Source organism: Sorex fumeus, unplaced genomic scaffold, assembly GCF_029834395.1.
Source record: "Sorex fumeus unplaced genomic scaffold, SorFum_2.1 ptg000105l, whole genome shotgun sequence".
Lineage (NCBI taxonomy): Eukaryota > Metazoa > Chordata > Mammalia > Eulipotyphla > Soricidae > Sorex > Sorex fumeus.
This window is the reverse complement of record NW_026606162.1, coordinates 418,462-490,550: the sequence shown is the minus strand read 5'-3', so window position 1 is coordinate 490,550 and position 72,089 is coordinate 418,462. Positions and strand designations below refer to the sequence as shown.

Below are 72,089 nucleotides of genomic sequence, written 5' to 3'. Positions count from 1 at the left end.
CCCCACAGGTGGCTTATGTGAGGCAAGGAGGAGAGAGACGGTTACTTTCTCCTGATCCACCTCTGCCACCCCTGGACCTGCTGAGAAGGTTAGGACTGATCAAATCTGCTATGAGCCCCTGCATGGCATGGACTTGGAATCCTGCCAGCCCCACACGGTGGATATCAAGCCACACTTGATGTCTTCTTGGTCTTCTTGGCACTGGAGTTGATCCCCATCACTCAATCTCTTGGGGGAGCTGCAGATGCTGGGATTGCTCTTTGCAGGAAAGGAAAGTCAGTCACAGAACTTACTCAGAGTTTCTGGATCCTTGTCTTGTAAAAAGGATTTTATTTGGAGGTTTTTAGGAAAGAGAAGGAAGGAGAGTAATGGGAGAGAGTAAGACTAATGTACTCAAGGGAGAACACAGGCTACTCCAGAGATGGAGAGAGCCCCAGTACACATCTCTAGAGGGGAGATGTGGCCACGTGGGCACAAACAGCACACGAGCTCAGGCAGCATGTGTGCACCCTTCCTTTGTTGGAGAAACACTATAACAGATGGCTTATATTTATAGGGTTTCTCCAACTTGCTCCCACACAGGGCTTCTACCTAAGTAAAAGTCCATTGCTAAGGTTGCTGCCAAGCGAGTAGAGTTGGGGGTGGTTGAAGGTTCTCTTTGAAATTCCTTTCCTGGCTTTTGTTCCTGCTGGAGCTTCTCTCGGAGGGCTCCAGCTCTCTCTGGGTCTGTTGGTGCCAGGGGAAGCCTTACCAGGCCTTAGTTTCCATTTCTGCAAAAAGGGCTTTTTGCAGTTTCAGGGCTATTGGTTTCATTATTTCCCAGGAATTTCACTGTTGGGTAAAGGTAAAGGCCCTCCCGTTGATCGTCGATTTGCTCGAGCGGGCCCAGTAACGTCTCCATTGGAGACTTTGTTGTTACTGTGTCTGGCATATCGAATACTCTCGGTAGCTTGCCGGGCTCTCCGAGAGGGGTGGAGGAATCGAACTCGGGTCGGCCATGTTGGCCGCGTGCAAGGCAGACGCCCTACCCGCTGTGCATTCACTGTTGGGGGAGGGTGAGGGCTCTTTCCCATCTACCTGCCTGCTCTTGGGTAATGTTTGTAAAGTTTGCGTTGCTAGATCAGAGAAGGGATAAAACACAAGTCTGAATGCTGACTGATTGCTATCTTGCTATCATTAAGCTAAGTCAGCATTTAAAGCAGATATAGCTTTCAGCATGTTAGTGTTGCTGGTGGAGTGAAGGGGGAGGAGAGAGGCAGTGGCCTTGAGAAGGAAATCTGCTTTTTCTCTATCCACCTCTACCACCAGGTAAGAGCTATGGAAATCTATGACTTGATATCAGTGGACCCTCATGGGTGGCTTATGAGCAGGGGATATGTTTCCATTTCCTCATGTCCTCTTTTATTTCGTGGAGTAACTTCTTGTAGTTTTCTTTGTAGAGGTCCTTTAACTCCTTAGGTAGGCTGATTCTGAGGTACTTGATTTTCTGGGGCGTATAGGAAGACCATGGATTTTTGGATATTGATTTTATAGCCTGCGACTTTACTGTACAAGTCTATTGTTTCTAGGAGTTTCTTGGTAGAGCCTTGAGGATTCTTTAGATATAGTATCATAGCATCTGCGAATAGTGAGAGCTTGATTTCTTCCTTTCCTATCTGGATGCCCTTAATTGTCCAATCTGACCAAACAAAAGCAAATTAAACCTAAAAATTCAAGTATGTAAGTGAATCCCAATAGTATCAAAGTTCTACAATAAGGCATGTCATAACCATACTTCTGAACAATAAGGTAAAGGTAAAGGTAAAGGCCCTCCCGTTGATCGTCGATTTGCTCGAGCGGGCCCAGTAACGTCTCCATTGGAGACTTTGTTGTTACTGTGTCTGGCATATCGAATACTCTCGGTAGCTTGCCGGGCTGTCCGAGAGGGGCGGAGGAATCGAACTTGGGTCGGCCATGTTGGCTGCATGCAAGGCAGACGCCCTACCCGCTGTGCTATCGGTTGGAGCATCGGTAAGGCATGTCATAACCATACTTCTGAACAATAACGATGATAAAGCAGGAGTGAAAGGGTGGAGGGCCAGGTGAATTTCGTTGGTCACTTTAAATTTTGCCCATTGAACGGGTAGCTAATCAGAATAGATAATGGAATGGCTGGGGGATGGGATACCATCAGATAAAAGGAGTTCCCAGCCCGATTTCACTCTCTTCTGGCTCTCTCTTCCCAGACCACCATCTTCCTCTCTCCACAGACTGTAGGATCAGGTAAGGCTGCACTCCCAGACAGATGGCTGAGTACAGGCAGGCCATATAGGCCCAGACAGGGACAAATACAGCCAGGGCTCAGATGCCCAGGAAAGCTCAGGTTCAGGTAGGGCTCTGATGCCCAGGTAGTGATAAGATGCTGAGCATAGGAGTCTCACCCACTTGCACGCACATGACTGTGGCCAGAGATTGGGAAAGCAGGACAGGACAAGAGCACTTGGGGCTCAGCAACAAGTACTTAGTGCAGGGATCTTGCCCACATGCATGTGGCCGTGGCTGGAGACTGAGGAAAGCAAATGGGATAAAAAAAAAAAGGATGCAGGAACTGCACCTGGCTGTCATTCACAGGAAGTGAGTAGACTGCTTGGGATGAGACAGAAATGAAATTGAGGGGGCAGGAAATAGAACGGTGGTTAAGACTCATGTCTTGCATACACTCAATCCAGACTCAATTCCAAACCTCCTGACTACTGGTTAGGAGTCATTCTGCCCCCACCCTCCAAAAAGAAAGAAAGATTAAAAGCATTTTCAAGTGAAGAAAAACTGAGGGATTTAGTTACCAATAGACTAAGTCATAAATGAATGGCTAAAGGAAATTCTAAAGCTGATAAGGAAAAAATAGAGGTGGAATTGTGTAATGAAGGATTAACAGTTAAAAAAACAGAAAAATACTAAAACTTGCATTTGCTAAATTATATTTCCCATCTGAAGTGAAAATGGCAGCACGGTTGATGTGGTCTCAAAATAAAAAGTACACGTGGCCCACATTATATTTCTATTGAACAATGGTGAATGAGATGAGAACGCCATTCAGGTCTCCCAAAGAAGAATAGAAAGAGCTGTGCTTGGAATATCACGTTGCACTCAAATGAGAGAAAGAATCCGGAGTTCTGACATCCGTCGACGATCAAGGATCAGGGACGCTGTCTCATTTGCCAAGGTGTCGAAAATCAGATGGGCTGGTCACGTAATGAGATTTAAAGACGACCGCTGGACTCGAGCTGTTACCGACTGGATTCCACAGGATGTCAAAAGACCGCGTGGCCGCCCACCTACCAGATGGTCAGACTTCTTCGTGAAGATCATGAACGATCGGTTTGAGGCCCTTCATGTTCCCGGAGCGAACAGATGCCATTGGGCTACACTAGCACGCGACAGGGACAAATGGAGACGTTACTGGCGCCCGCTCGAGCAAATCGCCGACTAACGGGAAGTTAAGTGATTAAGTGAAGTGAACAATGGTATCTCAACAGTGAAATGGATAATAAATTGAAGATGGCAAATCAAAAAATAATGACCCCTGATAGATTTCCAAAACAAAAATATGTGTTTGTGGCTATTTTTGATCAATGTTAATCAACAGTAACTAGCAGACACTTAGTTTGGGTAAGTTATCCTGGCCGGGATTTTTCCATTTCTCCACAGACATTGTGGAAGAAGTTAAAGTGCTTTTATAGGCTACAGTAATACACGCTTGTACTATTTCAAATCTATCACTTAGAATGAGAACAGAGAATTTTCATAATTAAGCTCTAGATAGTGCTACTTACCTAAGTCAAATATTACCCCCGCCACTGAAATATTTCTGAAAAAATGTTGATAGTTCAGGAAACTAAATAGTTCCAACAATGTCTAAGAATGAGAGAAATTTCCCTCTAACAAATACAGGAACAGATTCTAAAAATGAACAGCAAAGCTAGATTAGAATGGGGAGTTGGCTTCATCACGTGTGCACTCTCACTCCCTGTGGTACATGGGTGAGATCCAAGCAGAAGTGGGCCATTCATTCAAGACAGACTCAGACGAAGCTATCTAGGACTCCACCCTTCATCTTGTTCTCTTACTTATTCTAAGAGTCCTGTGATATACACTAAGTCTTAATTTCAAAAGTTTAGAAAACGGAGAGTCCATACACTTCGAGTTACTCATAAACTGTTTTGACTCAGTGCTCAGACGTGCCCCATGGCAATGCTGGAGGAGATGCAGTGCTAAGAATCAGACCACAGTCCACTTCATTACAAAGGAAACACCTTAACCCTTGTTCTCTCTGACCCCATAAAGGCTTTCTAAAAATAAATGTTTTTCACGATCAATGTTATAATTAATGACAAGTTATGAAAGAAGGACATAAAGAATTGAAATAACGGGAGAGAAACAAAGAGGTATCTCCACAAAGGAAAGCTTTGACTTTGGTCATCTTTAACCCTGTATGTCTGCTCCACTTTAAAACTCTTCTGGTGAGTTTTAATAACACGTGTCCAGAAATTACTATCATTTGTTGCAATACAAACAGAAAAGCAAAACCATCACAATTGGCAAAATAAAACAAAAATTAGTTTCTAGTAAGGCCTGAACACTGATAGGTGTGGACCAAAAGAGGAAAAATATGTTTCTGTATTATGACGTTACTTACTTACTTTGAATATTGAGGAAATGTGATATCCTGCATATTTATAATAATATTTGTTTTTGCTAATCTATAAATATTCCAGTAGAGCTGTCATTTCCTACTAATAGAATATTTAACAATTTACCAGGTTATGGAAAGTTCAATGTAGTAAGGCTTTCAATCAATAATTCCTCATTCAAATTCCACTCTCCATTTCCTAATACACACTACTGGGGATCATTACATCCTTCCAAACCAAAGCAGCTCTGTAAGCTATAATCAGTTTAGTCCACCATCTGGTCAGACTTCTTTCGATTGCTTTGGTTCCTGACTGAGCTCTAAAGTTTACAAAAAAATAAATAAATCAAAAAGAACCTTACTTGGCAGTTCTCTGTGTTGGTTTTATGGGAGGGCAGCGGGGTTCTATAGGGAAAACAGGAACTGGGCACAGCACTGGTGCCAGCAAGTCTGGTTGGAATGCCCAACCTGCTCTTGATCATGCCTTCTTCCATCTCCACCTTCTTTATGTCCCCACATCTGATATTCTGATATTCTAATTAGCATGAACAGAGGAGGACTACCAGATCAGATGGGGTGTAGGTGACCGGGTCATTTGCTTTCCTCATCTAGGATCATTCTAACCAGCCTCTGAAATATGTAGGGCTGCTGACACCTGGGTAATGAAACTGAGGTACATACACATGAAGTAATGTTCCAGAGATAGAATTTTGTCTTGACACCAAAATCCTACCTCTTTATTTAATGGACAGCATAACCCATGTATAATTTAGTAAAGGTGAATACTCCTCCTGAGAGGAAAAAAACTTGAAGTTGAAATACAGGATTCCCTGCTCTAACATAACCCAACTTTGAAAAGGAGACTCTACAGCAAAAACATACTCTCATAAATCAACAATTTAATGTTTATCACAGGACTTTTAATGACAAATGTGTTGCAGGTGACTGATGTGAAGTAGGGAGAAGGCAGAGATGGCAGCCTGGAGAAGGGTGTCTGCTACTTTCTTCTTTATCCATCTTGGTCACTTGGAGAGGCCTGAGGAAATCTAGGACTGAAAAAATTCAGCCATGATCTCCTGTGTGGTACAGTCCTCGTGTCACACCAGCTCGTGAGGCAGACATCAAGCTGCACAAAAATGTTTTGTAGTTTTTATGATTTTATACATCTACATAAATATGTATAAATTTCACATCGCTTAAGTTGATTTACAGGTACTTGATTTTGTGATATTCTTTTGAACAGAATAGACTCTGACATCTTTCGTTATTTGGAATAGAAACATGATCCATTTTTCTGTGTTGACTTTGTATACAGCTACTTCACTGTATTGGTTTATTGTTTCAAGAAACTTCTTAGTAAATTCTTTAAAGTATTCTATGTATATGATCATGTAATCTACAAGTAGTGATAGTTTGACTTCTTTCTTTTCCAATTTGAATCCCTTTGATTTCTTTGTCTTGCCTACTTGGCTGTTGCTACAACTTCTAATACAATATTAAATAAAAGGGGAGATAGTGAACATCCCTATCTTCTGCCTCATCTCAGCAGGAATGCTTTCAGTTTCTCACCACTGAGAATGAAACTGGCTGTGTATTCATTATAGATCTCTATCCCTGTTTTGAGGAAGGTTCCTTCCACCTCTATTTTGTTGAGAGTTTTTATTATTAATAGATTTTGGATCTTGATGAAAGCTTTCTCTGCATTAATTGATATGATCATAAGTCTCATCTTTTCTTTTATTACGTTAATTTGCAATTTTTGAACCACTTGCATCTATGGATGAAGCTCAACTTGATCATGTTGAATTATCTTTTTGATATGCTATTGAATTCTGTTTGCAAAGATTTGGTTGAAGAGCTTTATTTTTAATTTGGGGAAATCAAGGAAATTGGCTTAAAAAGTTTTAGTAACATCTATACTTGCTTTGGGCATTAATGTAATGTTGGCTTAATAGACACTATATTAGTCAGAATTCCTATTTCTTCAATTTTTTGGAACAGTTTGAGGAGTAACGGTAGTAAGTATTTCTTAAAGTTTTGATAAAACTCACCAATAAACCCATTTGGACCAGAACTTTTGTCCTTAGGGAGATTCTTAATTACTGTTTCAATGTCAGTGCTTGAGATTGGCCTATTTCCTCTTTGAATAGTTTTTTGAGGTAATATGATTGTAAAAATTCTTCTAGATTCTTCAGATTAACAGAACAGAGCTGTTCTTAGTAATCCCTCAGGATATCTTGAATGTGAGAAGAGTCTTCTGTAATTCCTTCCCTTCCATCTTTGATCCTTTTTATTTAGGTGTTTCCTCTATTTTTTTCTTGAGGGTCTAGTCAAAGTTTTGTCTATCTTGTTTTTTCTTTTGAGTCAGTCACTGGTTTCATTGATTCTTTGCATTGTTTTCTTAATTTCTATGTAATTGATTTCTGTTCTAATTTTTATTATTTCCTTCTTCATACTATCTTTGTCCCAACTATCTTTGGGACTTGATTGTTTTTCTTTCTCCAGGTGATTGACATGTGTTTCGATTGTTGGTTTGAGCTTTTTCTTCTTTCCTAATATAAGCATGTATCACTGTAAATTTTCCTTTTAGTACACCTTTTGCTGTGTCCCAAAGATTCTGATAGTTTGTTTCTTTATTCTCATTAGTTTCCAAGAATTTCCATCTTATCCTTTATTTTCTCTTTTATCCAGATGTTGAGGAGTATTTTTTTTATTAAAACACCATGATTTACAAAGTCGTTCATAATGCAATTGTTTCAGACATACAATCCCACTACTAGTGTGACCTCCCCTACACCACTCCCCGGTTTCCCTCAGACCCCCAGCCTGCCTCCATAGCAATCACATCACAAATTTACTTCATATTCTTGCTCCAACAAAAATTAGAGAAATGCACAAATAGATCTCGAAAGAGAGCAACAAGCCGAAGACATGCCTCCAGACCCCAAAGTCAACATCCAGTTAAAAATCTAACTGCAGCTAAATCATACTATTTAAAATTTTAGAATTCTTGGAGCTCAAGGCCATGACATTTCGTTCTCTAAGCCACTAATGTACCAGAAATAGTACACCATATTTGATAGGGTTTAAAGTATAAGGCGACTGATCTTGACCATTCACACATAATATGTGTATATATACATATTAACACATAATATATATCCATATATATACATATCATACACACATAATTTATGTATATATATTAACACGAAAGGCTCAACCTCTAAAAACATCTTAATTACCTCTTATACAAGAGCTTAATGTCTCCAGGATGAGATACAACTATCTTCATACAATTTCCTCTAAGGAACTTATTTTGGATTATTTTTAGCTGATTATTCATAACAAGCAATACAAAATAAATTTAAGACCGGTCTTTTGGGCAGGTTTAGGTGTTGGTGGAAAAATTCAAAATAATGGTTGTGAGAAGGTGTAATGGGGGTGGGATTGGTGTTGGAATAATGAATGCAATATAAATTATTGTGAACAAAAATTTAGAGAAATGGCAAATGGGACCATAGAAAATAAAATAAAAGTAAATTTATGATATTGATGGCTCTGATTTTAACCTATGTAAATAAAGAAATTCAAATCATTTAATTCAATATTCAACCTTGGCATCTATAATAGATGCATTAAGGTTTTTTTTTTATTCATGAGCCCCATTATGGTAATAATCATATCTTCCTATAAAACTATACTTTAGTTGTGAGCTAATGTATTTTTCAATTTATATTAAATATGTAAAAGCTACAAATATAAGATTTAGTAAGAGTAAAAATTTCAAGAAAAAATATGAGGTAATAAAACATCCAACCCCAACAAAAAATGGGGAGAGGAATTGAACAGAAACTTCTTCAAAGAAAAAATTCAAATCGCCAAAAGGCACATGAGAAAATGCTCTAAATCACTAATCATCAAGGAGATACAAATCAAAAAACAATATCATTTCACAAAACAGAAAACGGCACACATCTCCAAAAAACCAAAAACAACCAATGCTGGCATGGATGTGGGGAAAAGGGACTCTCCTTCATTGTTGTTGGGAATGCTTACTTGTCCAGTCATTTTGGAAAACAATACGGACGTTCCTCAAAAAACTAGAAATTGAACTCCCATTTGACTCAGCAATACCTCTTCTGGGAATATACCCTGAGGGCCCCAAAACACAGAAGAAACACCATCTGTACTTCGAAGTTCATTGCAGCACTATTCACAATAGCCAGAAGCTGGAAATACTCCAAGTGTCTGAGAAACTATGGTACGTCTAGACTACGGAATACTATACAGCTGTTAGGAAGTATGAAATCATGAAATTTGCCTATAGATGGATTGACATGGAGAGTATCACGTTGTGTGATATGAGTCAAAAGGAGAGGGACAGATATAGAATGATTGCATTCATGTGTGGGTTATGAGATACATGTGTATATATACATATATGTGTATATATATTTATATATAGAGAGAGAGAGACTAATATCCAAGTGACAAGGGGACAGGGAGGACAGGTCAACGATTGGAAGCTTGCCACAAGAGTGTGTGGGAGGTAAAGAGCACATAATAACGGGATATACCAGATTACCTACACCACTGCTGACTACTTACGCCATTGTTTCTTTGAGCTCATTAAACATCCTCACAATGATTTCACTAAAGTCATCAAGGATTTACCAAGCTGGTTGGGGCTATTTGAACCTTCCTCTTTGTTCTTGTTTTCACTCATTGAGTGGACTTCTACGTATCTTCTCCCATGTGTTTTTTGTGCTCCTACTGAACTGTGAATAGTGAGAAATTTGGGGGAGCTGGGGAATCTTCCCACCCCTACTCCCTTTCTGGAAAGGCCTTGGAGTTGTCAGCCAAGAGATGGGTCCACCTGGAAGGGTGTGGTAGTGTACAGAGCTTCAGCAGCCACCGAGCTGGGCCTCTTGGTGAGGTGGAGGACAGGTGTGGGTCTGTTTGGAAGGATTTTGTTGGCTCCTAAGTGGTTGAGTTTTTCCTCCATCTTATTTTTATTGCTGATTTCTACTTTTATGGTATTGTGATCTGAGAGGCTGCTTGGCATGATTAATACTTTTGTAAATTTATATATGTTAATTTATGCCCTAGTATATGGTCTAGACTGGACCATATATACAAGAGGAGAATGTGTTTTTGGCTTTCTGGAGATAGGAGAAGCTGTGTATGTCAGTCCAGTTACTCAAACTCATCATTTAGGGCTTTTGCATCTTTATTGATATTTTGTTGATCTGTCTAATGCTGAAAGTGGAGAGTTGAAGTTTTCACTATTACTGTGATTCCACCACTGTGTTTCTCTAGTTTGTTGAGCAGACATTTCATATATTTTTCTGCCCCTTCATTTGATGCATATATGTTGGTAAGAGTTAGTATTTCTTGATTTCTTTCACCAATAAGTGGTATGTACCTATCTCTAATTATTGTTGGGGGTTGGTAAGCTGGATATTTTAGGTCTGGTATGGGCAGGGCTGCCCTGCTCCTGTCTTTAGTACGCATAAAGTGTTACAATCGTTAAGAATAGTACAATGAGGGGAGCATGTATGTTTTCAAGTTACTGCTTTTATTTTCTTGGAATAACTTCTAAGGGATCCTATGGACTATCTTTACCTTTTTTACAAGTCAGCACACTGCTTTTCACTTGGCATAACCATCTGACTTTCCAGCCATCCACGAATGAGCTTTTCTTTTTTAACTACATCTCCACCAACACTGGTTGTTTACATTCTTAGTGACATGTGTCATTCTCATTGGAAAACCATCACAATTTTTTTATAAGAAATGAACATGACAGTGAAATATAATCCAAAACCAGTAAGAATAGTATTGAAAATACTATGCAGCTGTAAGGAAGGACAGAATAATGCAATTTGTTGCTACACAGATGGAAGACGGAACTAGAAGGCATCATGATGAATGATGTGACTCAAAAGGAAGGGGTAGATAAATAAGGGTCTCTCTAATATATGTTGTTTATAGTTACATAGTAAGGGAGCAACATATGGGGAAAGAATACAGAACTGAAGAGTTGGACCACAGTACTGATTTTACAAGGTGCGCGCGTGCGCACTCGTGTGCGTGTGTGTGTGTGTGTATGTGTGTGAATAGGAGTTACCTTGAGACACTAGTGGAGGAAACCAGGCACTCTAGTTGTAGGTATATTGTTGGATAATATATATATATAAATTACTGTCATTAACATTATGTAAATCATAGTCCCTCAATAAACTATAGTATAAATTGGAATAAAGAATAGAACTCCCATATCACCCAAAAATTCCTGTTTTTGGCATCTGCTCCCCCCACTTCCCCTCAAAAACCAAAACATTATTTTAAAAAGTTACATGCACATTTTATTCATTGTAGTACTTAGTAAAATAAACTGCACATGAAAATAACATAAATGCCTAACCTCACAAAAATGGATAAAGAAGCTGCGGTACATATCTACAATGAAGTACTATACAGCTCTAAGAAAGATGAAATCATTCAGTTTGCTGCAATATGGATGGAACTTAACAAGCGGGCTTCTACCACTTCTACCACTACAATCTACCTTGGCCCAGTCTATTTCGGACTGAACTATCTCAGACAAATCTCTATTGGGCCAATTGATCTTGGTCCAATCTATCTTGGGTCCATCTAGCTTGGGCCTATCTAGCTTGGGCAAATCTATCTCGGTCAATTTATATGGGGCCAATATAACTGGGGCCAATCTACGTGGGGCTGATCTATTGTGAGCCAATCTACATAGAGCAAATTTAGCTGGCCCAATCTATCTGGGATGAATCAATCTTGGGCCAAACTTTCTGGTGCCAATCTATCTGGGACCAATGTCCTCCTACCCAATCTCTCTTCGGACAATCTATCTTGCGTCAAACTTCCTTAGGCAAATCTATCTGTGGGGCGAGCCAATCTCTCTTGGACAATCAATCTTTGGCCAAACTCTCTTCTCCTATCTATCTTGGGACAATATATCTTGGACCAATCTATTGAGGTCCAATCTATCTTTGGCCAATCTATCCCAGGCCAATCTATCATGAGCCAATATATCTCTGGTTTAATATAGCTCAGGTAATCTATCTTGAGCCAATATATCTTGGCCCAATCTATCTAGGGATGAACTATCTCGGATGAATCTATATACTGGCCCAAGAGAGATGTTCCAATATAGATTGGCCTGAGATAGATTGATCTGAAATAGTTTGGCTGGAGATAGATAATCCAGAGAGAGTTTGGCCTGAGATATATTGTCCCAAGACAGATTGACCCAAGAAAAATTAGCCCAAGATAGAGTGGCTCAAGATAGATTGGCCCCAGATAGATTGGCCCAAGATATTTTGGCTCAGAATGGATTGATCTCAGATAGATTGACCAAAGATAATTTGGCCCCAGATAGATTGGCCAAAGATAGTTGGCCCCGGCTGAATTGGCCCAAGAGAGATTGGCCCCAGTTAGATGGACCCAAGATAGATTTGCCCAAGATAGATTAGCCAAATATAGAATGGCCACACATAGACTGGCCCTAGATAGATTGGCCCCAGAGAGATTGGACAAGATAGATTGGCCCCATATAGGTTGTTCCAGTTAGATAGGCCTAAGGTAGATTGGTAGAGATAGATTGGCCCAAGATAGATTGGTACAAAGTAGATTGTCCCCAGGTTGATTCACCCAAGATAGATTGGTCCAAGATAGATTGGTCCCAAGTACATTGTCCCCAGATATATTGGCCCCATATAAATGGGCCGAGATTGATTAGACCAAGGTAGATTGGCCAATATAGATTTAACCAAGATAAATTGACCCATCACATATTGGCCTAAGACAGATTAGCCAAATATAGTTTTGCCCAAGATATATTGGGCCAAGATACATTTGCTCATGATAGAATAGCCCAAGAGAGATTGGCCCAAATATTTTGGACTAATATAGATTGCCCCTAGATAGATTGGCCCAAGCTTGATTGGCACCAGATAGATTGGTCCAAGATAAAATCGCCCAATTTAGACTGGCCCCAGATAGATTGTTCCAAGATATATTGTCCCAAGATAGATAGGTCCCACAGGATTGGTCCCAGATAGATTGCAGTCAGGTAGTTTGGGCCCAGATACATTGGCCAATGTTATATTGGTCCCAGATATATTATCACAAGATAGACTGGCTTCAGGCTGGAGCGATAGCACAGTGGGTAGGGCGTTTGCCTTGCACACAGCCCATGCGGTCAACCCAAGTTTGTTTCCTCCACCCCTCTCGGGGAGCCCGGCAAGCTACCAAGAGTATCTCACCTGCACGGCAAAGCCTGGCAAGCTACCCATGACATATTCAATATGCCAAACACAGTAACAAGTCGTCTCATGATGGAGATGTTACTGGGCCCACTCAAGCAAATCGATGAACAACGGGAGGACAGTGCTACAGTGCTACAGTGCTACAGACTGGCTGCAGATAGATCTGGCCAAGATAGATTGGCCAAATGTAGATTAGCCCTACATAGATTGGCTCCAGAAATATTAGGCCCCAGAGAGATTGGCTGAGATAAGTTGGCCTGAGATAGGGTGGCCCAAGGTAGATTGGCCCAAGGAAGATTGGCCCAATATATTGGCCCCACATTTATTGTCCCCAGCTGGATTGGCCCAATATAGATTGGTCAAGATAGAATGGCCCAAGATGAATTGGCCCCAGATATATTAGCCTAAGGTATAAGATAGATTGGCCCAGGATATATTAGCCCCATTCACGCCCTACTGAGGTCACGAGTTTCCCCCGATGAGCGGCTCTCTGGCACGGCTATGGCTCGAGAGGCACAAGGACTTAATCCAGAGCCTGGCAGCTTGCAGCGAAAAAGTGCATGGACTATGTGTTAAACTATGGGGCCATGCCTCGCCGGGAGGGAAAGGGTGTCAGTCCCTTCCACCTTTTTCCCCCCTGGCAGCAAGGTGGTTGCTGCCTCAGAGCTTATTGGAAAGCCAGGTATGAGCCGGCGGTGACGGGGCAACTGCAGCCTCATGGGATGGAGTCTGGTACCGGCTCATCCTTCACGCCCTACCAAGGTCATGAATTGCCCACCAAGAGTGGCTCTCCAGCATGGCCATAGCATCAGACACACAGAAACCAATCTTGTAATTATCTGACTCTTGGCAGAAATCCCTCCAGACTTATTTAGTAAAATATCAGAAATATCAGATATTTAGTAAAATATCATAAATCCAAAGGCAATACAAAAGCAATAGCAGCCGCGCGACATCATGTGGTTCTCATAACCAGCTATAGAAAACAAATTATTTCACAATGCCTTTTCAGCAGTTCTGATTGTTCAGGGGAAATTCTAAACAATAATGGTGCATCTTTTGTCGAAATAATGAATGTAATCAAAGTAGAGAGAGAGAGTTAAGTAGAAATCATCTGCCTCACAGGCATCAGGAGGGGTGGAAGTGGGTATATTGGGGTTCTTGGTGGTGAAAAACAAGCACTGGTGAAGGGAACGGTGTTTGATCATTGTATGACCCAGACTTAAACCTGAAAGCTTTGTAACTTTTCCCACAGTGATCCAATAAATAAATATAACAAAAAAAAGATATATTAGCCCCAGATATATTGGCCAATATAGATTAACCAAGATAGATTAGCCCAAGATATATTGGAACAAGAGAGATTGGATACTATAGATTGTTCCCAGATAGATAGGCCCGAGACGGACTGTTCCTAGATAGATTGGCCCAATATAGATTGGCCCCAGATATACTGGCTCAAGATAGTTTGGCCCAATATAGATTGGCCCCAGACAGACTGGCCACAGGTAGATTGGCCCAAGTTAGGTTGGCCCCAAATAGATTGTCCCCAGATATAATTGTCACTGTCACTGTCCTCCCGTTGTTCATCGATTTGTTCGAGCAGGCCCAGTAACGTCTCCATTGGAGACTTTGTTGTTACCGTGTTTGGCATATCGAATACATCACGGGTAGCTTGCCAGGCTTTGCTGTGTGGGCGAGATACTCTCGGTAGCTTGCCAGGCTCTCCGAGAGGGGTGGAGGAATGGAAGTCGGGTCGGCCATGCTGACTGTGTGCAAGGCAAACGCCCTACCGCTGTGCTATCGCTCTAGCCCCAGATATAATTACCCCAGAATAATTGTCCATGATTGATTGACCCAAAGTAGATTGGCCCAAGATAGATTGGCCCAAGATAGATTGGCCCATCATATATTGGCACAAGATAGATTCACCCAATATAGTTATGTCCAAGATAGTTTGACCCAAGATAGATTTTCTTGTGATAGGTAAGCCTGAGAGAGATTGGTTCAAATCGTTTGGACCAAGGTAGGTTACCCCCAGATATATTGGCCCCAGCTATATTGGTCCCTGTTAGATTGGTCCAAGATAGAATGGCCCAGTTAGATTGGCCCCAGAGAGATTGGCCCAAGATATATTGTGCAAGATAGATAGGCCCCATGGGGATTCGCTGCATATAGATTGGGGCCAGATAGTTTGGGTCCAGATACATTGGTCAATGTTATGTTGGTCCCAGATATATTAGCACAAGATAGATTGGCCCCAAATAGATTTGCTTAAGATATATCAGCCAAGGATAGATTGGACCTACATAGACTAGCCCCAGATATATTGGCTCCAGAAAGATTAGCTGACATAGATTGACCCATGGGACTGGAGTGATAGCACAGATGGTAGGGCGTTTGCCTTGCATGCAGCCAACATGGCTGACCTGAGTTTGATTCCTCCGCCCCTCTCAGAGAGCCCAGCAAGCTACCAAGAGTATCTCGCCCACACAGCAAAGCCTGGCAAGCTACCAGTGACATATTCAATATACCAAACACAGTAACAACAAAGTCTCACAATGGAGACGTTACTGGGCCTGCTCGAGAAAATCGATGAACAATGGGAGGACAGATTGAACCAAGATAGATTGGCTCGAGATAGATTGGCCCAGGATTGCTTGACCCAAGATTTATTGGCCCAAGACAGATTGGTCTAAGATAGTTTGTCACAAGAAACACTGACCCAAGAGAGATTGAACCCATGTAGCTCGAACCAAGAGAGATTGGCCAAAGATATATTGACCCCACATTGATTGTACCCAGAGAGAGTGGTCCCAGATAGTTTGGCCCCAGAGAGATTGTTCCAAGATAGATTGGTCCCAGATAGATTGACCCCAGATAGATTGGCCCAAGATGTATTGACCCAAAATAGATTGACCCCACATAAATTAGCCCCAGATATTTTGGTCCCAGTTATACTGGCCAAAGATTGATTGGCTCCTAGATAGGTTAGCACAAGATAGACTGGCCCCAAATAGTTTGGCCCTACATAGATTGACTACTGATAGATCGGGCCCAGATAGACTGGTCCAAGATAGAGTGGCCCCAGATCGACTCTAGATAGATTGGCCCATGATAGATTACCTCCAAATGATTTGGCCCCAGATAGATTTGCCACAGATTTTTGTCCTAGATAGATTGGACCAAGATTGATTTGCCCCAGATTATAACACAAGATATATTGGCCCTATATTAATTGTCCCAAGATAGTTTTGCCCCAGATAGACTGGCCCTATATTGATTATTTTGAGATAGGTTGGTCCAATACATATTAGACTAAGATAGATTGACTGCAAATAGATTTGCCCAATATAGATTGGCCCCAGATATAATGGCCCAGATAAATTGGTCTAATAGATTGGCCCAAAGAGATTAGCCCAATATAGATTCACTCAAGATAGATTGGCCAAGATAGATTGGTCCATCATATATTGACCCAAGATAAAGTCGCCCAAAATAGTTTTGCCTAAGATAGATTGGCACAAGATAGATTTGGCCGTGATAGGTTATCCTGAGAAAGATTGGCCCAAATAGTTTGAGCCAAGATAGATTGGCCCCAGCTAGACTGGCCCCAGAAAGATTGGTCCAAGATAGAATGGTCCCAGTTAGACTGGTCCCATGTGGTTGGCCCAAGATATAATGGCCTAAGATATATTGGCCCCACAGAATATTGGCCCCAAATAGATTGGAGCCCAATAATTTGGGCCCCAATTGACCAATTTTATATTGGTTCCAGATATATTAGCACAAGATAGACTGGCCACAGATAAATTTGCCCAAGATATATTGGCCAAGAGCGCAGATTGGCACTACATAGATTGGCCCCAGATTTATTGACTCCAGAGAGATTAGTCGAGATAGATTGGCCAAAGAGTAGGCACAAAATAGCCAGTAACAAGAGCAAAGCACCTATTCCCACAGATCTTCCAGCAGTCCCTTAGAATTAAAGGAATTTAAATAATCAGAAATCCCTTGCCATATTTCTGAAAACCCAATACCAGAAATATGGTCCTTAAAGGTGCCATGAACTTTATAAGTTCAGTATTCTAGCTGTTATTTTCTTACATGCTTACAGATGTTTTTTAACCTTATTCCATGAAAATTTAGTCATATTATATATACAGCACAGATGTTACACAAAGTAAAATAGTAGTACCATCACATTTCAAAGACAACTGATGGTGGAGACTAGATAACTAAGCCTCCAAACAAAGTAATAATTTAAGCAACATTAGCCAATTCAGCCTGCAGTTCAGAGCCAATTTGTCTTTGAGTAGTCCATAATTTCCCAGAGTTCTCACGCCATTTCTGGACGATTCCCACAGTCTGTGTTCCTTACTTCAGAGCTACATCTTCCACAGCCATCGTCACTGTCACTGCAATGACCCCCATGATAGCAGTGATGAGCAGGTCAAGGGATCTCTTGGTCCATTGGAAGAGATGGACGATCAGTTGACAAAGTGCTCCCATCATTGGACTCAACTCGCATGGTCTATGGAAAAGTCATCAGCATTCAAACACCTACTAAGGCTCTGAAAAAAATAAAAACTTCCTCCTTCGAGGAGTCTCACAGATGGGTCAATACAAGTATACATGGAACACTGTCTACAGGAAATCATTTCTTCATGTATGTCCTAATTAATTTTTCCTTTTTCAGGGTCACATAAGGAAAAGGGACACCAGCTAAGATAGAGAGGGTTAAATTTCTGTTGAAATACATCACATCAATAGTACCATCCTTAGTTTGGCTACTCTGCCAAGAGGCAGGTTCATACAGAGCAGAGCCAATTTTCCATAAGTAAATTCACTTTGAAAATCCAGGTTGAAATGATGCAGGAAGAGGAAACCCCTCATTCTTCCAATAAGTGGAGTCAGATGACACTGCATCCATATGTTGATCATCTTTAAATTGCCATACCAGGCTTCTTTTTATTCCTTTTTTGTCCATTCGAATAACCTAAATTTAGGGCTCCAACCTATAATTTTAACAGAATCATCAATGTAAATGTTTGCAAGCAATCCTCTACAATTTTCCCAAGAAATCCAATAATATAAATTTTTCATACTCTCCAGCTTACATGGAGGTATAGCTGGGATAGATAGATATATTTGCAGCCAAAAGGTTTCATTATTACAATAAGTATCACTTCGTCCTACTGGACACATCACTTGGTAAAGGTGGATTAAGAATGTAAGCCCAATAGGTTAGATTTTTGAGTAGAGGGATTTACTTATTATGACAGAAGAGATATGATAGCTAAAAAGAGAGCTTCAATCTTACCCAGGTACCCGCCCAGTGGCAGGGCTCCTTCTCAGAGCTGTGCATCTAGCAAGTCCCCAGGGCTGCCGGTTTTCATCCTTGATCTGCGGGGGATGGGAATTGAGGCACACCGCACACAACCAAAGCTGAACCATTCCGGGCACCCTCTGCTCATCTCACCCAGGTACCCGCCTGGTGCCAGGACTCCTTCCCGGAGCCAAGCGTCTAGCTAGTCCCCAGAACTGCCGGTTTTCATCATTGATCTGTGGGGGGGACGGGAATTGAGGCACACTGTGCGTATACAAAGCTTAACCATTCCGGCCACTCTCTGCTCATCTCACCAGGTACCTGCCCGGTGGCAGGGCTCCTACCTGGAGCCACGGCTGTGTTAGTGGCCATCAATAATCCTCCACTCCATATCTCATAAGAACTATAAGTTACCCTCTTAGTTGGAACTTTCACTAGGTTAGCTTAGAAACACATTAGTTAATAATTCATTAAGCCCACTTCAATTAATACTGCATCATAAGAAGAATAGAAACAGTGAGTGTGAAGGGCTAAACTATACTATGGTAAAAGAACGGAGAAGCCCACCAAGCTTACCTATTGAAAAGGCTAGCCTAGAAGACCCCAACAGTAATGAAGTACTAGACAACCTCTCCGACACGAAATTTAGAAAGGAGCTACTGAAGATGCTTAAAGAGCTAAAAGAAACAATGGAAAGCAATGCTAATAAAAGACAAGAGGATTTGAAAGTAGAAATGCAGAAAATGCAAACAAAATTACAAACGGAAATGTCAGGCCTGAACAACCTGGTAGGCAATTTGAAAAACTCAGTGGAAGGCCTCAGCAGCAGAGTAACAGCTGCTGAGGACAGAATCAGTGAGCTCGAAGATGAAGTCCAGAGACTCTCCAGAAAAGAGCAGAAAATGGAAAAGAGACTCAAAATCCGGGAACAGATGGCAAGAGAAGATCATGATGAAGCCAAGAGGAGTAAGATAAGAATTATTGGAGTCCCAGAGGGACAGGAAGAAAACCCTGATGTGGGAGATGCAAATAAAAACAACAATGAGATACCATCTCACACCATAGAGACTGTCACACATTCAAAAGAACAAAAGCAACCGGTGCTGGTGTGGATGTGGGGGAAAAAGGACACTCTTTCACTGTTGGTGGGAATGCCCACTAGTCCAGCCTTTCTGGAAAATAATATGGACAGTCCTTCAAAAACTAGAAATTGAGCTTCCATATGATCCCGCAATACTACTTCTGGGAATATATCCCAAGGATGCAAAAAAGCACAGTAGAAATGACATCTGTATCTATATGTTCATTGCAGCACTGTTCACAATAGCCAAAATCTGGAAACAACCCAAGTGCCCTAGAACAAATGACGGTTTAAAGAAACTTTGGTTCATCTATACAATGGAATACTATGTAGCTGTCATGAGAGATGAAGTCATGAACTTCGTTTATAATGGATAGACATGGAGAGTATCATGCTAAGTGAGATGAGTCAGAAAGAGAGGAACAGACATAGAAGGACTGAACTCATTTGTGGAGTATAAAACAACGTAACATGAGGCTGATACCTAAGGATAGTAGATACACTGGACAGGTACATTTCTCCAGAGCTGGAAGCCTGCCTCATGAGCAAAGGGGAGAAGTCAGCTGGAATAGGGAAGGGATCACTAAGAAAATGATGGCTTGAGGAACTGGTAGTGATGGGAGATGTGTGCAGAAAGTAAATAAAGGAACAAACATGATAAACTCTCAGTGTCTGTATTGCAAACCATAATTCCCAAAAGTAGAGAGAGAGTATGGGGAATATTGTCTGCCATGGAGGCAGGGGGAGGGGGATAAAGAGGGGGGCATACCGGGGATATTGGTGGTGAGGAATGTGCACTGGTGGAGGGATGGGTGTTTGATCATTGTGTGACTGTAACCCAAACATGAAAGCTTCTAACTATCTCATGGTGATTCAATCATATTAAGAGAGAGAGAGAGAGAGAGAGAGAGAGCACTTCAGGAGTTTTCTCTGTGTCAGTGTTGCACAATACCTCCTCAGCATGTTTAATCAGGGTTTTGAAGTTCCCCATGTTGGAGTCACTGCTGGCTGTGTTGTTGGAAGGCATCTGCGTTGAGGGAGTGCATTTTGGGCCAGACTCTGATGACTGTTTGGAATCTTTTCATCTTTTTTCATAGCTGTTTCATCTGTTTCTTTTTGATTGGATTGATGTTAAGTCTTTTTGGTGGGACACCAGAGCATTCTTTGTCAGTAGAAATAAAAGCAAAACCTTGCCCTCACCTTTCTACCTGACCTGGTATCCAATTACCAGAGACTAGGTCCCTATAAAGGACTTTTCATCTCTGAATAGTTTTATCTCAGTTATTTCTGATTGCCTTAGAACTTGTTTCTTCTGAGCTATTTTGAACTTCCCAGTGTTTTTCTGCAGGTGTTATATTATCAGAGCAGTCAAAAAATTTAAAGTAAACAGTTCTCTGAATAACTGCTGTCTGGGAGAATTCGTATATACTCCCCCTTTTTGTTTAAGTAACATTTCTTTAAGTGAGTGATTTGCTCTTTCAATAATAGCTTGTTCTGTAAGGAATTCCTGTAATATGATTAATACCATAAGCAGAGGAAAAAAAGCACACAATTTTGCTGAGGTATAGGCAAGTGAATTATCCATTTTCAGGGCCTTAGGAATGCCCATGACAACTAAAGCTTCTAACAAGTGAATAATCACAGCTCCTGCTTTTACTGAAGGTAATGCAGAAGCCCATTGGTAATGAGAATAAGTGTCAATTGATTGATGAACATATTTTTGTTTACCAAGAGTTGGGACAGAAGTTACATCCATTTGCTAAATTTCATTTGTTTTTATGCTTTTAGGGTTAGCCCCCCAAAGCATATGAGGTGTATTGATTGCCTGACAAGTAGTATATTGCCTAATAATGCCTTTAGCTTGCCTCCAAGTAAGAGCATATTTGATTTTCAAAGGATGGGCATTCTGGTGATGCAAAGCATGAGACTTCTCAGCATTCATTACCAAAGTAACCAATTTATCAGCTTATCATTGCCTTGAGCTAAGGGACCCAGAAGACCTAAGAGCTGTATATGAGTAATGTATAAAGGATGTTTATGGTCTCTCAAAACTTGCTGTAAATCTTTAAATAAAGAAATAAGTTCAGAGTCACTCAAAGGCAAAGCAACAGTAAGTATATGATTGAAAGTCCAAGCTGCGTATTGAGAATGGTTATTATATTAACGGGTTCAGAATAATCTCGTAAAAAGAGAAATAATTGCAAACAATTCATTCTTTTGAACCGAATTATATGGAGCTTGCAAAACCTTATCATTTTGCATACCAGCATAAGCAGCCTTTCCTTCTTTGCTAGCATCTGTAAAGAATGTAACTGCTGATTCAATAGGTTAAGCTTTTATGATGATAGGCCAAATCCAATCAGTAAATTTAAGAAATTGAAATATCTTTTGTTTTGGAAAGCTGTTATGGATTTTTCCCAAATAGTTTTTGCAGGCAATTTGCCAATCCTAATCAAGTTCTCATAGCGCTTGGATTTGTTCATTAGTCAATGGCACAATAATTTCAGCAGGATCACTCCCTATTGTCTAGTTCTTTTTCTTCCTTTGAGAAATATTTGAGATATTTTACACACGCAAGTGACCAATTTTTTAGTAGGCTTGTTACGTAAAAAACTCCATTCCACAATATTAGTTCCTTGTACCAGAAACTCAGTGGGAGAATGTGAAGTATGCAACACTATTTAAATTTTCTAAAGAATCAATTCTATCTATCTGATCCTTATTAACAATTTTCTCAATTAGTTCCAATTCATGCTCAGCTCCTGGGGCTGAGTTGCCTCGGACTATTAAGAGACGAGTTACCTTCCAAAGTACAAAACAAATTTTGTAGGACATAAGTCGGAATGCCCAGGGAAGGCCATAGCCAATTTATATTTTCCAAAAGCTTTTGAAAATCATTTAAAGTTTTTCACTTATCTCTCTGAATTTGGGCCATTTGAGATGTAATCTTACTCTCCCATATTATTTGTCCCCAAAATTTCCAAGGAACCTGACATTGAATTTTATCCTGTGCAATGTTTAAACCCCATGACTCTAATTCATAAGTTACAGCTTCATACACCTTCTGCGAATTGGTCTGAGGTGCAGTAGTGATTAGAATATCATCCATCTAGTGAATAATTTTGACTTCAGGACATGTGCCTTTATGACATCCAGTGGTTGATTAACAAAATATTGGCACATCGTGGAACTGTTCATCATCCATTGGGGCAAAACAGTCCACTGATATCTTTTAGTAGGAAGTTCATTATTTAAAGAAGGCACAGTAAATGCAAATTTTTGTCTATCCTCTTCCCTTAAAGAGATAATATAGAAACAATCTTTTATGTCAATTATAATAATATCCCACTGCTTTGGGATTATGGCCAAATTAGGCACCCCCGATTGTAAAGGGCCCGTTGGTTTCATACAGTCATTAACCTTTCTTAGATCACCTAACATAATAATAAATACAGGTGAATTCCAAAGACTAGAGCTAGGAACGATATATCCCAAATCAAGCTGCTCTGTAATAAATTTATGCAAATTTATGCAAAGCCTCAAGTTTTTCTTTTGTCAGGGGCCACTGCTCAACCCAAACTGACTGAACTTGTTTCTGAACTATTGGGAGAGCTATTTTTTTTGAGCAGCAGAATTGTTTTGAAAACATGACCAATACCTATTTGCTATAGGTCCTCATCAAATTAATAAAAGCTTTAAGTTGTGTAGAGATAGAATGTAAAGTTTAACAACATCATGTATAACTCATTTAGTTCCATGTTGAAAACCATGATTTCCAATTATCTAGGAACACTGTAATAGGAGTCTGGATACTAGAACAATTCTGCAGATACAAGTTTAAAAGTTTTTATGAAGATTACTAATCATTGTCTCATTGACCATGACTAAGTTGTACTTTGTAGTACTCTTTCAAAAGCATCACATTAGCCCTGTATATTTTCAAAAGGTTTACAATGCTCATAATGAAAGACCTTATGATATAGAATTTCAAACTGCAGGAGAACATGGATAGAAGAGGGTTAAAATGCTCACAAAATTCATATATTTCATTTATCTACATATTCCTTCTATCTTTGCCCACTTCATCACTTCCAGTGGACTAACTCTTCTGCCAGAATACTTTAAACTTGAAATTCCTTTTTACCACACATACATATTTTGTTTTCTGGAGATACTCAATTCAAAAGGCATTCAAAACTTTTAACACTTTAGATATTGACTTCCTAACTTCAAAACGAAAATCAGAAGACTGAGAAAGGATGGAGGGAGAAAAAAATTCTGAAGCTGGTCTGGCATTTTAGCAGGAAAACCTGCTATCTCTTTAAACTTTTACAAAGACACCGTGTAAGCTATGACTTCAGGCTATCAGGTTAATATCTGACATTAACCCATTATAACTTGTCTAATTAGCCCTAGAAATTTTAACTACCAAAAGTCTCAGAGATTAAAATACTGGTAGGATAAGTTTTGCAACCAATTTTATAACATATATATGTATATATATGAGCATAGAGAAGAGTTTGAAATTTTTTTTATGAAGCACGAGAAAAACCTCTTTTGGCTTATTTTCAATAGTTCTTACAACTTAGTTATTTCAAATCATGAGCTTTCTGCACCAGATACTTTAGCAATTTTTACTTTAGTTTCAGACTCTAATTCTGCAATTCTTCCTACACAGCAGCATATTCTGAAGTTCAAAAAAATGCAACTGTTAGTAACCATTAAAGTTTTTCCAATAAGAAATTTTAGATTGAGAATTTCAAGTTCTCTGTAGGTGCCACATACATCCCCATTCATCCGCAGGGATTGGTTTTTGTTTAAACCTTTGTCAAACAAGTTCCAAAAATGCCTAATCTTTTTAAATTGCTGGATTGCATATCACTGAACTTTTGTGATAATGCTGCTTACACAGGTTTAAGGATTTCTACTTCTGATTTTAATCTGACTCTAACATTTGAGTACTCAATACAGACAGACAGACAGAAAGACAACAAACATCACATGTACATGTGTGCACATATATACTTGATCAATTGATCTGACCCTTCAAGAATGGCAGGGAAGGGGCTGGAGTGATAGCACAGTGGGTAGGGTGTTTGCCTTGCATGCAGCTGACCCCGGCTTGATTCCCAGCATCCCATATAGTCTCCTGAGCACTGCCAGGAGTGATTCCTGAGCGCAAAGCCAGGAGTAACCCCTGAGCATCGCCAGGTGTCACCCAAAAAGCAAAAAAAACAAAAAACAGGGGTATGATGCCACCAGCAGATCAATTTGTACCTGTGAGATGAGTGTATCAGCACCCTGATGGCACCATCAGACTTTCAGATACCCCAGAAATGCTGCTGTGCCCTTGGTCAGACCCCAAAAACTTGGGGCAAAGTTTACCAAGAAAGTAAACAGCCAAAAGTTAGGTATGTGGGAGACACACCCACAAACCACCTCCGGCTCAGCATGGCCTCTATGGTTCCTGATCGAACTGCTTGACAGCCATGATCCCAGAGACTCAGAAATGAATCTTGGAACCCAAAGGCTTTTGGCAGAAATGCATCCTGTTCCTGCAGTAGGTTACTGGCTCTGGGCCAATCCAGGTGGGAATAGGTTTTGTGCCTTGGCCTGTTCCCCTTGGCGGCCCGGAGACCACCATCCTCCAGAGGCTACTGTACAGTCAGGTTTGGGTCTGCAGGGATGAGACATGTGGGGCCTCACCAGATGGGGGTGGAACCAGCCCTTTCCTCTCCATCCCAGCGACCTCTCTGGCTCCTGATCAAGCTAATTAACGGCCATGATCCCAGAGATTCAGAAACAAATCTTGAAACCTAGTGGCTTTTGGCAGAAATGCATCTGGACCACCTACAAGGTGGTCGCCGCCTCAGAGCTTCTTGGAAAGCCGGGTATGAGCTGGCGTTGACGGGGCAACTGCAGTTTCATGGGAAGGGGGGCGGTACCAGCTCGTCCTTCTCGCCCTACCAAGGTCACTAGTTGCCCCCCACGAGCTACTCTCCGGCACGGCCATGGCTCCAGAGGCAAAAGGACTTAATCCAGAGCCCGGTAGCTTGTGGCAGAAAAGTGAATGGACCATGCATTAAACTACGGCTCCATGCCTTCCCGAGAGGGAAAAGGTGTTGCTCCCTTCTGCCTTTTTCCCGCCCAGCAGCAAGGTGGCCGCCGCTTCAGAGCTTATTGAAAAGCCAGGTATGAGCCGGCGTTGACGGGGCAACTTCAGTCTCATGGGAAAGGGGGCGGTACCGGCATGTCCTTCACGCCTTACCGAGGTCACACGTTGCCCCCCACAAGTGGCTCTCTGGCACAGCCACACCAGATGCACAGAAACCAATCTCATAATTATCTGGCTCTTTGCAGAAATCCAAAATCAAAAGGCTGCTATTGTGGCCATGCAAGATTATATGATTCTTATAACCAGCAACAGAAAACAAAGTATTTCACAATGCCTTTTCAGCAATTCTGATTGGTTGGGGGGGGATTCTAAACAATAATGGTGCATATTTTGTTAAAATAATGAATGTAATCAATGTAGAGAAGAGTTAAGTGAAAAATCATCTGCCTCACAGGCATTGGGAGGGGTGGGAGGAGGTTATATTGGGGTTCTTGGTGGTGAAAAATGAGTACTGGTGAAGGGAAAGGTGTTTGATCATTGTATGACCAAGACTTAGACCTGAAAGCTTAGTAACTTTTCCCACAGTGATTCAATAAATAAATATAAGAAGAAGAAGAAGAAGAAGAAGAAGAAGAAGAAGAAGAAGAAGAAGAAGAAGAAGAAGAAGAAGAAGAAGAAGAAAAGAATGACAGGGGAAAAACTGATGGACTGAGAAAGGAAGGGCAGTCCCCAAGGTAAAATTCCCCAGGATTGTTCCCCATTTCTCAGTCTAACTAGCTTGTCTCCTGCTTGTTAAAATTGGATCAATAAAGTGCCTTTCTTACTATAAAGTCGGCAAAATATATTCAAAGGGGACCCATCCTGGTGGGTTTTGGACTTCTTCTGGCACCTTTTCGCTTAATTTTAAAAGTTCTTAATTACCTTAAATCATAAAATCTTCACACCATACCCAGACACTTTAACAATTTACAACAGTTAAAGTTACAAACATGCCTTCACAGACAGACAGATAGACACACACACACACACACACACACACACACACACACACACACACACACACACATCATTGGCACTCACTAAGCAACATAAGAAAACACCAAACTAATTTTATCTCTGAACTGTTTCACAAAAGCTCTTGTTTTTTAACTAGGCAGGTTAAAAACTAGGAGTTCAGTGAACTCCTGCCAGACCATGGTGTTTTACCAAACAGTGCTCCATTCCTGGGGGCAATGGGGACGTCTCCCACACTCCCCAACCAGTGACCCTCCAGTAAGCCACGCATTTTGTGGCGTCAGACTGGAAAGGAATCAGGGAGGTGGTAATTACATCGCACACGCCCCATTCATCTGCAGGGATCAAGTCCCCTTTCTGATGTGCATGACACAATTTTTTCCCTACTTTTCTCCACAGTTTCAAATCGAACTGTTCTCTCTTTGCAATACCTATGTACCCTCTCAAGGAGCAGTCGCATTATTTGTTCCTTCAAAAGCAGACCTACTGCTTTTGTCAGAGAGTTCAGGATGTCAATATAAACCTCCTGCTGCAACATTACGGAACTACCCATCACACCCTTTCCCCCGCCTCCTATCTGTCGAGAGACTATGCAAACTCGGTGCAACGTTATCCCTCTTGGTTTCTCCCGTACCCGGTCCTTACCTTCTGGCCTGTGTGTTGAGCGCCAGATGTTGCGAGTATTCGTTCAGTCAAAGGCACTGAGACAAGGAACGCAAGAGAAATTATTTTTCGTGTAGGATCACGGGAATCACTCAGATCCTGTGACAAAGGTAGAGCATCCTGAGATCTCCTTTTATTACATCATCTAAACAAAAAGTTCAGAAGTTCGCGGAGGAACATTGAGGCATTAAGACATACATTGTTTCCTTATGTCCCCAAGCCAGTTACTTTCAATCCCCTCAGAAAGAAATGCACAGACAAGAGCATTCCAGGGCCACAAGCACCTAGGGTTTGCTTATCAAAGACAAGCTGGGTCTGGGCTCTGTGAGAAGAGGAACGCTGACTCTTCTGGTATACTCAGATTTAGGTTATTTACTGAAGGAAGCCTAAAGAAAGAGATGTTCTGTCTTATCCAAACCAGTCTGGACACACGAGTCATGTCTTGCCCATTTTCATGGGTCCCTGGGTTTCTGCCCTTTTGCAGGTCAGTCTCCATGGGCTCATCCAGACGGTCTAGTCTGGCCCCAACAGATTGACCCCAGGTATTTATTGGCCCCAGAAAGATTGGCCAAAGATAGTTTGGCCAAGATAGATTGGCCTCTGAAAGACTGGTCATTGATAGACTTGCCCCTTTTTGATTGACCCGAGATAGATTGGCCCAAGATATATTAGCCAAGATAGACTGGCCCCAGATAGATTTCCCCATGATAGATTGACCCGAGATAGATTGGCCCCAGATAGATTGGCCCCAGATATATTACCCTCCTATAGATTGGCCAAATAAATTGACAACAGATGCACCCCATATATATTGGCCCCAGATATATTGGCTGAGATAGATTGGCCCAAGAGAGATTGGCCCCAGATAGATTAGGCCTAGATAGATTGGCCCAAGACAGATTGTCCCAAGATAGAATGGCCAAGAATGAATTTGCCCCACATAGATTGACCACAGATAGACAGACCTCAGACAGATTGGCCCCATATTGGCCCCAAGAGAGATTAGCACAAGAAATATTGGTCCCAGTTGATTTGCCAAGATAAATCGTCCCCTGAGAGATTTGCCCCAGATATATTAGCTCCAGTTAGATTTACCCAAGATAGTTTGGCCCAAAATAGATTGGCCACAGATAGATAGCACAAGATAGATTGGCACCAGATTGGCCTGAGATGATTGGCGCCAGATAGATTGACCCCAGACAGACTGTCCCAAGAAAGATTGGCCCAAGATAGATTGAACCCACATGGATTAGCCCCAGATACATTGGGCCCATGTAGTTTAGCACACAGTAGATTGCTCCCAGATAGATTGTCCCAAGATAGATTGACCCCCATATAGTTTGGCCAGAGAGAGATTGGCCACAGATTGATTGACCCAAGAGATTGGCCCAAAATATATTAGCCCAAGATATATTGGCCCTACATAGTTTTGCCCAAGATAGATTGGCCAAGGGTAGATTGATCCCACATAGATTGACCCTAGATATATAGTCTTGAGAGAGATTGACCGAAATAGATTGCTCAAGATAGATTGGCCCAAGATTGATTGGTACAGGATATATTGGGCCCAGATAGATTGGCCCCAGGTATATTACCCTCCTATAGATTGGCCAAATAAATTGACAACAGATATATTGGCCCCAGATATATTTGTCACTAATAGACTTGCCCCATATTGATTGGCCCAAGATATACTAGCCAAAGATAGATTGGTCTCACTAGATTTCACCAAGGTATATTGACCTGAGATTGCTTGCACACATAGATTGGCCCCACATATATTGGCCCTAGAAAAAGTGGCTGAGATAGATTGGCCCAAGATAGAATGGCCCATGATATACTAGCCCAAGATAGTTTCACCCAAAATAGATTGGCCCGAATAGATTGGCTTGAGATAGATTAGCCGAAGAATGATAGACCTGGGATAGATTTATCCATAACATATTGGTTCCAGATATATTGGCCCCCAAGAGATTTGAGCCAGATATATTGGCCTAAGATAGATTGGCCCAAGAGAGATTTTCCCCACATAGATGGGCCTCAGATATCTTGGCCCCAGAGTGATTGGTCTCAAATAGATTGGCCCAAGATAGATTAACTCAGTTATATTGGCTACTGATAAATTGGCCCCAGAAAGATTGGCCAAGGTAGATTGGCCCAAGATATATTGACCCCATAGTTTGGCACAAGATAGATTGGCCAAAGATAGATTGGCATAAGATAGATTGGCCCAAGAGAGAATGGCTCAAGGTAGACTGGCCCAAAGTAGATTGGCTCCAGATAGATTGACCAAATATATATTGGCCAAGATAGATTTGCCCAAGATAAATTGGCCCCAGATATATTGGTCCCAGGTATATTAGCACAGGCTACACTGGCCCCAGCTAGTTTGGCCCCACATTGACTGGCCTGAGATAGAGTGGCCCAAGAACGAATGCCCAAGAAAGATTGGCCCCAGTTGAATTTTCCAAGATAGAATGCTCATGAGAGTTTTGCCTCAGATTGTCACCAGTTATATTGGCTTAAGATATATTGGTGCAGGATAGACTGGCCCAAGGTAGATTGGCCCAAGATAGATTGAACCCATAGAGAATGTCCCAAGATAAATAGGCCCCTGAGAGATTGTCACAGATATATTCATCCCAGTTAGTTTGGCCCAAGACACACTGGCTCAAGATAGATTGGCCCAAGATTGATTGGCCCAAGATAGATTGTCCTCAGGTAGATAGGCCCAAAATATATTGGCCCAAGATAGACTGGCCAAAGAGAGATTGGCCCAGGATAGATTGGCCACATATAGAATAGTCACAGATAGATTGGCCCAAGATAGATTATCCAAGATAGATTGACCAAGATAGATTGACCCCACATATATTGAACCAAGAGAGTTTGGCCCCATATATATTTGTGCCATATAGATTGTCCCCAGATAAAGTGGCCCCAGATAGTTTGGCCCAAGATAGATTTACCAGGATAAATGAGCCCAGGAAAGATTGTTTCAAGGTAGACAGGCCCAAGATAGATTGGCCCAAGATAGACTGACCCAAATAGATTGGTTCAAAATAGATTTTTCCCAAGATATAATGGCCAAAGATAGATTGACCTCAGATAGGTTGGCCCCAGATAGATCTGCCCAAGATAGATTAGCCCAAGCTAGATTGGACCAAGGCAGATTGGCTCCTAACATATTGGCCCAGGATAAATAATTCCAAGATAGATAGGATGAAGGTAGATTGGTCCAAGATAGACTTGCCCAAGATAGATTGACCCCAAAAAGATTGACCCAAGATATATTGGCCAAAGACAGATTGGCCTAACCTAGATTGGTCCCAGATAGATTGGGCCAAGACAGATTGGCCCAATAGACACTGTTCCAAGATAGATTGGCCCAATATCAATTGTGCCAAGACAGATTGTCTTCACATAGATTGGCCTCAGTAGGTTGACCCCACATAGATTATTTCAAAATAGATTGGCACAATATAAATTGGACCCACATCAACTGACCCAAGAGAGATTGGCTCAGGAATGATTGGCACCAGAAAAACTGGCCCAAGATAGAGTTCTGGAGTTCTGACCTCCAGCATCCCTTAAGGTTCCTTGAGACTTCCAGGAGTTGTTCCTGAGCCCAGAGCCAGAAGTAAGCCCTGAGTTTAGAGTTAGAAGCCCTTAGCACCACCAGCTTTGACCCCCCAAACCAAACAAAATAAAAAGCAACAGTTCTCAGAGGCTACATGGTCCAAAATCAAGACACCAGCCCCATCTGCTGCAATTTTGCTTCCAGATCAGAGCTGGTGGGAATCGGGAGGAGAGGTGTCCCCTCACAGAGGGATCAGAGGGCAGTAGAGACCAGTAAGCCATCTGGAGTTAGTTTTTGTTCTTGCTATTTTGGGACCATACCCAGCACTGCTCAGGGGCAACTCTCAGCTCGGTGCTCAAGGGTTGTTCCCAGTGGTGCCCATGGGACCATACAGTGCCATAAGCCAAACCTGGGCTCCTGCATGCTAAGAGCATGCTCAGCCCATGGAGCCATATCTCCTGCCCTTGAGACATTAGTTTTAATGAGAGCATCAGTCCCATCACTCGAATTCAACCTTCTTAACCTACTCTCCTCCAAAGGCCTAGAGTCCCTAAAAACTTCACATTTCAGCTGGGTTTCAATACATGGATTTTGGGAAGACACAGGTGTTCACTCTATAGCAAATACACCATGTATAATTTCATTCAAACACTCTTCAGAAGCAGAACAAGTCACCTAGAGTCAGATACCTGGCCTCACCCTTGGGCTGGGTCTCAGAGTACTCGGGCCCTCTCTATAGTGGGTAGGACACTTGCCCTGCACACGGATGACCCAGGTTCAATACAAAGCACCACATAAGAGACCTTAAGTGCAAAGTCAAGAGTAAGCCCTGAGTACCACTGGGTGTTGCTCCAACCCCCACCAAAATAAAAAGGGTAAAGCACAGCATGAAATAAGTAGCAAAAACAAAGGGAGGGACAGAAAAACATTACAAGGCTGATGCAGATGTTTGTAACCCACCGGCCCTCTTTGAATGCTAGTACTGAATACAGTCCCCTGAGCACCATTGAGTACTGTCCCCTGAGCACCACCAGTGACCAGGGGGAGGGGGTCACTCCTGAGCACAAAGCCAGTAGTAGCACCTGCATACTGCCAGATATAGCCTGAAGACAAGAAAAGAGCAGCTACCTTTTTGTTTTCTTCCTTCCTACATGCTCCGAGTCTAGAGTAGAGCCCATTTCAGCAGCCTTTGTAAGATGTGGTCGCCACCTACTGCATGGTGTCTCAGCCTTTGTCCAGGTGCAATCAGTCAGAACATCACCACACCACCCTCCACCAGGAAGCAGAGTAAGAGGCCGAGGGTCTCTGCTCTCACAGCAGCCCGAATCACTCTGCACCATTCCCACTTCCTGTCAGTGGACCGGAGAAAGACAAGGCATCACCCGGTCCCCAACAAGCACCATGGCACACAATTCCAGGTGATCCCTTACCTTCTGTGCCATGCAAATCTTGTCTGGAGGTGACAGACTAACTCAGAGCCACAGACATGTGTCTCCTCCACACAGAGTTTCTCTGCAGCACAAACAGAGCCTGTGAGCACATCTCCTGCGCAGACGGCCACGGGCTCATCCATCATGAACAGCACCTGCTTCCAGTGAGTGGTGTTGTGTGACAAGGGATGTGTGTCGGGAACTGCTGCTCTGTCAGAGTCCCACCCCAACCCATGGGTAAACCCACGTTGGATGTGGGGTCACAGACCAGTAGGGACTGGCTCCACCAAACCCAAGGGTCGGTGTTCATGAGGACCCTGATTACTGAGACAGTTCCTGAAATGTGCCTGTTTCCTGGTCCCCTCCCAGGAAGACCCTCTCTGCCTACATTGAAGTGTGCCCCAAAGTCACTCTACTCTCTAAGCTGTGGCTGGCATGTTTAAAGCAGTGTTCAAAGGACCGTATGGGAGGTCAGGGATCAAACATGCAAGGTCAATGCCTTACCCACTGCACTATCTCTCCATCCCCATGTTCATCTTTTTCCAATAGAATTGAAGATCTAACAAGGCACTGCATGTTGAAGTTGTAACTGTGGCATTTTCATGTGTAGATGCCAAGGTGACAAGGTTTTCATGAGCAGTGGAAGCCCCACACTCTGGGTTTCTGTCCCACCAGGACTGGAAAGCAGTTCCCCCTGATTGATCGCAACAGGTATGCACATATTCACACAGAAAACTTAAAAGCACCACAGACCCAATTCCAGTGCAGTGTGAAAGAAGCAAGCGACTCTCTCCCAGTCACCTGTCCCAGAGGCCCTGCACTCACCACTACACTCAGTTGAGGGCACTGATGTCAAACTCACAGGCATTGTCCCAGAAGTAAAATTTGCTGCGGTAGTCCTGGTCTGCTCTGCAGTGCAGCTGTAGTTGGCCAGACGATCCCGTCCTCCTTCAGCCATGCATCCCGGGCATAGAGGGTGGACTCAATCATGAACTCGAACTGCACCGACGGAAAGACAAGAGACAGACGAACAGTGACTGGGTTGTGTCTCTGCAGAAATACCACCTGCAACAGTGACCAGGCTGTGCCTGCACAGACCAGCCACCAGCAGCAAGTGTTGCTCAGTGAACTGCATTGAGTGTTTCACTCCACGCCTGTATGTCTGTGTCCCCACCTTTTCATATGAAAATTGAAAACTGGGTGCAGTTTTTATGAAAGCCCTCCAGTTCATTCCACCAACCTCCCAGGAACCAACCACATGATAGAGCCCAAGTTCTGCAGGTTTCATTGTTGAAAGAAACAATTTGGCCTGGCACAAGACATCATAGCTGGGAGTCATGGACATCTGTGTGTAACCTGAGCAGGGGTGTCCACAGGAAGGGTAGAGGTGGCAGATGAAGGGTCTTGAAGAATGAGCTGAGGAAAAAAAAGAGTGAGCTGAGGGAGGGTTTTGTGTTTATAAATGATGTAGAATATTCATTTATAAGTTTTAGGCCACACCTGGCAATGTTCAGGGCTTCCTCCTGGCTCTGTGCACAGGGATCATTGCTGGGAGACTTGGGGAACCATATGGGATTCCAGGAATCAAACCCAGGTGGGCTGCATACAAGGTAGATATACCCTATCTGCTGTATTATTGCTCTGGCCCAACACAGGCAGGCTATACTCCAGAAAAGTGTGTGTGGTGCTCGCTGGACATGCAGCTCCCCAACTGCCCGCCCATGGGGCCTGGTGGCCTTGACGCCTCAGTCACTGCACAATATCAGCAATGCACATGAACGTGTGTGTGCAAGGCTCACGCACTGTCATGAAGACCCATGTCCAGAAATGTGTAGGAGGACATGTTTGCAGACATGGACTCAGGGAAAGAACGTGTGTGTAAGAATGTGTACACAGATGTAAAAGGGCCACTCAGTCAGGTCATGCATCAGCGTGACCTGACTGGCCCCTTTCTGGGGGGCGTCCAACACGCCTTTTGGTGGACATGGTGCTGCCCAGACAACCCACCCACACCCCGTCCCTGCTGCTGGGCAAGAGCGGTAAGGACGCCATCTGGGGGCCATTCAGCTAAGCTCCCTGTGTCTGACTGCCCAGAAGGGCCAGATTTGGCAAGGGGTCAGGGCAGTGCAGAAGGAGAGGGGGTCCCATTCCTCCTTCACAACTGCTTGGCAAGTTCACGAGGGCAAAATCTTGGGTCTTCAAAATAGCCTGACCAGGGCTGGACAGGCAGAACAGGGGTCGAGGCACTTACCCACAGGGGGTCCTGGCTCCGTCCCCAGCACTGCCCAGGGTACCCTGAGTGCCCGCAGGTTGGCCTGACCTGTCATCAGGCTGCCCCAAACATGGTTAGAGAGGCTGTGGTTGAGGCTGGGGCTCGCACAGCCCAGGACGACAACACAGAGGGAAAAGTGCCGTTTTGGATGCTACACAAGGCACCAGGGCTCAGAATCCGCCTCCAAACCCCGAGTCCCCACCAGAAGTCCTGGACCCCCACACCAGGATAAAATGATTTGGGGGTTTCCACTGAGAGGACCAGAGACCTAACAAAGTGGGGTGACACAAACTTTCTCATTCAAACAGCAGTGCTGTCCACTGCTTTACACACCACACTGGTTCTGCAAGGCACCGATAGCTCCCGTGACAAGTGGCGTGGCGAAATGGAAGACACAGGCAGAGCCCTTGACTTGGCATCTGCCCTCGGTGGCCTCCATCCTGTGCCACGTGTCTCTTGACACAAACTGGCAGAGACGCGCTAGCTTCAGGCCCAGGCCAGGCCCTGCTCACGCCTTAGATCACTCTGCACGTTATCCCCTCTGGGTGTAGAATTACTTGTGAATCATTAGGAATGTGGTATTTGAATTCTGCCTTCTACTTTGATGCCCTTCCCCCCTTTTTAAAACTTCCTGCAGTGAGTATCACTGCTGATGAAATGAGCTGATGTTTCTCACCGTCGCCATGAGTCCCTCTGAGCCCTAAGTGGACACTGCTGTTACTCAGGGCTCATTTTACACAGACTCCTGTGGACACGTAACGGTCTTGCCAGGGACGGTTCAGTAACGGTGTAACGGAGTGACTCCGCACTTCAGTAACGAAGCCCTGATGGACACAAACACGGGCTTGACAAGCTCCAAAACAACGCGGGACAAAACAGTAAAAGATCTTTCCTAGTAAAGTCTTTTTAATTTTTCAACTTAACACTTCTATGTTTTTCTACTCATACTCAAAATGAGCTTCAGAGGCCAGAGAGATAGCATGCTTACTATCTCTTACTAGAGTCTTACTATTTATTTATTACAAGATAGGGCACTTCTGTTGCCACATGGCTGACCCAGATTCAATCCCTGGCACCACAGACAATCCCCCAAGCCCCATCAGGCATGGTTCCTGAGCACAGAGGTAGGAGAAAGGCTGGCACTTTGCTGGGTGTCGATTAACCCCTTTCATAAAAATGAGCTTTGAAAGGTAAAGTTACTTAAAATTAAAAGATAGCAAAGGAAGGAAAAAAATGGCAATAAAAATCCTGAAGAAAAATGGCAACCAATTTCTTCCAATTTATGAATTTATTCATAAATAAATTCTCTAAGCATCAATGCACAGAACTCTGCCATCTAAGGGCACAGACAGTCATACTGCATCCAGAGATAAAGTGCAATTTCTAAATAAATTCTGTTCAAAATTTATCTTTCTGTTCAAAATTTATCTATCTTGTTTGAGGGCCAGAGCAATCAAACAGTGCGGAGGGCACTTGCCTTGCATGCAACTAACCCGGCTTTGATCCCCAGCACCCCGCAGGGTCCCCAAGCAGCACCAGGGATGATTCCTGATTGGAGAGCCAGGACTAATCCCTGGGCATCACCATGCAAGTCCCCCAAACAAAAAATAAATAAAAACTATTTGTAAAGAAAACCCAAGCTTCTGCTCCTCACAGGAGACGCACCAAAATTCTCATGATGAACAGTGGCTCCGAGGGAAATGTTGAAAAACAGGAAAAATGAAAATCAAATCAGACAAACATGCTGGCTTCAGATCAATTATTGGGACCCAATTTCTGTGTCCATCAGGTCAATAAAGTAGAAATCATGACAGGAGCTTTCTCAGCCACAGTGCCATGATGGAGCCGGGGAGGGAGAGAGAGAGAGAGAGAGAGAGAGAGAGAGAGAGAGAGAGAGAGAGAGAGAGAGAGAGAGAGAGAGAAACCTTCCGCATTTGGGTTTTTCCACGAGGGCTTACTCCCGAATCTGCATTCAGAGATCACGCCAAGTGGGTTTGTGGTTCCCTGTGGGTTTCCCAGAATTAAACCCAGGTTGGCCCAGTGCAAGCAAACATCCTACCTGCTGTACTAGCTCAGGCCTCAATGCTCCCACATTTGAAAACGGAGCACAGTACAGTTAAACAGCTACTGAGTCACGGTGGAAGCCAGTGGAGAAGCAAGAAGATGCTTCAAAACAAATGAGCAAGAAGGCAAACCATGAGGACCAACGTGGACACCACAGAAGCAGGACTTTGGGGAGTGTGTAGCTATCCGGGCTTACACAGAACCATGAACACACTGAACTCAGTAACTAAGTTCGCACCTGGAGAACTAGAGTAGAACAGGTGAATCCCAGGGTGGTGGTGGGGGGGTGGGAATAATAAAAATTAGAACAGAAATCAATGATACAGAAATTAGAATGCAGCACAAATGATAAATGAAATCAGGAGCTGGGTGTCTCAGAGAGCACACAGGACTGAAAACACTTAGACTAGTGAAGACGAAAGAGAAAACTCCAATAAACTGGGTCGATGATGGAACGGAAAAAGCTACAAAAGACACTTCTGAAATGCAAAACTGTCTCCTAAGAGGTGTCCAGGAACAGTTTGAGGCCATTAAGCTAGTGAGCCTGGAAGAAATCGCGGAATTCTTAGAATCAGAACTGCTAACAGCTGATTGAGCAAGCAGAAAACCGAAGTGACCAAAAACGAGTGAGGAAAGGGAAACAGTCATTTAAAAATCCCAAGAACAAAAGCCCAGTCCAGACCCAGATGCTAGTGACAATAACAGCCTCTGAGACACCAGCATCACCTGATAAGCAGTTTGAAAAGGAAAGTTACAGGCTGACATCCCTGATGAACCTTGAGGCCAAGAACCTCCTCCACAGGAACTCAGCAAAGCAGATCAGCCCAAGCAGGTGGGATCATCCCGGAAAGGCTCAGCATTATGCATGCAGGTTCCTGTGACCATCAACCAAAGGGAAGGGAAACAAAACACATGCTGGGCCAGGGAGCAAGGACAGAGAGGATGGTGCTGGCCTAGACTGGGCCCAGCTGGGTTCGATCCCTGGTACCACATATGGTCCCCCAGGCACCACAAGGGATGATCCCTGAGGGAGAGCCAGGAGTAAGACCCAGAACTGCCAGTATGGCCCCCCCAATAAAGTACACACACAATACACGATCAAATAAAAAGGTGCAGAGAAAAACTTCTGACAAGTTTCAACATCCATTCATGACAATTCTCAACAAAATAAGACTAATAGGCACACACCTAAGGCCAGCAATGGTCATCCGCAGCACCACAGCCAGCGCCACAATCAACAGCAGTTACTGGCTTAGACGCCCACGTTCCCCACTCCCTCCCAAGAGTTTTGGAAGTCCTTACCGTAGCAGTCAGGAAAATAATCACAGATCCAAATTAGAAAAGAAGAAGTGAAACTGTCTGTGGATGGCACAAAAATTTATGTAGAAAAACCTACAGACTCCACCAGAAAATGACTTAGAAACGAGAAGCTGGGACTAGAGCGATGGTACAGCGGGGAGGCAGCTTAAGAATCAATTTGGAAAGGATGTTGTGAGGATCCTCCCAGGATGGGAGATGCTTGCTGAAAGTAGACTATGGACCAAACATGATTGCTACTCAATGCCTCTTTTGCAAACCACAACACCCAAGAGGAGAGAGAGAACAAAAGGGAATGCCCTGAACAGAGGCAGGGTGGGGTGGGGGGATGGGGGATGGGAGGGATACTGGGATCCGTGGTGGTGGGAAAAGGGCACTGGTGGAGGGATGGGTGTTTGATCATTGTATAATTGAAACCCAAGCACAAAAATTTGTAAGTCTACAACTGTACCTCATGGTGTCTCACTAATAAAAATTAACAAAAAAAAAGAAAGAAAGAAAGAAAGAAAGAAAGAATCAATTTGCTTGGGGCCGGAGCCATAGTACAGCATAGGGCATTTGTCTTGCACGCGGTCAACCAGGGTTCCATCCCCTGCATCCCATATGGTCTCCCCGCATTGCCAGGAGTAATTCCTGAGTGCAGAGCCAGGAGTAACCCCTGAGCATTGCTGGGTGTAACCCAAAAAGAAAAAAAAAAGAATCAACTTGGCAAATGACCTGAAAGATGACCAAACTGAACACAGTCAGTGCCCCCCCACCCCCAGCCCCACCAGGACTCCTAACCGACCCTCTTCACACACACACACACACACACACACACACACACACACACACACACACACACTCACTCTGGGCTCCTGGAACGGATTATGCCCCTTGAAGCTGCAATAGGTAGTGGAAACCACTAGGGGGCGGCACACCCTGCAGCACTGACACTGTCAGGCGCACAGGACACCTCCCACCAGAGTCAGCGAGGCCACACCCTGCTCTCCTGAGCCACCTGCCAGGCTTCCCTGTGGGGACAGTCAGTGCTGGCTCTTGAGGATTGCACTGTACATCTTCAGGTTCTGGCTGTCCTGCACATCCCACAAGGGCCATTCACCCCCACTTCCAGCTAAACCATTTAGTAGAGGGGCCAAATGACAGCATCACGTCCTCTACCCTGTCCAGGGGGCCTGGGACAGCCACCAGGACCTCCTGGGAATCTGTGCCTGGCTCCCCGGCCTGGGGCACCCCTCCCTGCCCGCACCCCAATTGTGATTCCTCTGAGGTATATGCCCTTAGCACAGCCACCTCCAAGGGCACCATACCCTCCTGAAGGGACCACGTGGGTGGGATGGACCCTATAAGTCACACTGGGTATCACTCGAGAGAAGCTAGGAGGTTGTTGGCTGACCCTGTGTCTGTACCCAGACCAGCATGCACCCCGAGTGGCCTGGTGTTCGACCCACAGTAGAGGGAGGTCGCCACTGGCTGCTGTCGACCCTCGTGTCCTTTCAAGAGGATCGAGGCCAGTCTATGTCCACTCCCTGCGACAGGGCTCCACACCCCGAGGGGGTGGAGAGGGTCAGAGGAAGCTGGCATGGACCAAATGATTTTTCTGGGTGCCCAAGCACAGGAAGGAGCTTGCCTGTCCCAGTCATGAGTGGGCTCTCCCCTCCTCCCCCTCAGAAATGCCACCACCCCCAGATTTCCATCCCTGGAAACTTCCCAGCTCCCAGGGGGTGAACTGAGCAGAGAACGACCGGACAGTGAAGGCAGGGAGGGGCCGTGTAGGGGTCCCCTGCTTCAACAGTGTCCATCCACGAGACAGGAACCAGGAGGCACATACATACACTTGCAGGGTGTCTGGGGACACCAGTCTCACCTACGGGCTCCTCAGACCCTGTTCCCTGGCTCCAGGCCATGGGTCTTCCTGCATGCAAGGGGGCTGAGTTTTACGCCAACACTCCGCAGGACCCTGTGATTCCGAGACACTCGCTCTTCCCCTTTCTGCGCCAACAGCCTGGGCTGACAATGCCCAACCCTGTCCTCATCACTCGTCTGGGCCCTGGGAACCTGCCTGCACCCTCTGCCTGGGTTCGCCCCAGGCTGACCACGAGCACCCACCAGCTCAACTATGCACTGTCCAGGAATGCGTCCCACAGACCCTCAGGCTCCCGCAGACCTGGGAGATGGGCTGAGCGAGAGACAAGCTGGCCACAACCCCCAGCCCCTGACTAACCCCCAACCACGCTGGCCGAACCCCCTGGGGCCCTGACTCCCACCCCCAACCCTGGGCCCCGAGTCCCACTTATGTCCCGGCCCTGCAGTGGGCCTGAGGGGAGAATGTAGGACATGCCACACCTGTCACCTAGTGCTCGGGACCCCAGAGCCTCCACTCACCTCCCCGGAGCTGGGCCATCCATACCAGGCTCCCCGGGCTCCCTCCCAGAAACCTAAGGGGCAGGCGCGCTGGGCTCCGCTGCATGGGCCGCACCTGGGCCTCCTGGCTATGTCAGCCTGACTGACCGGGGGGAAACAGCCGTGACAGGACGGCCTTGTGCAGTGTCAGGAGTGAGTCCTGAGCACAGAGCCAAGAGTAAGCTCCAAGCACTGTCAGGAGTGAGTTCTGAGCACAGAGCCAAGAGTAAGCCCCGAGCACTGTCAGGAGTGAGTCCTGAGCACAGAGCTAAGAGTAAGTCCCACTCACTCTCAGGAATGAATCCAGAGCACAGAGCCAAGAGTAAGCCCCAAGCACTGTCAGGAGTGAGCCCTGAGCACAGAGTCATGACTAAGCTCTGAGCACTGCCAGTAGTGAGTCCTGAGCACAGAGTCAAAAGTAAGCCCTGAGCACAGTCAGGAGAAAGTCCTGAGCACAGAGCCAAGACTAAGCCCTGAGCACTGTCAGAAGTGATTTCTGAGCACAGAACCAAGAGTAATCCCTAAGCACTCTCAGGAGTGAGCCCTGAGCACAGAGCCAAGAGTAAGCCCTGAGCACTGTCAAAAGTGATCCCTGAGCACAAAGTCAAAAGTAAGCCCCATGCAGTGTCAGGAATGACTCCTGAGCACAGAGCCAAGTGTAAGCCCCAAGCACTGTCAGAACTGAGTGCTGAGCACAGAGCCAAGAGTTAGCCCAGAGAATTGTCAGGAGAGACAGTGCTCAGAGCAGAGAGCACTGTCAGACTTGGATGCCACCCTGGAAAGCCCCCAAATACTGCCAGAGTGACCCCTGGCCCACAGGGCCCCCACACCCTCGGTGCACACACTGAATCCACAGCGTACTTAGCTGATGGCTGAGAATCCCCACAAGGGTTCCCCCAGCAGCGTTGATCACCAGTTGGGGGACCCCCCACCCCAGTTGAAATGTTTGGAATTAAGCTATTTTTAAATTTTTGTTTGGGCCACTCCCGGCGGTGTTCAGAGTTGAGTCCTGGCTCTGCGCTCGGAGATCACTTTCGGCCACACTCGGGGGACCCTAGGGGATGCCAGGGACGGAACCAGGCGGGCCGCATGCCAGGCAAGCACCCTCCCCACTCTACTGTGGTTCTGCGCGCCTCCTCCCGATTTTAAACAAGAAGTAACCAGAAATAAATTCAGCAGGGAGACAGAGATTTGTACGTGGAAACTGCCCTCACCAGAGGAGGAAAGTAATGAAACAGAGGGCAGGGCGCATGCCTTGAATGGAGCTGAATCGGGTTTGATCCCCGGCACCCCCAGAGTTCCCTGGCGCAGAGCCAGGAGTCAGCCCTGAGCAATACTGAGTATGACCCCAAAACCAAACCAACAAATCTCACCAAACTACAGCATTCTTTAAGGCATTAGAACTCCCACCAATAAAATCTTAAGAACACACAAAGAATGCAAACAGCTAAAACCCTAAAACTGGAGCTTGGAGTCCGGAGGGGTCCTCAGAACCACGAGTAGTGGGTGCAGGAGGAGGCCAAAAGTCAGGCAAGCCAGGGGCCGGAGCGATAGCACGGCGGGTAGGGTGTTTGCCTTGTACGTGACTGACCCGGGTTCAATCCCCGGCATCCCGTAGGGTCCCCCAAGTACCGCCAGGAGTAATTCGTGATTACAGAGCCAGGAGTAACCTCTGAGCATCGCTGGGTGTGACCCAAAAAGAAAAAAAAAAGTCCTAGTGGGAAAAAATGAAACACAATAGAATGTTACATGATGATAAAGACTGTTTATCATCGAGCACAGCGGGGAGGGCATGGGGGAGGGCGCTTGCCATGCACACGGCTGACCCAGGTTCGATTCCCAGGCACTCCCCGGGGACACCGCCAGGAACTGGAAAGCTAACACAGGAGGGGAAGTGCAGCGCCAAATTCATCGATGGCACTCGTGAGCTCAGAGCCAGGAACAGGACCAGACCCACAGCCACCAAATAAAGGGAATATAGGGCAGCGAGGGAGGGGGCGGCGGCCAGCAGGGAGGGGTGGTGGCTGGGGAAGTCGGTTCTGCAGATTCAGTGCTCAGCTGTCAATCTCAGAGTCCCTTTCGGGAAAGAAATATGGCCGGGGTGCCCAGAGCCAGGACCCTGGGTAGCAGTTCGCTCAGATGCACCACGGGGAAGCTGAGAAGCCAATTTGGCGGAAGAAGGTAGGGGAGCCCCAGGTCAGACCTGAGCACCCAAAATAAAAATAGAGTGGAAAAGTTCTGGGTGAGAAGGGGAGGAGAGCGGGGGGAGGGGGGAGTCAAGGAATTAACGTTGTTCCTGAGGTCAGAGTGTACTGGAAGGGAGAGGCAGCAGGTGCAAAGGTCCTGGGGTGGGTGTGAACTGGATGCGATGGGGATGACAGACTGGGTATGGTGTGCAGGATACGGGCGTTTGGGACCCTAAGAGAAGGCAGGGGGTGCAAGTGCCTGTGTATCCAGGCAGGAGGAGGCGAGCAGGGCAGGACTGGAAAATGACAGGGTCTTTCTGAGAGCGATAGCATAGTGGTGGGGCGTTTTGCCTTGGACGTGGCTGACCTGAATTTGATTCCTCTGCCCCTCTTGGAGAGCCCGGCAAGCTACTGAGAGTGTCTCGCCCGCACGGCAGAGCCTGACAAGCTGCCTGTGACGGATTCGATATGCCAAACACAGTAACAACAAGTCTCACAATGGAGACGTTACTGGGCCCGCTGGAGTAAATCGATGAACAACTGGAGGACAGTGCAAAGAAAGTGCTTTCTGAGAGCAGAAGGCCAGTGATGCCCCAGAGGGAAACCAGCAGGGGGCCAGAGTCAGGGCTGGCTAAAGGGAAGGTCCAGGGATGGGGGTGATAGGGTGAGTTTTCCGTGAGTGTGGAGAGGCTCTGGAAAGGCAATAATAAGGGGGTTGGTGAGGGGTGGGGGAGTGCTCCAATGTTGGGGCAGGCAGAGTCTTGGCTTCCCTGGTTCAAATCCTGCCCAAACTCACCATGGGCAAGTTCCCTTTTGTCCGTGGGGATTTCTCGGCAGAGCCATGTGCAAAGAGCTCAACCCTCCCAAACACAAGCTGCAGTGAAGTGTCCCCTGCACAGCTCTGAGGAACGGAATGTTTTCCATCCCAGCTTGGGATGAGACAAGCGCCTAATCTCCCCCGGTCCCCCGGTCTCTACACAAGTACACACACACACACACCACCACCACACACACATCACACACACACCACACACACACCACATACACACACCCCACACACATACCACACACACTACACACACCCCACACCCTCCCACACACCCCACACCCCCACACACACCACACACACACCACACACACTACACACACCCACCACACCCACCACAAACCATACACACACCACACACATCATACACACAACCCCCCCCACACACCCCACACACCTCCTCCCGCACACACACCCAGACCCACACACCACACCACACACACACTATACACACACCACATACCACACACACACCACACACAGCACCATACACACACTACTGTTTTTGTTTTGGCAGGGGGAGACACACATCCCCTGCAATGCTCAGGGCTTACTCTTGGCTTGGTACTCAGGGATCACAGGGAACACTGAAGGTGCTCTGGGGGACCCTATGGGAGGCCAGGTATTGAACCTGGCTTGGCCACGTGGAAGGCCAGAGTCCTCCCGGCTATTCTGTCACTCCGGCCCTGTCCCTGAGCTCCCCATATCTCCCTCTACACGCAGCACATCAACCCCCTCCACCCACCTCCTACTTCCCACCCCAGGATCTTTGCACTGCTTCTGTCCATTGCCTGGCAGTTAGTCCCACTCTCTGGGGTACCCACTCCACTGCCATCTCCCTGCACTGTCCTGTTTTCTGACCTTGTATTTGTGTTTTGGGGGACACATCCTGTAATACTAGGGGGCCATGCGATGGAACCCAGGGCTCTCCCACGCAAAGCCTGAGCTGCCCTCCCCAGCTCCCCTGCTGCCTGTCCCGCCCCCACCCCTGGTCTTGAGGGGCTGCTCAATCATCTTTCTCCTAGGCCCCCAGACAGTCCACAACCGCCCGCCCCACTTGGCAGAGGAAAAGGAGGTGGGAGAGAACAGGGCTGCGGGGCACGCGGGGGCAGGCCTGGCCGTGGGGTCCGCCGGGTCCCATATGGAACTGCCCAGCGTCTGCTCCTGAAGCCAAGCACGGGGGTCACGGCGCCAGGTACAGGCTAGCAGTGCTAGGAGAGGCGTGGCGTCAGCCGGTGGGCGTGGCCTCCATTGAGAGCAAGGTTCCTGTGATGGGTGTGGCCTCACTCAGTGGGCGTGGCCTCGCGGTTGCTAGGGTAGTACTGTGCATTATGGGTAGACTTCTCTTATTTTCCTCTAACACACGTACTTTTTTTTGATTTTTTTTTATTAGTGAAACACCATGAGGTACAGTTGTAGATTTACAATTTTTTGTGCTTGGGTTTGATTATACAATGATCAGATACCCATCCCTCCACCAGTGCCCATTTCCCACCACCATGGATAATATCCCCCCACCCCCATCCCCCCATCTCCCCCCGCCTCTGTGGCAGGGCAATCCCCTGTGTTCTCTCTCTCCTTTTGGGTGTTGTGGTCTGCAAAAGAGGCATTGAGTGGCAAACATGTTCAGTCTATAGTCTACTTTTGACATGCATCTCCCCTCCTGGGAGGATCCTCCAAACACCCTTTATTTGGTGCTCCCTTCTCTATCTGAACTGCCCTTTCCTCTAGGATACCCGGCTGGCCTCTAAGTTATGGAGTAATCCTCCTGGTGCTGATCTCAGCTATTCTTGGGTATTAATCTCTTACTTTGTTACTTTATATCCCCCAGATGAATGCAATCTTTCTATGTCTATCCCTCTCTTTCTGACTCATTTTGCTTAGCATGATACTTTCCATGTTATACCACTTGTATGTAAATTTCATGACTTCATCTTTTCTAACAGCTACATAGTACTCCATTGTGTAGATGTACCAAAGTTTCTTTAACCAGTCATCTGTTCTTGGGCATTCAGGTTTCTTCCAGTTTCTGGCTATTGTAAAGAGTGCTGCAATGAACAAACAAGTGCAGATTCACTTCGACTATACATTTTTGCCTCTCTGGGATATATTCCCAGGAGTGGTGTCGCTGGGTCAAATGGGAGCTCAATTTCTAATTTTTTGAGAATCGTCCATACTGTTTTCCAGAAGGGCTGAACCAGTGGACATTCCCACCAACAGTGAAGGAGTGGCCCTTTCTCGCCACATCCGACACACGTACTTTTATTTATGTATTTATTTGTTTTGGTTTGGAGGCCACACTGGCAAGCTACCCGTGATGTACTCAAGATGCCAAACACAGTAACAATTGACACAATGGAGACGTTATTGGGCCTGCTCAAGCAAATCGATGAACAATGGGAGGACAGTGACAGTGATAGTGACCCAGGGACGCTCAGGGATTACTCCTAGCTCCTGGTACCCTATGGGATGCCCAGGATCAGACTCGGTCAGCTGCAATTCGCTGTGCCATCTCTCCACCCTCCCTTCACTTTACTTAGACACTGGGTCACACATGTCACAAACTTCCTCCCGATGCTTTGTTACAGGCACCAGACCATTACCACTGTCTCTTTCCTTCCTCCACTGTCTCCTTTCCCCCAGCCTCCTTTCCCTCAATGAGTTATTTTCTATTGCTTGTTACCCCCTAAACAGCTAACAGAATGATAAAAAAAAATACCGGAGAAGAAAATGTGTGAGAATGGTTGTATCTTACCATGGGGGCCTCAATAGCAGGATGACTTTGTGGGGCAGGAGAGATAGTACTGCTGGGAGGGCATCTGCCTTGCACGTGGCCTACCAGGGTTCAATCCCTGACACTCCCTGATCAACTACCTGGACAATGTCAGGAGTTGATCCCTGAGCGCAGAGCCAGGAATCGTTCCACCGGATGTGGCCACTAGACAAAAGGTGACCTAACATGAGTGGTTCCCTGAGTAAATAAATAAATAAGACACTCACTGTAGTTGATTTGTCCGATTCTCCCAACTACTATATCAGTTCTGTGACGGCAGAGAATTAAAAAGCACTGCTTGGGCACCCCATGTAATCACCTAGCACCGCCAAGGTCTGGGTCTGGGGTTCTGTGATCCCTGAGCACAGATTTAGGAGGAAGCCCTGAGCACTGTTGGGTGTACCCCCCTCCCCAACAAACAAAGCAAAAAGCATTAACTTTGGGGGTGGGAATATAGTTCAAAGGATCAGAATTTAGGATTTACATGTGGGGGTCCTGGACTCCATGCTGGCACCACACGACCCCATGAGCACTAATCCAGGAAACACCTCTTGACCCTATCAGCTGTGGCCCAAAAGCTGAAAAGGAAATAAAAACCAGAGGTAGTGCAGTTGCCTTGCATATGGAGGATGGAGGGCCTGAGGTTCTCTCTCTCTCTCTCTCTCTCTCTCTCTCTCTCTCTCTCTCTCTCTCTCTCTCTCTCTCTCCCAGAACCCCAGATTTTGCTAAATATTGAAGCTTTCCTGTCTCACACTAGGCCCTGCACACAATCGGTGCTCAATAACTACTTGTTGGATGGCTCCCTGTGTGGCTAGGGGTGGTGGTGAGCAGAGGAGGCCTGGGCCTTGCGCAGATGTCCAGTTTCCCTCTGACCCCCTTGGACCAGAAGGTTCTGGAAGGTTGTTTTGGTTACTGGGTTATGTAGGTGAGTGGGGGTGAGGGCAGGACCCAGGACGGCATGAGAAGCAGCTGTATCACGAGAGTAGCCCTGCACCCACACCTGCCCTCTCGAACCACAGCATCTCTGCTTCATTTCACACCCAGTGATGTTCAGGAGTCTCTCCTGGTGGCTTGGGGGACCCTGCGTGGTGCTAGGGGGCTGACCCCGAATCAGCCCTCACCGCTGGACTGTCACTTTTTTCTTTTTTTGCTTTTTGGGTCACACCCAGCAATGCTCAGGGGTAGATCACTCCTATCTCTATACTCAGGAATCACTCCTGGCTGTGCTAGGGGGACCCTGTGGGGGTGTGTACAAGGCCAGCGCCCTCCCTGCTATCCCTTAACCCCCTGTCAGTCTCCCCACCCATCCTCTGTGCCCCTGAGTCTGTCTGATTCCCACTCCTGGTTGTTTCTGGGGGCAGCAGACCCAGAGCCCACATGCAAACCATCTACTCTGTTCCCCCCACCCAGCCTGTGTGATTGCCTCTGGGTCTATGTCTGTCTGTCTCTTTCTGGGGGAATTAGCACCCAGCCCCTCTCATTCCCACACCCTCACAGGGGACAGGAAGGAACAAAGCAAGCCTCTTGAAGGTCCCAGAGGAGGGGGCTGCAGGCCCCCCCCAAAAAAAAAGAAAAAGAAAGAAAAAAGCCCCCTCCACCCCTAATAGTGCAGTGGGGCAGGGCGCTTGCCTGGCATGTGGCCTACCAGGGTTTCATCCCCAGCATCCCTTAGGGTCCCCCAAGCCCACCAGGGGTAATTCTAGAGTGCATAGCCAAGAGTAACCCCTGAGTAAGCCGGGTATGACCCAAAAAGAAAATAAGGGTGTGTGTGTGCAGGAGCTTGGTCCCCCCAGTTGAGCCTTTTGGGGGCACAGGTGCCTGGAGGGCCCTTTGCCCTTCACCCTCCATCCCTGTGAGTCCCCATGTGCACATAGGGGGGTTTCCGAGGCACCCTGCAGGGCCCCGAGGGGAGCAGCTGCCTGGAGTTACAGCTACAGAGACTCACTTGGAACAAGGGACGCGATTGCAGGAGTGAGGGCGGGGAGGGGGCTGGGGCCAAAGAGGAATCAGGCTAGATCAATGGCAGCAACTGCAGGGGTGGGGGGAGCTGGGAACAGGATGCATTTCTGCCAAAAGCCTTTGGGTTCCAAGATTCGTTTCTGAGTCTCTGGAATCATAGCTGTTAAGCAGTTTGATCAGGAACCAGAGAGGCCTGCCTCCATTTATATACCTGAGCCGCAGGTGGTTTGTGGGTGTCTCCCCCACAAACCTAACTTTTGACCACTTACTTTCTTGGTAAACTTGGCCCCAAGTTGTTGGGGTCTGGCCAAAGGCACAGCAGCAATTTTGGGGTATCTGGAAGTCTGAAGGCGCCATCAGGCTGCTGATGCACTCGCCTCTGAGGTACAGATTGACCTGCTGGTGGCACCATACTCCCCACACACTTCCCTCTTATTGTGGTGGGAAGATGCTTGCTGGTTGGGTGGGTGTTTGAATATTATCTGTAAAGAACTATTGTGAACTACTTTATGAAAATAAAATATATAAAAATGGCAAATAAAAGACAATCTGAGATCAATTCCAATACTGAATATCCTACAAAATTCCTGATCAGGACATCACAAGACTAATAGCAGTGGGGGTATGGCTGAAATGGCAGTGCCCACCCGAGCCCAGCATCTGTGAGTCCCTGTTACTGATAAACTCATCTAGGGTGTGACCCTATTTTTTTTTTAAAAGAAACTGTCAAGATCATCAAAAACAAGGGTAGTCTGAGAAAGCTGCCACAGTATAAGGCGACATTACCATATGTAATGTGGCATCCTAGCAAGGCTCTTGACACAAATAAGGGATATTAGGCAAGAAATAAGGAAATATAACTAATTAATGGAATTAATAATAATGCACATTACTGGAGCGATGGCACAGCGGTAGGGCGTTTGCCTTACAAGCGGCCAACATGGCCGACCCGAGTTCGATTCCTCTGCCCCTCTCGGAGAGCCCGGCAAGCTACCGAGAGTATCTCGCCCGCACGGCAGAGCCTGGCAAGCTACCCGTGATGTATTCGATATGCCAAACACAGTAACAACAAGTCTCATGATGGAGACGTTACTGGGCCCACTCGAGCAAATCAATGAACAACGGGAGGACCGACCGATCTTACTGGATGATTAACTATACCAAACGTACCGTTCTAAGATTAGACGTTAATTCAGGGCTGGAGTGATAGTACATCAGGTAGGGTCCTTGTCTTACACATAGCTGACCTGGGTTTGATCCCTAATATCCCTTATGGTGTACCCCGAGCACTGTCAGAAGTAATTCCTGAGAGCAGAGCCAGGAGTAACTCCTAATTTCTGGGTGTGGCCCCAAAACCAAAAAATAAAATAAAGATTGTCAATTGTCTATTTTCAAACTTGGTGGCAGTGGGGGAGGAGGGGCGATATCCCACAGTGCTCAGGAATCAGTCCTGGGGAGGCCTGGGTGGGTATCATATGTAGTTTTTGGAATCAAACCCGGGTGCATGGCAAGCACCTTATTCACTATACGATCTCTGTGGCCCCATCATTTTTTAAAAACTAGTTTTTATTTTATTTGAGGGGTGGGGCTTTGGCACCAAAACACATTGTTGCTCGGGGGCTGTTCCTGGCTCTGCTAAGCAGTGACCCCTGGCAGTCATATTGGGGGACCATATAAGATGCTGGGCATCAAGGTGGGGTTCAGAGGCCTGGAGAAACAGTGGATGGGTAGAGCTCTTGCCTTGCACAGGGCTATCTTGGATTTGATTCGTGGCACAACCAGGAGTGATTCCTTACCACAGAGTCAGAAGTAAGCCTTGAGCACGGCCTGTTGTGGCTCCCCAAAACAACCAAATTAAAACAAAAAAACTCGAGTTGACTGTATGCAAAGCAAGTGCCCTACCTTGTGTCCTACCTCTCTGGCCCCAGCCTCTCTATTTTTAAATATATCCAAAACTAGGACCAGGAGGCAGGTCTAATAGTGGAACAGGAGCCTGTCCTATACTAGGCTCTGAATTCAAGCCCAGGGTGCCCACCCTCAACACAGCAGGCACTGTTGGTCCCTAGGAAGATTAATGCAAAGTGTTTTTTAAAAAACAATGCTAAAAATAATCTCGATTAAAAAGATCAGACAGTGCTTGAAAGATAAAGACTAGCATGAAGGTGCCTGCCTTGCACATGGCTGACCCTGGTTAGATAGCTGAGGGGAGGAAGGCAGTCACCTGGCACCTGAGCACTGAGAGGGATCCGCAGGGAGGCCCCAATCCTCAAAATGAAAATATAAAAATATAAAAAAAGGTCTCTTTTATATATTTTTTTATATAAAAATATATAAAAAAATTAAAAAAAATCTAAAACAGCTTAAGAACAACCAGACATTAAGGCCTGCCTTTCTCTTTATAGCTCTTTCCCTACTAGGCAGCACCAACTTCTCAGTTTGATTTGAACTCTTCTGTACTTATAAATGTATATATACTTCGCCTACAGGTTATTCTGGTTTTGGTTTCTGGGGGTGGTGCCACAAGACGCAACGTTTGGGGGCTTCTCTAGCCCAGTTTACACTTTTAAACGTTTTTACACTATGTAAGTGACTTGTCATACTATGTACATTATACATACATCCTCCTCCTTTGGGTTCACTCTACCGGGCGTTTCATCAACCGTCAATGTAATACGTCTTAACGTCCCAGAATGTTTACTTTTACTGAAGGATGTTTCTAACTTTTTTTTTTCACTACTCAACGCAGTTAATGCTCATCCTGAACTCCAAATTCAAGTCCTGAGACAGGAACCTTGCAGCGGAATACTGCGATTTTGGTACCTTTAAAGTTTCAGTTCTAGATTTCGCCCAGTGGTTTTCCAAAGCAGTTCTAACACGCGCGCACACGCAATCGAGCACGGATGCGTCGACAGGAGGCTGCAATCGCTTGGCTGCTGGGCCCTGGTGCTCACGTGCCCGGTTCTGCACAAAAGCGGCTCCCCCCAGCCCCGCAGGGCGCCCCCGGCAGCCGAAGCCCCGCCCGGGCGGCAGCGCGGACGCCGGTGACGTCACCACGCTCGCGGGCCCTGGCTTCCGGTTCGGCCTCTTCGAAGCCCCCTGACGTGGTTAGTGTGGCTCGACGGCTTCATCTTGGTGTTAAAGGAAAACATCCTCACGGGATTCGCTTGTCCTCAAGGACGGCCCTTATTTCCCCATAATTTCCCCATAAGCGTCGCCTACACGGCTCGTTTCTTGCCCGCTCCGCCCCGGCCCGCCGCCCCGCCCCTTCCTCCTCCCCTGTCCCCGCCCCGCGCCGCCGCCCCGCCCCTTCTTCCACCCCGCGCCAAAGCCCCGCCCCTTTCCCCGCCCCTCCCCTGTCTCCGCCCCGCGCCGCCGCCCCGCCCCTTCTTCCACCCCGCCCCAAAGCCCCGCCCCTTTCCTCGCCCCTCCCCTGTCTCCGCCCCGCGCCGCCGCCCCGCCCCTTCTTCCACCCCGCCCCAAAGCCCCGCCCCTTTCCTCGCCCCTCCCCTGTCTCCGCCCCGCGCCGCCGCTCCGCCCCTTCTTCCACCCCGCCCCAAAGCCCCGCCCCTTTCCTCGCCCCTCCCCTGTCTCCGCCCCGCGCCGCCGCCCCGCCTCTTCTTCCACCCCGCCCCAAAGCCCCGCCCCTTTCCTCGCCCCTCCCCTGTCTCCGCCCCGCGCCGCCGCCCCGCCCCTTCTTCCACCGCGCCCCTTCCTCCGGGCCGCGCCAAAGCCCCCCTTCCTCCGCCCCGCCCCCTTCCCCGCCCCTCCCCTGTCTCCGCCCCGCGCTGCCGCCCCGCCCCTTCTTCCACCCCGCGCTGCCGCCCCGCCCCTTCTTCCACCCCGCCCCTTCCTCCGGGCCGCGCCAAAGCCCCCCTTCCTCCGCCCCGCCCCTTTCCCCGCCCCTCCCCTTCCCCCGCCCCGCCCCTTCCTCCGCCCCGCGCTGCCGCCCCGCCCCTTCCTCCGGCCCTCGCCGCCGCCCCGCCCTTCTTTCGGCCCGCGGGGTGGTCTGCCGGGTAGTGGTCTCTGCCGTCTGGGCGCCCATCGCTCAGCAGGCGCTGATCCTTCACCCGTGACGCGGCAGCGCTCCCTGGGGGACTCGAGAGGCTGAGTCTCCCCTGCCTGGCCCGGGTAGTGCAGTTTTGTCCCTGTAAGTGGGACTGGCGTGCCGTGGCCCGGGCCCTGTCCGGTCGGGGAGGAGGGTCAGTGCGGGGGATTCGCTGGTCCTCAGGGACCGTCGGTGCAGTCAGTGGGTCACAGGCCTGCGCTTGTGAAAACAGCTGCTGCCCCCGCGGGGAGGCCGGGTGGGCGAGGCGGAGTGCGGGGCACACCCACCGATCCCGGCTGGGGACGATCTCGGGCCGGTGGTCCGGCCCGCCCCCCGCAGCGGGTTGCTGGTGATTTCTATGAAGGTTCAGCATCTTCGTTGCGATCGATCGGCTACTAGATTGCATACTGACACCCTCACCCACATCTTTTGTGTCGGAATCTACGTATTTGCTTTGCCTTTGAAGCCCTGCCCCTGCGAGCGCCCCCCCCCCCCCCACACGCGCCTTTTATAAAAAAAATAACTTTTGGTTTCAATTACCTAGTCGGTGGTAGCAGGAGATATTTTGGTCGAAATTGTTCGATTTTATTGCTACTTTTGTCAGTCTCTTAACTGGGCACACTTCACTGATTTGTAAGAACAGCCCAGGTTGCTGTTGAAGGCACCCACTTAAGGAATCTTGGGATGGAACCCTGGGGTGTCAGATTAGTCAATTTTTTAACTATTAGACTTGCTTCTGTATCTGATAATACATTCTCACTTGGAGAATTGCTTGTGGGGGACGAGTGGGATTTTGGAGTCAGAGAAAAAAAGTATAAAAACAGGATGTTTAGCACTTAATGCGTGCTTGCTGGCCTTTTTAAGAGTGCATTCGCTGGACTAATGGTGTTAGGTTTCTGCGTTATATGGAAAGGATGCTTTGGTGTGGTCCATTTTCTCTAGAATTCTCATGTTAGTTGAGAAGTAATTTGTTAGAATATTCAAATTCAACCTTGCCCTCTATTTCACTCTGTGATATCAATTGTAGCATGACTGACCAGCAGTGATTAAAATCATTGTTTTGGCCTGTTACTGTTAACAACCACTGCTCAGTTGCCAGTGCTTTGTAGATTTGGCCTCAATTAATTGCCCTGTCTTCCAGATGAGGATCGGGGTGTAAATGGACCCAGAACTGGGTCCATGATTTCTTGCTTGTTTTTCCTCTTCTACCCAATATGTGTCCTAGTAAACATGTCAGTGATCAAATGTAAATGAATTGGACATTTTGACTGTTAGTAGATGCTGTGGGCAATGTGCTGTGACCAAAAATTAGGTTGATCAGAAGAGTTACTGGAGGTTTTGTCATACTGTCAGATTGTCTTCTAATTTCCTTCGGTGCCCTTCTAGGTTAACATGTTCTTAGATCTGACGTTGCTAGGGAAACGCAAGTATTCAAAGTTGAAATTTTTGGTAGAGGTACATATACCAAATTTGTCTTTATATCTTTCACATTTTCCAGTAAAGAGCAGAAATGACCAACACAAAAGGAAAGAGGAGGGGCACCCGCTATATGTTCTCTAGACCTTTTAGAAAACATGGTAAGTACATTACTCCTGAGAAAAGTACATATGGCATTTGTGATTTTGCATATGGTTTGTTTTTATTTTTAGGCCTATGTTTTATAAGATGTATTCCAGTTTTATTTTTTAATGCATTATTATGTTTGCGTTTTTTATTACATTGTTAGTGTTTGTGGTCTTGGTGCTATATTAACTAGCATCTCCCTAACTTGTACTAAAAAGCATGACTTACATAGCTGCATTCATTGTGAATCAGCAAAAATGTAAAATACAACTCTGAATTTGTATTAGCTGGCACTATTTATGGTACAGCGGGTGGAGGGGTTGCCTTGCACATGACAAGACTGAGTTTGCCAAGCCTGCCAGAAATGATTCCTGAGCGCAGCCAGGAATAAGCCCTCAGCACCACCACACCACCAGGGAAACCCAAAAGCTGCCTTTTTTTTTTTAAAAAAATGCTGAGAGCTGCTCAGTTCATAATTTGGATACTGACTGTGTACTGATGCTTCCCAGGAGTTGTTCCTTTGGCCACGTACATGCGGATATACAAGAAAGGTGATATCGTCGACATAAAGGTAAGTTGGACAAATTGGACATAACTTAGTCAATACTTATCCTTTTAGATGAGAAACTTTTATTAAGTGTAGACTGTTAATATTTTCAGAAATCTGAATTATTTGTGTTTAAGTTTTTCTCATTACTTAGTTGTTGCTAATATCTAGTAGAGTTCATTGAGGTATAATTGAATACCTTGTGTAAAGGGTTACTGGTAAGGATGGCTGTGAAAAAATCTTACTCTCAAGCGAGAAGCTGTGTAAGCCCCTCATGCACGCAGGGATTACACGGGAAAGGATGTTTGCGGGCTCTCCAGGCAGTTCGGTGCTCTCAGCTGCTTATCCACCCCAGGCGACTGTTGCCTTGGATGGACGAAGGAAGAACGAGGGCCAAGCTGGTTGCTGATTAGTTGTCGTTTATTCAATCTCTCGTCTCTCCTAGCTCTCTCCAACCCTCTCTCTTTCTCTCTCTCTCTAACCGCACAATTCTTTCTTCCCGCTGTACCCGTCTCCTCTCTCTCTGCTGTCTCTCAGCTGTCTCCGTAACTGTCTCTCCTTCAATCCATCCCTTTCTCCCCACAGCCACTCTTTTTTATCCTCTCACCATGCCTTCCCAACCATGCCTCCCCACAGGAAGCGTGATCAGAAATGTTTTTCCAGACATTCCACCTGCAACCCACAGCAAAAGAGCCCTTAAGGTGTGTTTCTCCCCTCCTTAGACCTGCAACTTAATCAGCATCTTTAATTCTCCTTCCTAATTCTTCCTAATTCTCCTTCCTTTACCATTCCTTGTGGACACAGTAATAGACACTTTTAGGCTTGTAGGGTGACTCTCCTGGGGCCATCTAACCACAGACTCAGACTACAGTGCTCAGGCCGGATCAATCATTCCTAACTCCAGCAGGGTCCAAATCTAGTTACTACTTTTGGATCATGACAGAATTTGTCCATGACCAAACTCTTTTTTTTTTTAAGTTTCCTTGAAAATTTTATTATCATTGAATAAAAATAAATTCTTTAACTTTTTCACAGTTTGTAAAAGCTTTTGCTTTTAATTTTTGTTTTGGGCCATAACTGAGGCTTTACTCCTGTCAATGTTCAAGGGTCACTCTTGGTGATTCTGTGGAATGAATTGACAATTAAATACAGTTAATCCTTAATTCCTGTACTAATTCTCTGGCCTGAAGAATTGCTTATTTTAAAGAGCACTTCTTGTTAAAATATTTATTTCAAAAGTCCTCATGTAAGCTATTTGGATGTGAATAAAATTTTATAAACATCTCAGAAAATTATTCCTAGTATCTATCCTTTTATTTGGGATGACAGTAAAATTACTATGACAGTATTTTCTTATTCAAATGAACTGATTTCAAGGTAAATGGTTATTATAATATCTTGATTTTAAAATTTTATTCTGGTAAGACAGAAAATGACTTTATAATTATTTTTCAATTTCAATGAACTATTATAGAATAAAAATATTTGATACTAAGTTTTCTTATGCTTGAATGCTGAAAATAATCATTATTAGCCCAAATAAACTGGTACCGTCAATATTTTAAAAAATTAATGATATTTACATAATAAATGTTAATCACTAAGTTCTTCCTCATTACTGAATACGTGCTTTTCTTTATTCTTGGGCGTCTTGAATCATCTGGTGTTGAGGGACCTCCTGAGTTGGGTTTCCATTTATTTTGTTGTTCTTCAATTTTGGCTTCCTGGAAAGCAGTGGCCTGACTAAGACTATCAAGAGAAGAATCTTCACCTTCATCTTCACTCTCTTCTACTTCTTCAATTTCTTCTTCTGGTTCAGGAATTTTTTTTTTCTTTGGAGGTTCACGTTCTCCAAGCATATTTCTGGGACAGGCATAACTCAAGTGCCCACTTTGCCCACATTCATAACACTTAGATTTATCAAAGTAGTTTCGTCTTCGGATAAACTCATCTGCTCTTCCATTGTCAATAGCAATACTTGCTTTTATTACTCTACCAAATAACTGTTTGTTATTTATTGGCCTGGTACAATTCTGTGCAGAGTCTTTATCCAAAAACAAAATAAATGCTACCCCTTTACTCTTCCTGGTATCTTTATCTTTCATTCTAGTAACCTTTACAACTTTGCCATACTTGGAGAATATCCAGTATAAGTCATTGTTGGTCAGGGAAAAAGGCAAGTTGGATACATACACAGTGCTCTTACTTGAGGCCGATCACCACTCATTTCTTCGGGCGGGCCGACCCGGGGCCCCGATGGGCGCGAGCTCTCAGTTCCTGTGGGGCCCTCCCCTTTTAATCTCGCTGGCGACCCAGGGCCGTGGCAGTGGCGGCGGCGTCTCTCCCATGACCAAACTCTTAATTTATAGTTAGGACACTTTGGCCAGGCCCATTTCAATGCCAGGGTAGCTTATAGCTCACCGCTTGCCCTGGGTCCTCGTCAGGACCCTGCTTTGGGGGATCTAGGAAGTAAGGGCAACTGAGGCTTAAGTCGAGCGAGCAGATGTCTGGGAGTCAATTATCTGGAGTCAGTCAACTCCCAAGCCACAAGCTTGTCTTTTTAACTATCTTCCTGTATCCATGCAAAAAGCAACTGCTCTGAAATAACTAAGCATGCAAAGGACATTAAGGAGAAGAGAAAGACAATATTTACAAGTCAGAGTCTGATCAGGAGACAAAGATAATTGACAGGCTAGGGGGCAATCAACAAACACAAGCTCCTAGTGGCCAGGGAGGAAGGGCTAACCAATGTTATGCTACAGAGGGCTATTAAAAATAGTTAAAACTTTGTGACTAATTTTTAAACACATTATGGTGCTGTAGAGTTTAATGATGATTGTCTCTTTGATTGCTTTTTGAAACAATATATGAAAAAGCACACTTCACCGACTCTGAAAGCTCTTGAGTTGCCATTACAAAGAAAAAGTTCCTTGAATAGCCTTGATAAGAAAGGGAAATAGATGGCATGACGTTTGCCTCCTTTGTTTATAGGGAATGGGCACTGTCCAAAAAGGAATGCCCCACAAATGTTACCATGGCAAAACTGGAAGGGTCTACAATGTTACCCAGCATGCTGTTGGCATTGTCGTTAACAAACAGGTCAAGTAAGTAATGTGGATTGGGAGGGCTAACTAGTATTCCCTTATGCCCCCTTCTCACTTTGCCAATTGGACTTATGTCTTAATTGGTCATTCAAGTGGGGCAAAGGAAGCGTCCCTTTAAAGCTCAAGCAAACTGGGTGTTTGTCTTGTATCCAGTCAGAGGAAACAACTTGAAGGATCAAAGTCGTGGAACGTCATGGGATTGATTTAAGGTGGTTCTGTTGCCAGAGTAAAAGGTTTAGTGAGTTAATACAGCAACCTGGTTTTAGTTTCAAGGTCCGTTATCATAAGAAAGAGCTTAAAAGTGGGGCTGTTTGTCCAAACACTAATTCTCGCAGTAAGATTGATCATGATTGCAAATTTGCCATCACTTTATTCTGTTTTATGGATAAAAAATTTGTGATTAATTGTGAAACTGCCAAAAAAGTTTTCTGAATTTTGCTGGCCTAAGATAGAAACCAGTCCACAAGTGTAGAAATGTTGCAGAATGCTATGCTAAATTCAGTTAAATCTTAAGTCCAGTTAAACCTTAAATCCAGTTAATCTGCCCCATCCCCATGCAAAACAAAATCACATTTTTTTTTTTACACTGGAGGTTTTACCTGCAGATTTGTTCCTTCTGAGTTATGTTTTTGGTGAGGCATTTATAAGAGTTCATCTTCTTTCCAGGGGCAAGATTCTTGCCAAGAGAATTAATGTTCGTATTGAGCATATTAAGCACTCTAAGAGTCGAGACAGCTTCTTGAAACGGGTAAAGGAAAATGATCAGAAAAAGAAGGAAGCCAAAGAGAAAGGGACTTGGGTTCAACTGAAGCGCCAGGTGAGTACTTTGAATCTGATCTATACTAATGTAATTTTCTTTCGTCATTTCACTGGTTCTTAGAGTACTGTGTGGTTTAAATTAGTGTTTTACAGTCACCTTTTTTCCCCTCTTCTAGCCTGCTCCACCCAGAGAAGCACACTTCGTAAGAACTAATGGAAAGGAGCCCGAGCTGCTGGAGCCCATTCCCTATGAATTTATGGCATGAGAGGTGTTTGTTTAAAAATAAAGAGACTCCTGGACTATAGAAAATGGTTCTTTTCAGTGTCATGTCGTTCGACCTCCCCCACCCCCCCACCAATCCCCCAAATTATTTAAAGCAAACTTTGAGTCGTGTCTAATTAATTGGGTCTTTTGTCTTTACTATTTAAATTTAATCTTGCGAAAAAATGTGGAAAGGTTTATTGGGCAACCAAATATGCTCTAAAGCTGCTCTGGAAATAAGATAACACTAAGTAAAATCTAATTTAACTTCTTGCTTATCCTCAGGAAGTATGGTTACTCCCAATTGTGTCTCAAATTGCTGTTTCAGGATCAGGAACGTGACTTTGAAATGAATTACTTAACTCCTTTGTGAGTTACTTTAACTTTTTGAGGAATCTTGACTCAGAAAATAATAGGTTTGGGGGGTTGGGGGCAGGCTGGCAGTGATGCTCAAAGGCTACCAAGAGTCACTTCTGGTGGTACTGGACGCTGTATAAGTGGTCATGCAAGACAAAGCACTTTATACTCTTTGAGGCCTTAATACACCTTTTTGTTTTGATCGAGAGTAAAAGTATCAGTTAATACTAATGGTTCTGTGATATCATTGAGCACTTTACATGATCTAGATATTAAAAACTTGGAATCAAATGCTCCTGTCCATTTCACATAAAAGAAAGTGCAAGACAGTTAACTTGCCCAGAGTTAGAAATGATCTATATTAGTGTCTTTTTAGCTGGCCTAGCCCCACTTAATACCGAAGGAGCATTTTAAATCTGTATAAGAGAGTTAGCAGTTAGGTTGTTGCTTCCAGTTTGATTTTACAGATATGGCAAGCACTTTGTGCATATAACCAAAGGGGAAGTGATTGTTTACATCTTTAGCTGCCTTTAATATTTTGTTGTAGTAATGGCTGACTGGTCTGGGTTCTATTCCTCCGCCGCTCTTGGAGAGCCCAGCAAGCTACCGAGAGTATCTCGCCCGCATGGCAAAGCCTGGCAAGCTACCTGTGACGTATTCGATATGCCAAACACAGTAACAACAAGTCTCACAATGGAGATGTTACTGGGCACACTCGAGCAAATCAATGAACAACAGGAGAACAGTGCTACAGTAATGGCATCTGTTTATTTGGAAGGGAAACTCTTACGTACTAGTACTGGGAACACAACTGGAATTCACTTGGAATCAGAGAGAAATTACTTCTGGTCTTGGTTGGTGAAATAAAATCCATGTTTTCATGACTAGCCTTTGCCTCTCTGAACTGTATTTTTAATGTAAAAATTTCCTCCACCAGACCCGAAGTTAGAGACATTGAACTTCTAATTCCTCTTGCCTGACAGTGAATGTTCTATGCACTGTCTTGATAGGCGGGGAATAAATCACTTGTTTGTGGGCCACATGGCAGTGCCTGAATATTGGGCTTGTTAGGGTCCTCCACACAAGTGACTTGGAAGTTACATTCTTTCACTGTAATATAAATTTCCCTTTCTGTTGATTCCTTGAAGTGAGGGTATTATCTGCATGCATGCTCAGGTTAGAACTCTGTTCTAGTTCTTTAGCAATCTAATAGGCTCGAACCTTTGTCGACCAGGTTGGCCGCATGCAAGCCAAACGTCCTGTCCGCCATAGCACAGTGGTGGCACAGCAGCAGCGCTGTGCTATAGCAGGTAGGGCGTTTGCCTTGCTCGCAGCCAACACGGCCGACCCGAGTTCGATTCCTCCGCCCCTCTCGGAGAGCCTGGCAAGCTACAGAGAGTCTCTCGCCCGCACGGCAGAGCCTGGCAAGCTCCCCGTGATGTGTTCGATATGCCAAACACAGTAACAAGTCTCACAATGAAGACGTTACTGGGCCTGCTCGAGCAAATCAATGAACAATGGGGAGGACAGTGACAGTGACAATATGCTCAAGATTCTAGGGCCAGAGTGATAGTACAGAAGGTAGGGTGTTTACCTTGTATCAGCCAACCCAGGTTCAATCCCCAGCATCCCATATGGTTCCCCGAGTACCACCAGGAGTAATTCCTGAGTGCAGAACCAGGAGTAAACCCTTGAGCAATGCTGGGTGTGACTTCCCCCCTTCCATCCCTCCCACCCCGTGTGTTTGTGTGTGTGTGTGTGCGTGTGTGTGTGTGTTTGCGTGTGTGTTTGCTCAAAGCTCAAGATTCATAGCTAACTCCCTGAGACTACTGATTTCGTTGTGTGTTCCTGTAAATATTTGACAAATTAGCTGGTCCCCAGTCTGATGTCTGTTGGTTTCTGTCACCTGGGAACTGAAGTAGCCAGAGTATTGTGTGGGATTTTTTTTTTTTTTTTTGGTGCTTTGGGTCACACTCAGCCATACCGAGGGCTTACTCCAGACTCTTGCTCAGGGTTAACTTCTGATGGTGCTCATATGAGGTGCCAAGAACTAAATATGGTTGAACTTTGTGCAAGGTCAGTGTGCTATCTCTTGGCCCACCGCCTTCATCATTGGACTCTTAGCCTTCCCTGCTGTATTGGTCATTTAAGGAACAAATTAGCTGACAGGGCCCTCACGAAGCTCACTAGAACTGTTATCTCAAAAGTAGCTCTGAGGAAACCATGTAGTAGATCTCCATTTTCACATCGGTTTGTGTTCTAAATCACTTACTGTAACTCTGTAAGTCTCTGCCCTGTCCAGTGGCCGTGAGGCTAGACCCTGGGACTTATGCTCCCCATCTGCTCACAGGGATGGTTCAGGTAAGACAGATGGGCAAGTAACGTGCATCTGAGACACAGGCTGAGTCACAGGAGAAAGAGAAAACGGTCCCCAGTCAGCAGAGTCGGCTTCTGAGAAGACAGCAGCATAGTCCCACCAGCTGGGGCCTCGGGTCCATCAAGGCCAGGAGGGATTTGAAATTCATGACGATTCAGACTCTGCCATCCTGGAAGCAATTCCACCTGCCATTCACTCCATCATCAAATGGAATATCTCCCAAGGCATCATGTTGGCACGAGAGAAGAAACTTCCAAACGGATCCCAGGGAGCCCATAAGGGCAGACACATCATAGATTTCACTGAGTGGCTGTGACTGGGATATGACCAAGAGTCACGGGGCTGGGGCAGGTTTTTCTGGAAAACCTTTCATCTCCCTTTGCATCCCCATCCCAAAGCTTGCTGGTTTGTTTGTTTGTTTGTTTGTTTGTTTCCCTATTTTTTAGGATTCCATTTCTTTTTGTCTGTGTGGGTGTCTAGCTCTCTCAGGGATGCCTTAGATGAGGGATAATGTATTTAGTGCCATGGCTTGTAAGTCACATGGAAACAAAGGCAGAGTCCAGAACCACAAACAGAAGAAACTAGCCCTGATCCTCTGGGGAGCTTGGGGCAGAGAATTGCCTGTGACTGCGGCTGGGGCCGCAGGCCCCGTCTGATGCTCACCCTGACCCGAGGTTTGGTCCGTGTGTGCAGGATTCACAAGCACACGCGTGGGAGCTCGTCCATGCAGAGGCTGGGGCATGTCCCTCTGCAGCAGGCACCATCTCCGCATACGCCCCGCCTCCCACCCTTCCTCTCTCCTCCAGGCCACCCGCTGCCACCCTGGACTCCCTTCTCACCTCAGGCCTGCGCTCAAAGGCCCTCTCCCAGACAAGTGCCCCCCGAATGCTGCTTGCTCCCAGGTCATCCTTAGGGACCCAGCTCCCGAGAGCCCAGGACCCTTTTTCTCCCTCCAACCCCAAGGATCACAGACCCCCTGTGTGCCCTCATTTTCGTTCTGGTAGCGCAGCTAGCCTTCACCTGTGCTGGCTTCAGGAATGTATCTGACCTCTCATTTGCGCCCTGATGGCAGGACCCCTGGGTGAATTTTAGTAACATCAGTGACACCAATGCCCAGAACACAGTCACGGAATGCACTCAGCGGTGGACTCAAACCCCCTTCACTTTACCCCAGCTGGGCTGCAGAGATGCCCTCGTTCCTGAAGCTGAAACAGCCATAGTGACCTCTGCCACACGTTTCCCGCCTCAGTTTCCACAGAATCTCAGGCATGTCCTGCCCCCTGATGACAAGTGTGCAAGTCCTCCAGGCTAGAACCCAAGTCATCCTGACAAAGGAGTGCTTGACATTCCAGGCTGTCCCAGGAAGTGGAACCAGGGCCCTCCTCAGAGCAGGCCTCTCCCTCCGACCTCTTCTCTGTGACCAGCTCCAGGGCCTTGAACCAGGTGAGAAACTGCTCGTGGGGCTGCAGGCGGTAGTTCTCCGTGGCCTCCTGGAGCAAAGCACTCTCCTGCAGGATCTTCTTTTCCTGGGACATGGAGAAGGAAGGAAGGGAAAGGCCTGAGTGGGATGCGGCGCTGTCCAGGGCTGCCCAAAGGCAGACTACAAGGAAATTTCCACAGGGATCCCCCTTCACTCTGCCCATCAGCATCTCCACTTTCCTGAGGTCAGATAACCCCCCTCCACCAGGAAGTTCTCCTTGAGGGATGCTGCCACCCACCCACACATGTGTCTTCCATTGTTTCATTCTCCTACTACTAGGAGTGTCAGGCTGGAGGGACAGAGACAAGGAGGATCTGACAGGGCACCATGGGACAAGAAGTCGGGTCCACTCCTCTGTTTCCCTGGATTCCCAGGTGCTCACCTTTGCGAATTCCTCCTCATTGACCTCCTCCCCTTGGAAGCAATCAGCCAATGCATGAGAAAGGGCCCCAGGGGACACTGCCAGGCCTTTCACCTTTTCCATTTTCTGCCTTTTCATTCACCATCACACTTAAAATGGATGAGTGGGATGCAGAGATAGTCCAATGTTTAAGGCACTTGCCTTGCACTTGACCAACCTCAGTTTGATACCTGGCACCACATAGGGTCCCCCATGCACTGCAAGGAGTGATTTCTGAGCACAGAGCCCAGAGAAAGCCCTGCGGATTGCAGGGTGTGGCCTACAAACCAAAAAAGTAAAAATAAAAATGAACATGCCCACCTGATTTTCATTTATTTAAGAGAATAAAACGACTAATGTATCAACACTCATAGTCTGTTATGCCCCATATAGGATGGAATTATTTCTCCTATCTATCTCCTATATCTCCACTACACTTTTTAAGTGTATGTCATTTTTGGAAATAGCCAGTAGGACCATTTTAGATGGTCTGAAATAAGGATATTTGGAAGAGGAAGCAAAGATGACCACCACGGATCCTGGTGGCCAGGACACTGGCTGGTCAGAGGGCTGACAGAGGAACTGGACGTTCTGGGAGGAAGGAGAGAGAGGTGGACTCAATTAGGTCTCTCCGAAGGAGCTGGGTGACAGGCGTGTGACCCAGATGCACAAAGACCTTGGGGTTCCCACGGAAAAGACGGGCAGCCCGGATGCTGAATTCCAGGGGCTGCACCCTCAGGGATGGTCTCTCCCTCCGTGGTCTTCAAGGAGCCCTCAGAGATGGATCCCAGCTTCAACCAGCAGCGTCCTTGGGCCTGAGGTCTGAGACCAGGTTGGGAGCAGCCGTGGCCATTATTCCCACAGTCCTGGTGAAGCCCTGAAGAGTGAGTGGGAAGAGAGGAGAGCCTGGAAGTGATAGTCCATTCCCTGACACAAGCTCTCTCCCTGAGCCCCCTCTCTGCCCTGCCCCCACACTCCTAAGAGCACCTCCTTCACACACACACATACACACACATTCCATAGAGCACCTCCTTCACACGCGCACTCACACCACACACTCCCTTGAGCATCTCCTTCACACACACACACACACACACACACCTTCACACATTCCCTAGAGAATCTCCTTCACACACATACACTACTTAGAGCACGACCTTCACACATGTACACACACTCCCTAGAGCACCTCCTTCACACACGCACACACACACAATCCCTAGAGAATCTCCTTCACAAACAGACACACACATGCTCCTTCACACACACTCTTTAGAGCACCTCCTATACACACACACACTCCCTAGAGTACTTGCTATACACACACTCACTCCATAGAGCACCTCCTACCCACACAGACACACTCACACACACTCCCTAGAGCACCACTGACACACTCTCACACACACAAATTCCCTAGAGCACCTCCTACATACACATACACTCACACACACTTGTTAGAGCACCTCCTACACACAAAGACACACACACTCCTTACAGAAACTCCTACACACACTCACACACACAAAAAACTCCCTACAGGACCTCCTACACACACACTCCCTAGAGCACCTCCTTCATACACACTCTCCCCAGACACTTCCTCACATACACACACACATGCAATACCTAGAGTACCTCCTTCAGACACACACACACACACACACACACACACACTCCTTAGAGTGCCTCCTTCACACATAGACACACTCACTAGAGCACCTCTTTCACACAAACACACACTCCCTAGAGCATCTCCTTCACACACAGAGACACACACGCCTTAGAGTACCTCCTTCTCCTTAGAGTACCTCCTTCACACAAACACACAAACACACTCCCTAGAGCATCTCCTTCACACACATACACTCCTTAGAGAATCTCTTCACACACATATGCACACTCCTTAGAGCACCTCCTACACACTTCTTGGAGTACCTCCAACTCTCACTCACACACACACACTCCTTATAACACCACCAACACATGCACTCACATTTCCTAGAGCAATTTCTTCACACACAGACACACACTCCTTAAAGCACCTCCTTCACACAGACATACACACTCCATAGAATACCTCACACACACACTCCTAGAGCACCTCCTTCACACATGCACACACACACACACACGCTCCTTAGAGCACCTCCATCATACACACACTTCTCACACAAAGACAAACATACAATACCTAGAGCACCTCCTTAACACACACACATGTTTTGTAGAGCATCTCCTTCACACATGCACACACACACACTCCCTAGAGCATCTTCTTCACACACAGACACACGCACACTTCTCAGAGCACCTCGACACACACCTCGAACTCTGCTGACCTGAGTTCAATTCCCAGATGCATAAATGGTCCCCCAGTCACTTCCAGGGGTTCAGTGATGCCTGAGCATAAAGCCAGGAGTCAGTTTGAGCATCACCGGGTGTGGCCCCAAAAGAACACAATTCCATCTGACACTAACACTTTTTCCCCTTTTTGAGTCACAGGGGTTATTCCTGGCTCTGAACTCAGGAATTACTCCTGATGGTGCTTGGGGGACCCTATGGGGTGCTGGGAATCTAACCCGGGTCGGCCACATACAAGGCAAACGCTCTGCCCACTGTACTATTGCTCTAGCCCCTGACACTAACATTACAGATGGGTAGGACCTGCTTGCCTCCCAGGCCGTTGCTCCACCAAATAGCTACAGGGAAGCTAAGAACAGCCTCTTGGGCACCACGAGCTCCCATGTTGGAGCCACTACTTGAATCAACTCGATTCCCCAGTTTCAGCCCTGACCCCAGCTCCGACATCATCCCGGCCCCACAAACTCACCTTCATAATAGTCTAGTATCCTGTGTGGTCGGGATTGGGGTGGGAGGAAGGAAATTGTTTTTTTTTTTTTAATTAGTGAGACACAGCGGGTAGGGCGTTTGCCTTACAAGCGGCCAACATGGCCGACCCGAGTTCGATTCCTCCGCCCCTCTCGGAGAGCCCGGCAAGCTACCGAGAGTATTCGATATGCCAGACACAGTAACAACAAAGTCTCCAATGGAGACGTTACTGGGCCCGCTCGAGCAAATCGATGATCAACGGGAGGGCCTTTACCTTTTACCTTCTAGTGAGACACCATGAGGTACAGTTGTAGACTTACAAATTTTGTGCTTGGGTTTCAATTATACAATGATCAAATACCCATTCAGGCGGGACTAGCACTGACAAAAATTTTTATGATCTGCCTCTTCCACAAGGTCAGCGCTCCTCGTTTTCCAGTTTCACTAGGTGGTGCTCTCTGTCTGCTACCCAAAGGTCCCTGATGAACAAGAACCCGCTGCTTTCTCCAGGTCCTTGCCCAGTGTCCTTAAATTAGCTCTCTGTCTCTAATCCCGGCGACCAATGGCTCCAAGATGAGATACAACAATTTTCATAAACTTTCCTCTATGGAAACCTTTTTGGATCATTTTTAGTCAGTTATTTATAGCAAGCAATACAAAATAAATGTTCTAAATATGTTTATTAGTGAAACACCATGAGGCATAGTTGTAGACTTAGAAATTTTTGTGCTTGGGTTTCAGTTATACAGTGATCGAGTACCCATCCCTCCACCCGTGCCCACTTTCCACCACCACTGATGCCACTATACCTCCCACCCCCCATCTCCTCGCATCCCACCCTGCCTCTGTGGCAGGGCATTCCCTTTTCTCTCTCTCCTTTTGGGTGTTGTGGTTTGCAAAAGAGGCATTGAGTGGCAAAGATGTTCGGTCTATAGTCTACTTTCAGCATGTATGTCCCATCCTGGGAGGATCCTCTCAACACCCTTTCTTTGGTGTTCCCTTCTCTATCTGAGCTGCCATTTCCCCAGCATGTGCTGCTGGCCTCCAAGCCATGGAGTAAACCTCCTGGTACTTATCTCGGCTCTTCTTGGGTGTTAGTCTCCTATTTTGTTACTTTATGTTCCCCAGATGAATGCATATTTTGGGGAGATCTCGGGCAGTGGTGGGAAAACTCAAAATAAAGGTGGTGGAAAGGGGTCATGGTGGTGGAATTGGTGTTGAAATATTGAGTATAATTAAATACTGTGAAAAACTCTTTGAGAAAAAGAAAGAAACAAAACTAGCACTCTGGACTCTTCAAGAGAGACTTGTGCTGCTGGGACCCGCGCGAGGGTGGGGGTGTGCGGGGAGCGTGGGCCTTGGCCGCGGGTCTGTGTGGTGAGTGACTGCGGTGCCCTGCAGCATTCTCTGTCCTCAGCCTTCTGCTTTGCCTTCTGATTGTGGTGCGAGTCTTCCCCAAGGCTGCGGCCACCCAGCTGGGGTTCGAAGTTGTGGTCACGTTTTATTCGGCACTCGCCGCCCACTCAGCTCAACCGGCTTGCGACCTGCAGACACTCTTCCAGTCCTCTCTGCTGAGAACAGGTCAGAACTTGGTGGGGGTCTGGGCCGTGGGAAGCATTGCTCGGCAGGGTCACCTTACACTGGCAGCTACCCACCCCACCCACCAGCTTCCCCCTGCCTTGCAGAGTGTCCCCTAGTATCCGGGCAGCACGCAGCTGCTCCCCCAGGGCTGTCCGCTATAGAAATGCCCAGGCTGCTTGCAGTAAGACTAGTTGGAAGGGTCAGGGCCCAGTTCCCAGGCTCCTCTGGGCTCTGCCGGGGTCCACGTGTGCATTTGACAGTCCTGCCGGCTGGAGGGACTTGCGGCCAGCATCATGGCTCTGCCTTCCGCCAACCGTTCCCGATGCCCACCCTCAGTTCCCAGTTCCCACTGAAAACTTCCTTCCCTTTGCGTGCACCCCGGGCTCCAAAGCCTGGCAAACTACTCGTGACGTATTCGATATGCCAAAAATAGTAACAAGTCTCACAATTTGTTGTGAAACGTTACTGGTGCCCACTCGAGCAAATCTATGGACAATGGAGGACAGTGCTACAGTGCTATATCCATTGGAATTAATGAGTGCTACTCCCTCCACCCCTTTCTCTCATTGGCTATTAAGACCACTTCGTAGGAACAGGGATGTGACTCAGTGGCAGAGCATAGACCTTGCATGAGTGAGGGCACCCCAGGAGGGAGGAAGGCGAGTTTCATAAATATGGTGTTGAGATTTTTATAGCATAAGATTCATTACCAGTATAGTGATAATGGCAACATTCTGTAAATCAGTATGTAGTTGTGAAGGTGGTACCCTAGTTTGATCTTCTCATGCACAGGCTGGGATTACTACCTTATCTCTGAAAGTTATCCAGTTCCATGAGAGGTTCTTTTATACCTTGGAGAGCACCCATAGTTCTTGTCTATTTTTGGCCTCCTATAAGTACAGAAAAGTAAAGGGGATCTTAATGTAAAATGAAGGAAAGACCCAAGTCTTCAGAGAATTTCTTCATAGTTTCCAGCAAAAAAATAAATAAAAAAAACTGTTACAAAATTAAGGTAACTCCTCTCCAGGGTCTCAGAACCCTTCTGAAGCTTCCTAAGTTGACAAAGCTGCAGTCACTACAGGTCTGTGGTGTAAGCATTCAAAGATCAGTCTTCATTGCTCCCTCTCCTCAGGCAGCTTTAGGTTGGGGAAACTAATTGTGTTCTCTTTTCTCATTCCTTGATTTATTCTCTCAACCAACAAACTATCAAGCCTTTGTGAGTAACAAACTTTTCTTGCTTCAGAGAATGAGGAAAGGATACAATATGGATTCATTGAGCACTCAAAGTGTTTATAAACTGGTAATAGTGATAGGCGCATGAGACAAATCAATAATTAATATTGCTCTGCTTTTATTTGTGTTTGAATAGTTTTTCTTTTTTGTTTTGCAATGCTCAAGGCTTTCTTCTGACTCTGCACTCAGGGATCACTCCTGCTAGGCTTGGTGGCACTACATGGGGTACTGGGTGTTGAACCCAGATTGGCCATTTGAAAGGCAAAAATGCCTTACCCATTGGACTATCTCTCCACCCTTGCATTTGAATTTTTATTAATATGTTCACATAGTACATCCTGGCTGAAAGTTGAAATTGTCATTTAAGAACTAATGATGTAAGAATTCCACAATAATGTATTTAGAAATCTAATAATAGAGGTGGAAAACCAGCAGGACCGTACTACTGTTCAAGAAGGGAGACATCCATGACATTGGCATCTATCGCCCGATCTGCCTATTGTCTGCCATCTACAAGTTGTTCACTCGAGTCATCCTAAATAGGATTGGCAGAACACTAGATGAAGGACAACCATGCGAGCAAGCTGGGTTCCGCAAAGGATTCAGCACCATCGACCACATACACACGATAACCAAGCACATTGAGGTTTCTCGGGAGTTCAAGATGCCACTCTGTTTAACGTTCATTGATTTAAAGAAGGCCTTTGATTCTGTTGAGACGGAAGCGGTCATTGAAGCCCAAGCCAATCAGGGCATTCAAGCCCAATACATCAGGATCCTCCGTGAGCTGTATTGCGGATTCACTATCAGGATCTCACCATTCTACAAAGAAGTGATCGTTGATGTCAAGAGAGGGGTGCGACAGGGTGATACCATTTCACCGAAACTCTTCAGTGCCACCCTCAAGAACATCATGCGACGACTGGAATGGGAAGGAATGGGAGTGAAGATAGATGGTCGGCAACTACACCACCTCCGCTTTGCTGATGACATTGTTTTAATAACACCAAACATCAGCCAAGCGGCACAAATGCTGGCCGACTTTGACCGTGAGTGTGGAAAGGTAGGACTACAGCTGAATCTTACGAAGACAATGTTTATGAGAAACAGCCTTGTTCCTGATGCCCCATTCGCTCTCAATGGAACGACCATCTCCGAATGCAACAGCTATGTGTACCTAGGTCGAGAGGTCAACATGACAAATGACCTGGCACCCGAGCTGCGCAGGAGGAAGAGAGCGGCTTGGAACGCCTTCAAGAACGTCGAAGAAATAGCTAAGAGGACAAAGAACCTCCGGCTCCGGGCACATCTCTTTGATTCCACTGTTCTTCCTGCATTAACATATGCCTCAGAGACCTGGGCCCTACGCAAACAAGATGAGAACGCCATTCAGGTCTCCCAAAGAAGAATAGAAAGAGCTATGCTTGGAATATCACGTTTCACTCAAATGAGAGAACGAATCCGGAGTTCTGACATCCGTCGACGATCAAGAATCAGGGACGCTGTCTCATTTGCCAAGGTGTCGAAAATCAGATGGGCTGGTCACATAATGAGATTTAAAGGCAACCGCTGGACTAGAGCTGCTACCGACTGGATTCCACAGGATGTCAAAAGACCGCGTGGCTGCCCACCTACCAGATGGTCAGACTTCTTCGTCAAGATCATGAACGATCGGTTTGAGGCTCTTCATGTTCCCGGAGCGAACAGATGCCATTGGGCTACACTAGCACGCGACAGGGACAAATGGAGACATTACTGGCGCCCGCTCGAGCAAATCGACGACTAACGCGAAGTTAAGTGATTAAGTGAACTAACAGAATCATTTTTTTGATGGGGGCGAAGGACCCGGGGACACTTCACAATTTTAGAGCTGTCTTCCTACCAAGAACCTTAGAGATATAGGGATGGGAATACTGTTTCTCCTATCTCCTATTTGGGGGTAACAGTCTTCTTTGTTCCAAAGAAATTTTTCAAGTATAGATCCTGTGTAATTGTCCATTATCTCACCAAAATCTTCATTTTGATAATGAAATACACTAATAAAAATGTTTTTCCCCCCATAATCTATGGTACTTAGGCTTAGGGTATTAAATCAAAGGCAGGGCTGTTAGTGAAAGAACTGGAACAGACTCTGGTAGGTGAATCTTAATGAGACCAGCTCATCCTTGGCACTAGCAAACCTTTCTCAAGCTCCTGAAATTGATAGGTGATAGGGCAGACATTCGAATGGGTTGTCACTCCCCGTGGTGGGTGCGGGCGTGCCATCTGCCCGAGGTTATCTAGTCACCATCAACAAAGCCCCTTGCACCTGCCTCGCAGCCGGCTGGAACCAAGGGGAGGCTGACCGGATTGGCTCTGATCTGAGAAATGTACGCATCCCCTGGGAAGGGGGTCAGCGCCCATCCGCATGTATTACCTCTAGAATTACCACAGTTATCCAATTCGGTTACTCCTAGCTGCGGTATCCAGGTGGCTCGGGCCTGCTTTGAACACTATAATTTTTGCAAAGTAAAGGACTCCATGACAGACCGTTTTCACTCGGGGCACCCCAGAGAGGGGCGGGTGACGGTCCTTCCCATCCCCAGGGACCCTGCCCGGCAGCCGATCTCCACTACCCAACTGCCGCCACTCTCCAGGCCAGGCCACTTTCACATTAAAAGACACTTCCTACCCATTTTCTATATCTGATGGGGTTCAGACAGCAAGCAACAAATCATAGAGAGAAATATATAAATATTTGCTTCTCGGAGAGCCCGGCAAGCTGCCGAGAGTATCCCGCCCACACGGGCAGAGCCTGGGAAACTCCCTGTGGTGTATTCGATATGCCCAAAACAGTAATGACAACAAGTCTCATTTCCCTGATCCTAAAAGAGCTCCAATCATTGGAAGAAGCTGCTAAAATCTCAGGACTGGGAGGAATAGAGACGTTACTGGCGCCCACTCGAGGAAATCGACAAACAACAGGATGACAATGATACAGTGATTATTATAAAGTAATTTTATTTTATAATAAAATTATTATTTTATTATAATAAACCTGCACAGTTTGGGACTGGACCTGCCAGTAACTAGACAGTTACACCCACCAACTGCCATGTAACTCCAACAACGGCCAGGATCCAGAGATCATCACACTCAGCTCCTGGGAGAGAACAAGGCAGAGTCTCCTACCCTATGCCTGACTGTCTCCACCAGGGTCCAACAGCTGAAGACCACTGAGGCCCAGCCAAGGCCATGCTGGGACCACTCTCCACACACTTGGATGAGCCTCACGCATAAAAGAACTGACAGAGGAACCCAGGTGTGTGGGACCCGGGGCTGAGATCTCCAAGCCTGCACAGTTTGGGACTGGACCTGCCAGTAACTAGACAGTTACACCCACCAACTGCCGTGTAACTCCAACAACGGCCAGGATCCAGAGATTATCACACTCAGCTCCCGGAAGCGCGCGGCCGCATTTGCGGCTGCGCGACATCTTATCATCTCATTCCTAATTTGGTCAAACTGGCAGGCTACCAAATGTAACCTGCCCACACGGCAGAGTCTGACAAACTCCCCGTGG

The 72,089-nt window shown here is 46.0% G+C and overlaps 1 protein-coding gene, 2 non-coding genes and 1 pseudogene across 3 annotated transcripts; 3 read left to right on the top strand and 1 right to left on the bottom strand.

Annotated features, from left to right (window-relative positions):
* The first annotated feature begins 51,970 nt into the window (after window positions 1-51,970).
* Window positions 51,971-58,309, top strand: LOC130042581 (60S ribosomal protein L21). Its single transcript, XM_056134743.1, has 6 exons — window positions 51,971-52,134; window positions 53,531-53,609; window positions 54,105-54,166; window positions 57,134-57,246; window positions 57,913-58,063; window positions 58,182-58,309. The coding sequence occupies exons 2-6, from the start codon at window positions 53,543-53,545 to the stop codon at window positions 58,269-58,271; spliced, it is 483 nt and encodes a 160-aa protein (XP_055990718.1). The 5' UTR covers window positions 51,971-52,134; window positions 53,531-53,542; the 3' UTR covers window positions 58,272-58,309.
* Window positions 55,736-56,358, bottom strand: LOC130042580 (zinc finger CCHC-type and RNA-binding motif-containing protein 1-like; annotated as a pseudogene).
* LOC130042593 (small nucleolar RNA SNORD102) lies at window positions 56,966-57,042 on the top strand. Its single transcript, XR_008795270.1, has one exon. It is a non-coding gene; the product is annotated as a small nucleolar RNA SNORD102 (small nucleolar RNA).
* On the top strand, window positions 57,288-57,414 carry LOC130042594 (small nucleolar RNA SNORA27). The gene has a single exon (XR_008795271.1). It is a non-coding gene; the product is annotated as a small nucleolar RNA SNORA27 (small nucleolar RNA).
* Window positions 58,310-72,089: the final 13,780 nt, after the last annotated feature.

What these genes read in the sequence shown, in the direction of transcription:
- LOC130042581 (XM_056134743.1), top strand. Translation starts at nt 53,543, where the DNA reads ATGACCAACACAAAAGGAAAGAGGAGGGGCACCCGCTATATGTTCTCT. An exon ending in GTCGTTAACAAACAGGTCAA is followed by an intron (nt 57,247 to 57,912) that starts GTAAGTAATGTG and finishes TCTTCTTTCCAG; the next exon opens with GGGCAAGATTCTTGCCAAGA. An exon ending in GGGTTCAACTGAAGCGCCAG is followed by an intron (nt 58,064 to 58,181) that starts GTGAGTACTTTG and finishes CCCCTCTTCTAG; the next exon opens with CCTGCTCCACCCAGAGAAGC.